This window comes from Acomys minous (genome assembly GCF_964271855.1).
Source record: "Acomys minous genome assembly, chromosome: 11".
In the NCBI taxonomy this organism is placed as follows: Eukaryota; Metazoa; Chordata; class Mammalia; order Rodentia; family Muridae; genus Acomys; species Acomys minous.
Window position 1 is genome coordinate 10,973,236 of NC_140492.1, and position 72,089 is coordinate 11,045,324.

The 72,089-nt window shown below is 41.4% G+C and overlaps 1 protein-coding gene and 1 long non-coding RNA gene across 2 annotated transcripts; one reads left to right on the top strand and one right to left on the bottom strand.

Annotated features, from left to right (window-relative positions):
• Positions 1 to 945: 945 nt before the first annotated feature.
• HEMK2 (HemK methyltransferase 2, ETF1 glutamine and histone H4 lysine) lies at positions 946 to 15,297 on the bottom strand. The gene is made up of 6 exons (XM_084802356.1): positions 15,089 to 15,297; positions 13,338 to 13,424; positions 12,601 to 12,691; positions 7,917 to 8,000; positions 3,207 to 3,348; positions 946 to 2,039 (listed from the first exon to the last, which is right to left on the bottom strand). The coding sequence occupies exons 1-6, from the start codon at positions 15,280 to 15,282 to the stop codon at positions 1,933 to 1,935; spliced, it is 705 nt and encodes a 234-aa protein (XP_084658482.1). The 5' UTR covers positions 15,283 to 15,297; the 3' UTR covers positions 946 to 1,932.
• A 5-nt stretch (positions 15,298 to 15,302) lies between these two features.
• On the top strand, positions 15,303 to 28,152 carry LOC311609344. The gene is made up of 3 exons (XR_014783363.1): positions 15,303 to 15,369; positions 24,881 to 25,104; positions 27,014 to 28,152. It is a non-coding gene; the product is annotated as an uncharacterized lncRNA (long non-coding RNA).
• Positions 28,153 to 72,089: the final 43,937 nt, after the last annotated feature.

Genomic DNA, 72,089 nt, shown 5'->3' on the forward strand with positions numbered 1-72,089 from the left:
CAAATGTGGCACATTGGCAGCATTTCCGTAGGACCCAGAGGCAAGACTATAGGTTCCCGGATATCTGAGAGGTCTCACCTAAAACCTGCTTCTTCCGTACTCTCGCTCAGGCTGCAGAAGCTGCTCTGGCACTCTGGCCATGTAGTCCAGCAAATCCAGTGGTTCTTTGACATTGTGGCGGACAAGGATCCCATACAGGGCCAGTGGTGGCCCTTGGGCAAGGCCCTTTGGATTCTGGAGCAAGACCCTGTTAATATCACAACTGCTCTTGCTTTGAGTGACAGCTCTTGGCCTGATACTTGGCAGATAAGAATACAGAATATCGATCACTAAGTTATTCTGACCCTGACTACCCTATCATGAACTTAGGATTATTATCAATTTTATTATTTGAAATTTTCATATAGGCACACAGTATATCTTGATCATATTCACCCCCAAGTTCCTCTTGACGCCTTTGTAACTTCGCACTCTAGTTTTTAACTTACGTTTACAGAGCTGGAGAGATGGCTCATTGGTCAAAAACACTTACTGCTGTTTAAGAGGACATAGATTTGTTTTCCAACACTTGTGTTTGTTGGCCCAAAACCACCTATAACTCCAGTTCTAGGGCATCTGACACTGTCTTCTGGACTCTATAGGTACTGCCCCTATATGGTATATATTCACACACACACACACATACTCACTCTCTTAAAGTCTATATATTTACTTAACTCCCTGAGTCCAGTCAGTGCTGCCATGTCCATGGGTACAGGTTTACCCACTGGGACATAGGTAACATTCCAGTAGCCACCCCCTAAAGAAATATCTCAGAGAGGGAGGGTGGTTGAAATCCCTACAAATTATCATCTAAGATTACCTCAGAGGAGGCTGGACTTTCTGGATGACATCACTAGCATCTGGTGGCCTTTATGAATAACTGGAGAAATGAGGATGGACACCTTGTAGCAGCCATTGATGTTATTTTATTCAAAGAATGAAATCACAGCTATTAGACTGCACTTAAGATTTTTATCATGTTGACTATGATAATCCAGTCATTCTTTAATACTACAATTGTGTAAAAACAAATGCCACCACAAAAAAGTGAAAGTTCCTTTATTCCTGCAGTTTATCCCCCAATACTTTGTTATACACATATATCAATACACTGCTTTGGCTGGCTTTTCAAAATTCATCTGCAGCTTTTTTGCACTCAGTTGTAACCAGCTGCAATGGAGCCTGTGCTTCAGTGAGTGACTTGTTTCGTGGCTATATGTTCAGTAGAATGGATAGATTTATTTGGGGTCATATTGCTTTGCTACTGTAGCTAATGCTAAATCAAACATCTTTTTATATATAAAATATAAGTTATAAATATTTACTTGCATATGTACAGAAATGCTCATACGCTTGATTTTCTAAAAACAAAATGCCCCAGCTTTCTTTTTTTCTTTCTTTTTTTTTTAGGTTTAGTTATTTTGTTTTTATGTATGGTGTTTTGCTTGCATTATGTATGTATGCCATGAGGGCAGGGTCCCTTGGAACTGGAGTTCCAGGAAGCTGTGACCTACTATGTGAGCGCTAAAAACTGAACCCCAATGCTTTATCCTAGCAGGCCATGTATTAACCTCTTAGACATTGATCCAGGTCTCCCTTTTTTCATCCTCTTCTTTTGTTGTTTGTTTTTGAAAGACATGGTTTCTTTGTGCAGCTTTGGTTGTCCTGAAACTTGATTGTAGACCAGGCTGGCTTTAAACTCACAGAGATCCTCCTGCCTCTGCCTCTCGAGTGCTGGATTAAAGGCGCGTGCTACCACCATCCAGCTCTACCTTTTTTAATGACAAATGTCTGATAAAGTTTCTCGTCCAAAGAATGTCACCAGTCTCAGACCCACTGAGTGTGCTGAGCTTCCGGCAGCTCTTGCTTACTTCAGTGCCTTTCAGGATGCTAGGACTTGCTGAACCTGAGGACTGACAGGATTTCTTGGCCTGCTTGCCTGCAAAGTGCTGTGGTCCCTTGCAGACCTTTTGTCTTGAGTGTTTTCAAAATTTCTTCTAAAATGAAAAAAACAAAAAACAAAAAACAACAAAAAAACAAAAAACCAAAGGTAAAATCAAAATAAATCATTTGGTGATATGCATGATCACTGGGCGACTTGATAAACACATTAAATTCCTCTGATTAAACAGTGTATACACCAACTGAGTGTTAACTCAAGCTTGGATCTCAGAGCAGGGGACACAGCTTTAAGATGCTCTGAGGATTCCAACAGGACCTAAGTTCCTGGTTTGTGGAGTAGCCCACTTTAGACTACACAGAATCATCATTTCTTGATACTATAGCAAGCAACCAAATTTTAGCTGGATGGTGACAATGTGCACCATATATCCTTTCTGGGCAGGCCAATGAAAATGGACAAACTGAATCCTGGCAGTGCCCAGAGAGTGGAAATGAGTTTACTTCTTTTGAAAATAAAACCTGGGGCTAGAGAAAGATAGGGTTTCTCTGTGTAGCTTTGGTTGTCCTGAAACTCGATTGTAGACCAGGCTGGCTTTAAACTTAGAGAGAGCCTCCTGCCTCTGCCTCCCAAGTGGTTAAGAGCATTTTCAGCTCTTGTAGAGCGCCTGGGTTCGTGTCCCAGCAGCCACATGATGGCTCACAACCATCTTTAACTACAGTTGCAGGGGATCCAATGGTTTTGTGTGGCCTTCTTAGGCTCCTGCACACACAAACACATTAAAAACCAAATTAGACAAAATCTTAGTTAAAAACAAACAAACAAACAAACAAACTGAAAAAGACTGAACTAAGAAAACAGTACCAAACAGCCCCTCCCCACACAATGAGTGGGTAGTGGGATACAATAGACCAACTTTCCCCACAAACATTACAGGCCATTGCCAAAGCTGTTGTTTACCCTGCTCCATGAGAGGGAACCCACGCTCAGGGTGAATTGTTAGAGGGCAGAGTTTATATGTGAATACTAGTTTATGAATGAGGGAAAACTGCGCTGTCCCAGGAAGACAACAGCTTTTAAAATATGAACATTTTACCTCTTAAAACTCTCCTTTTTCAACATGAACTTCTGACTGTATTAGCTGCTGTCAGTGATTAAATTGCTCAACAGCCCAGGTTACTTTATAAGCTACAGTTACGTTTATAAGACTTCACGTTTGTTGTCAGCAAAGTAAACAGCTAACAAGGAGCTGCCTTTCTCTTACCTGGATTGTTTTCTTTTATGGTAACTAAGTAGAAGAGCCCTCCTGGGGAGAGGAGCTCTGAAGCCAGGGGGAAGAACCGGTCCATGACTTCGCGGCCATTTCTGCCGCCAGCCCATGCTGCTTCTATTCCGTGACTTCCTACCTGTCACCAACCAGAGAGACTTGATGCAGGTTTCATTGAGATTAGGATCTTTTTGACATAAAACATCACTGAAAACAAGTACATATTTTCAAACGAATGTAGCTTGGCTTCTGAACATCCCTCTGCAAAACTCATGAAGCCCTGTGCTAGGAGAGCGCTTACAATCACCCAACAAACAGGACAGTGTACTGGGTTGCTGGGCACACCTGCAATCTCTTAGGACTGGAGTGAGAAGGCTGATTGCAGTTTCAAGACCAACCTGAGCTGCATGGTGAGACCCTGTCTTAAAATCCCAAGGGACAGAATGCAGCGCAGTGTCAGAGCCCATCTGGCATGGATGGAGTTCAATCAGTACCACAGGAATATTCTGAAGAAATAAATGAAAATTAAGTTCAGTGCTGACACGACTGTGTTCTTATTGCTTGCTGTGGCCTTTACCCGTATTTGATTTTAGTTTTATATACTATCATGTTTTTTGTTTTGAGTAACTTAGTAACAGCGTATGTTTCCCAATTTAAAATGAGCCCTTAACAATCAAACACATAATTTTACAAAGGAAAAAAAAACCAACAAAAAACAAAAAAATCTATATATGCCTGCTTATAAGGGAAGGTTTTCCAATTGTGCTTGTCTGTCTCTCCTACCATCAGCAATTTTGTTTTCAACCATGGTTCAGAATGTAGGATTGTTCCATGTCCTTCCCTGCCTCTCTTCGTGTGTAGGTGGTGTCATGTATAGCATGTATGTGTGTGAGTGGGCGTGTGCAGTCAGACGCAGTCCTTGCCGTCCATCTTGTGGGAGCCAGGGGTCTCTCCTGCTCACCACTGCCTGAACCAGCCTAGCTGCTTTTTGGGCTTCCATCAGGCCACAGGTCTGCTGGGGTTACAGATGCACTGCTATGTGGCCTTTACATGGGTCCTCCTTTTCAAAAGCACCTTATCCACTCACCCATCTTCCCAGCCCCATCACCAACATCTCAAGGAAAGCTCACTTCCTCTGATGCAGTTCTAACTCATTTTTATGTTGCTACCGTACCTTACTGAAGGAATGGATCTTATTTAGCGTGTTTAGCGTGACTTTCTTTGAATCTAATTCTGATTATTCCCACACCTATCATCCTCCCTCTCACTGTGGTTTTGCAGTCACATTAGGAGATCCATTAATTCCACGTTTGCATCCGGTTTTCTTTCTGCAGCCCTCCCTTGGCTGATGCCTCTGCTTTTCTTCTGGGCGAGCTCCTCCGGTTCACACTCCCGTCTCTGTTCACTCCATCCCTCTATGGGAACTTGTCTGGCTATTTCAACAGCTGGGAGGGGTTGGGTCAGTCCCCATCAGGCCTCTCTAGTCGGTGTTCCACTCCAGAATGTGGCAGGACTTCCTGTGGTTACTGAGCCCCGTTTATCTGCTTATCATTGAAGATGACTTCAGGAATGTCTAGCACCAGCCCAGCCCTGAGGCCAAAGAAGTGGGGGACCTGGTGGCACTCAGAGGAAGGACAGCAGGTTACCAAGAAGAGACTTGATACACTATGAGCATATACAGGGGGAGGTAATCCCCCTCAGTCACAGTCATAGAGGAGAGGAATAAGGGGAAAATGAGAGGGAGGGAAGAATTGGAGGTTACAAGGGATGGGATAACCATTGAGATGTAACAAGAATAAATTAATAATAAAAAAAAATTTAAAAAAGGGAGGATTCCATTTTAGAAGGCAGCAGGCCTGTGTTGTGGCCTTCTGTTGGCTTGCTCCCTGGGCCACGGAGTGGGTCCACTCTTGATTCTGTAGAGACCACAGACTTTTAAGGCTTCAACTCTTATTTAAATGTCTTCTGGATGCCATCTCTTTAAGTTTCTTATTTCTAACCTCTGTGATTGCTTTTACTTTGCCTTTATACTGTATGGGCTGAAATCATGTTTCATTTAGTTTCCAGACTACTGCTTTTTAATTTTTCTGGATTAAAACAAAAACAAAAACAAAAACAAAAACACATACAGTGTGTGTGCACTAATCAAAGGAAAACTTTGGGGAGTCACTTTTATGCTAAGTTCCTGGTTAGAACTCAGATTTTGTTGGCAAGCATCTTTACCTGCTGAGCCATCTTGCTGGGCCTGCATCCTAACCCCATCTAATCATTCAGCTGTGGGAATTAAGGTACCAGATCTCCTGGGTCTGCAAAAGAGCCCAAGGTATTGGCAGCAGTTGGTCCTCCCTTGTATCTCTGCAGACATAAGGCTCAGGGACACACCTAGCTTAGTGCTACAGCTAGAAACACATTGAGGCCTCAAGTGGACCACCATCTTCTCAATTATTTCTTCAGTGACTGGTTTTCTCAGGATGAACCATAATCTTCTTGACTGTGAACTAACCCCTCTTGCTGCACACACAGGCTCACGTGGGCATTATAAATAGGAATGTAATAAATGTTTGTCCATTTTAGTTTTTATCCTTGCGCTGAATGATTCGTGTTTGTTTGGAGATACAGTCTCACTGTATAGCCCTGGATGGCCTGCGACTCAGATCTGCCTGCCTTTGCTTCCTGACTGCTGGGAGACTGAAGGCATGTACCAGCACACCAAGCTATTGAATGGTTTTTAAGATTTCATCTTAAAGATCAGAATTATTAGACTGAAACATTTTTAAAAATTAAATGTATTGATTTATTCTGTGTATGCATGTGGTACATGTGGTCAGCGGACAGTTTTTTGGGAGTTTCCTTCTACCCATGTGCATCTTGGGGAGTAGGCTCATGGGCATGCACTGTTACCCACTAAGCTATCTGTGGCCTGGATTGAACCATTTTTATCACAAGATTCATTTTCATAGCTTTTTCTTGAGCTTTGAGTTTATATATTGGAAACTCCATCTCCCATCGAAACACCAAGTGCGTGTGGAGGAAGTCTGATTAGGGTTAGGGAGATCATGAGGGCCGTGATGCATTGGGGCCATATTAAAAAGGAGAAAAGAGAAAGTCATATCCCACTCTCCACTCTACTGTGGTGAGTGTTCTGTCCATTGGCTAGATCTGGGTAGGGGTTTAAGGTTTACCGCCTGTATTGTCCTTGGCTGGTGCCTTAGTTTGAGCGGGACCCCTGGGCCCAAATCTGCCTATCATAATGTTCTACTTGTAGGCTTCTAGGACCCTCTGGGTCCTTCTACTTTGCCTTTCTCCCATGATTCTCTCAGTGGAGAGTGGGATATGACTTTCTCACATACTCTGGTGCCTCACCTTTGACCATGTCCCCTGGACGGGGAAACCTGGTGGCAATCAGAGGAAGGACAGCAAGTTACCAAGAAGAGACTTGATACCCTATGAGCATATAGATGGAGAGGTAATCCCCCTCAGGAACAGTCATAGGGGAGGGGAATAAGGGGAAATTGGGAGGGAGGGAAGATTGGGAGGATTCAAGGGATGGGATAACAATTGAGATGTAACGAGAATAAATTAATAAAGGAGGAAAAAAAAAAAAAGGAGAAAAGAGCCATGAGTTTATGAATGTCTCCTCATTCTCAGTGTGTGATGTCTCTGTCATAACGCAGGAGAAAGGCTTCTGCCAGAGACACATGCGCTGAGATTGCTTTCCTCAGCCTCCAGACTGTGAGAAATTATCAATTACCCAACCTGGGGTATTTTATTAAAGGAGCAGTAAACAGAATATAAGACACTGCAGTGCTGTTCCCTTTTTGACTGTGACTTACTTCCGGCTCCTCAGTGCATGTGAGCACAGCAAGGGCAGTCAGAAAAGGCAAATGGATGCCTTCTATCTTGAAGTGGAAGTGAGTGTAATCTTTATCAGCTTTGTCAGAGAATTATCACCAAACAATACAACAGGTTTAATTAAAGGGAAGCTAGCGTTTGTCTGTTATTAAACTATGTTCCCTCACCTTCTAGGAGAACACTGATATGGCTTACCGCCTCATATGGAGATTCTTAAATACACGTGTTTCCTTTCTTTCCCTATGAAAGACCGGGAGTGGCCCTACACTTTTAACTTCTAAAAATATGATGGATGAAACTCGAGACTTTGAGAAGGAAATTGCTGATGAATTTATGGTTGACTGGAGTGTTTTTAAAGTTTACTTTATCAATTTGGTATTTATGGCGATGGGGCCTGATCTGGGTGAGAATTCTGACTAGCAGGTTACACTTTGTACTCCCATCAGTATTTGTTTCCTTCTGTGACACCCACAGTATCTGTTAGTGACAACCTCGGTACAGTCAGAGGAGCACTGTTAGCAGCAGTAACTGAAGTCATTTTGCCTCACAAAACGTCTGGGGCAGTGACTAGGTCCTGCTGTGCTACAGGACAGCTGGGACAGTGACTAGGGCCTGCTGTGCTACAGGACAGCTGGGACAGTGACTAGGGCCTGCTGTGCTACAGGACAGCTGGGACAGTGACTAGGGCCTGCTGTGATACAGGACAGCTAGGACAGTGACTAGGGCCTGCTGTGCTACAGGACAGCTAGGACAGTGACTAGGTCCTGCTGTGGTACAGGACAGCCAGGACAGTGATGAGGTCCTGCTGTGATACAGGACAGCTGGGACAGTGACCAGGTCCTGCTGTGCTCTTACCTCTTCGGGCGGAGTCACCACGTAGGGTGGGTTGAACACCAGCAGGTCTACCTTCCCCTTCAATCTCGGCAGCAAGCCTTGGACCTAGATGCAGTAACAAAAAGAGTTTAGGCTGAATTCTGATTTAAATAATAAACGAATCTTTAAGATTACTCTCCGGCTGAGCATGGTGGCACTTGGGAGACAGAGGCAGGTAGATCTCTGTGAGTTCGAGGCCAGCCTGGTCTACAAACTGAGTCCAGGACAGCCAGGACTACAAGAGAAACCCTGTCTTGGGGGAAAAAATTACTTTCACATTTTTCAGGAAGGAAGTTAATTATAGACAGAAATACTTCAAAATTTTTTCATGCAGATGCAGTTTTTATGAACTTAGGTTAAAAATGAGTAAAGTATGGGTGAGAGCAAACAGATGCTGAATGGGGCTTCTACTCGCTCTGGGCTCACGTTTAGAAGTTGATATGAGGACAAGGAGAGCTCTGATTTTATTAAATCTATTCCCTGTGGATCTGTGAAGAACTTAATAGTTATCTCTCTCTCTCTCTCTCTCTCTCTCTCTCTGTGTGTGTGTGTGTGTGTGTGTGTGTGTGTGTGTGTGTGTACATGTACATGTGTGGAGGTAACCCTGATATCTTTCCTAAGGTACTCTCTACCTTCTGTTTGAGACAGGGTCTCCCACTGGCCTGGAAGTTCACTGCTGGCTAAGGCTGGCCAGTCAGGAAGACTCCAGGAACCCATCTGTTTCCACTTCCCATTAAGCTCTGGCTGGTATTACAAACAAGCATGCCGCCATGCCTGGAATTTTTTTTTTCTTTTTTGGTTTTTTTGAGACAGGGTCTCTCTGTGTAGCCTTGGCTGTCTTCGACTTACTTTGTAGACCAGGCCGACCTCAAACTCACAGCGATCCACCTGCCTCTCCTCCCGAGTGCTGGGATTAAAGGCGTGCGCCACCATCGCCCGGCATGCCTGGATTTTTATACTCATTCCTGGGACCTCACTTAGGTGCTTGCAAGACAGACACTGTACCACCTAAGGCATCCACCAGTTCCCAAAAGAAATCTTTTATAAGATGACATATTATCCGAATGACAGACACCACCAAGGATGCCTAAGACCTGTTGTTGACGATATTCTTGCAGAACTAATTATTTTTCTGCTTCTTTAATTTTTAAAAAAGATTATCTATCTATCTATCAATTGATTTAGTTCTTTACAATGTAAGGGCTCAGACTGCATTAATGCCTGCAGGCCAGAAGAAGTCATCAGATCCCATTACACATGTGGGTGCTGGGAATTGAACTTAGGACCTCTGAAAGAGCAGCCAGTGCTCTTAACAACCAAACCATCTCTCTAGCCCCTTTTCTCCTACTTTAAAGGTAGAAACAATAATTATTCTTTGAAATAATTTGGATGTAACTTTGCTGGCAAACCAAAAGATGATTAATCTGTTCCTCCAACAGGGCAAGAATGAGGAAATAACGTGTGTGTGTGTGTGTGTATATGTGTGTACAAAACTTTGTTTTCAACTCCACAAAGAAATCAAATTCCTTAAAAGAACTCTAAAGTATAATTTTCCAGAAATGCTGGGTAAGGAAACAGAAAAAATTTTACTTTTTAACCCACAGTGCTTTGTATTATCCAGCTACCCAGTAATAACTGCAGGATGGATTTTGAAAAAAGGAAAAGGACAAAATATTAACACAGAAGCTTTTGACATTAAAATAGATTTAAATAAAGAGGAACCAAGGGCTGACTGTCTAGTGCCTGTGTCTCTAACCAGGCCTAGTCAGTTCCCTGCCTTAACATCTCCAAGAGTTGAAAAATAAGTGACAGAGGCCTGGCCAATGTTCAGTGCATGCAGCAATACACATTTGCCCTAGGGACACTATGGCGGGCCCTCGTGCTAAATAACTAGACAGAGTTGTCTGGTTTTCTTGCGTGAGCACATGAACAGGGAGAGCAGACTGCCAATAGATGGCAGTGAAACAGGACAGCAGGGAAGAGATAGGAGACGACCAGCTGCTTCACGGAGCAGCCAACTGGATGGGCCTGTGTGCCATACATCTCAGAGTAACTGACACCGATGAGTTTGTAAAAGGTAAAGTGTGTCTGTATGGTTTAACAATGTAAGGAAACACATGATATGTATTTTTAAAGACTGTATTCTAAAACTAAAAAAGGACATCAATGACAAGTCTACCCTTTTGATTTTGAGAAAGGAGTCACACTGTGTAGCCTAGGCTAGCTGTAAACTTGAAATCTGTCTTACACTTGAGTACTGGGATTACAGGAGCGAGCCACCAAACCCAGCTGATTGCTATGTTTTAAACATGTAAACTCAGCTAAGGAATGGGTAGCTTTTCTATGCCAGCTGTAACAACCCCTGTATTTTAAATGGAAAAAAATCTGTAAACTGTAATAATTCTGTTGAAGCCTGTCTCTGGTTTTTTTGGCTTGCCGACTTTAAGTCCTGCGGAACTGACTCCAGCGTGGAGAGCCTCCAGTCATGGCCCTGAGCTGCTGTGTGGCTTCTGGAGCTGGACAGGAGACCCAGGAGACAACCCTGGAGATGCTTTTACTAACACTGCAGTTTTCAAAGACACTTTGTTTCCATATTTGTTCTGAAAACAGTCTAGGTTGGTTCTCCCCAGTTTTACTTTTCTGTCAAAAAATATGTAATATTCTTTACAGACATACTGGGGTATCCCAAAGCTCTGCATCATCATGTTGATCTGATGTGAGTAACCCGAGAACCTTTTCTCAACACTCTAGTTTTTGTTGATATGAAAAGAATTTCTTAGGCTGGGCGTGGTGGCGCACGCCTTTAATCCTAACACTTGGGAGGCAGAGGCAGGCAGATCGCTGTGAGTTGGAGGCCAGCCTGGTCTACAAAGCAAGTCCTGGACAGCCAAGGCTACACAGAGAGACCCTGTCTCAAAAAAAAAAAAAAAAAAAGAATTTTTTGTCTCTTGGACTCTTCTGTAAATGTGAAATAGCGGGAGAGTGGCCTGTCGTCATCAGGGTAAGGACAGTGCTTGTTGGGAACCTGGAGAGCTGGGTGTGATGGTGCACATTAGGAAGTCAAGAACTTGGGAGGTGAAGGCAGAAAGTCATTCTCAACCGAAAGAGAGTTCAAAGGTACCCTAGATTTTTTTAGCCTTTTAACCCCTACCTCCAGAAAAGCAGCACTGGCTTTTGTGGGCAATGGAGAAATGTAGTACAGAGACATACACACAGGCAACACACACACACACACACACACACACACACACACACACACACACGTGCTCACTTCCTGCCCCCCCCCCCACAAAATTAAGACTTAAAAAAATTATATATTAAAAACACAATGGAGTGGGAGTGTCGTGGTCTACTGGAGAGATAGAGGCAGGGGTAGCTAGGATTAAAGGTCATCTACAACTATATATAAAGTCCCAAGACAGACTGGGATATAGTGAGAACCACAGGAAAGAGTGGATGAATGAATGAATGAATGAAGAAACAACCAACAAGCAAACAACTAACTGGCAGTGGCTCTAAAGCTGTCATTTATTTTGCTTGGCCCCAGGACCTGTGTTTCCTTGCTACTGCCCTGCTTACGTCCTCTTGGCTTTTGAGGGGACTGAGGCAGTGTGAATGCGACTGGCACCACACGCTCACATGGGAGCCTCGCAGGAGGTGTGCCAGTGAAGGTCAATTGGAAACTTTGAGGTTCAAAAGCCCATGCTGGGCCAAGTTGTGTCCAGCCCCATCCCAATTCCTCTCTCTCTCCCTGGCACAGTCTCTCTTTCTCACAGCAATAGAAAAGTGACTAAGACATGAATACTACATCTCTTCTCATTCTCAACCCTGGCTTGGGGACGATCTATGTGGACTGGGGTTGGGGGCCTGTGACCCAGGTCAAAGCCAGTCCTGAGACACATGACCCAGGTGGATCCAAAGTACTCATCTCATGACTCCTGCGGAGGTACTGCCTCCTATGGGCAGTTGCTAGTAAGACACAAATGCAAGCATCATGTTACTGTGAGGGTGACAGATTGCCCAAGAGACACCAGAGAGACACTCAGAACTAAGGAAAAAAAAATGTGACCTCACCCGAGCTCCTGTGGTAGCAGGTGTATAACACTTTTTAACTTTAAGCCAGTATGAACTGGATACAGAGTCATAATTAGTCATGTTTATGGTTAGTACTCGCAGGGTGCATACCTGTAACTCCAGCATTTATCTAATACCAAATGGCCAGGTTTGAAAACATACAGATAATAACAGACTGAGCAGGTTATATTTAGGAATATATGTGTGTGTGTGTATGTATATTTGTGTATATGTATGTATGTGTGTTTGTATGTATGAATGTTATCTAATAACAATGAGAAAAAAAGAGGCCATGAATTTGAAAGAGAGCAAGGAGGAGTATATTGGAGGATCTAGAGGAAGGAATTATGTAATTATACTATACTCTTAAAAATAAGAAAGTTTTAATTAAAAATTAAAACAAATAAAGAGTTCAAGTTATCTTCAGCTATATAGTAAGTTTGAGGCTAGCCCGGGCTACATGAAACTTTGTCTCATAAGAACAAAATAAAATAAAAGTTAATTACTAAAGCTTATTTGCACTAAAACCTATTAACCTTCAATTAATTGAAAGAAAACTGATTACTACTACTGAACAAGGATTAAAGCTCACCAAATCTGTAATTACTGGCTGAACGTGGACCCTGTTACAGCGTGCTGTCTCCAAGGTACATGCGGCTGCCTCAGGGTTGATATCAGTGCACCTATAAACAGGAGAAAAAGATCAGGACAGTGTACATTTTGCTTCTGTCACACATTACTGAGTGACTTTAGAAATGCTTTGTTAACTCTACCTTGTGTAGGAAAAAATCAGAATGTTTTTATAATGGCAAAGAAAAAGAGAACAAAGCCTTGTTATACTGATGACAAACAGTGCTAAAAAAAAAATCTGTTTATACTCATTTGAAGGAATTTATTGCAGTACGGCTTAAGCAGCCAGCAAAATGAAAACTGAAAGAAATTACTGATAGGAAACAGCTATGCAAAATACATAGGAATAACGAGCTGAAAGAAACACATTTGTTTTGTGTATGGCACAATCTTCTGATGACAATTTCCTGGCTTTTGTATTCTCAAGGTCTCTGCAAAAAAAAAAAAAAAAAAGAACTTTTTTTTGCTATTTTCTGACAAACTGTTTACTTGAAGGCAATTCAAAGTAAGATAGCTTAAAGTTACGCTGCTTCTAAAATCGCACAGCATGAAAGAGTGAACATGAAATTGTAACGGTGACGAGCGTAATTTATGACCAATCATTATTGAAACACTGCCAAGTGTTTAAAATATTTCACTCTCTCATCACGGCCACAGTCATAGTGATGCAGGAAGTGTAGAGGAACGTCACATACTCACATGTACAAGGCCCGAGGACCTATCATGGAGGCCAGGAATGCAGAGACCACACCAGACCCGGCTCCTACTTCAAGGCATATTTCCACTCTGACAAAGAAAAGCAAAAAAATTTAGTTTATTCCTTTGTAGATATTCTTCATAGGAGACAACGCTTATGCTATATATAATGTAGTTTTCCAGCACCATCATTCACCTTCAAATACATGGAAACATAAAACATATTTACAATTTCTGACACTCACTGGGTGCTTACTGCACAGCTCAAACCTAGTAACAGTTCAGGTGTGTAAATTACCACCAATCCTCTTGAAGGAGAATCCAGCAGCACATCCTAGGGGCAAAGCCCTCCACTTCTTCAGACAGACATGGAACATTGACTGCTCGACAAAAGTCCCTCAATGTCTGCTCTTAGAATGCCAATAATCTTCTCTTTCAAAACTTAAAACTCTTCGTTACTTTCTAGTAAGTTTATTTCCTTGATCACAGTACATGCATCAAAAGCACTACTTAATTTCCATGACTGACTGGCCAGCCTAATGGCATTTATGGGATTTTCTGGCACTTAACTTTTCAAACAACTACTCAAGAAGCAGTCACAGGAATTTTAGCTGTAGAAGCAGCCACATCTCTGACATGGGTCATAGTAAAGTCTGTGAATCTTACCAGGTGGCTTCTTTTTGGAAATAACCATCACAGTCTCATAAATAATTAGAATTCCAAGCCTTCGTAACAAGGTCAGCTCCATTACAGCACCCTCTGCAATGCAATTTGCAGCTGTAAATCTTGCTGGGCTATTCTGAGCATACAAGTTACAATCCAGCATTCCGTAAGGTATTCCAGTAAATCGAAATGCTCCACTGTCTATGATGAAGGACTGATTTTTAAGAGCATTTTATAGGTGGAAAAAACCGACAAAGCTTAAGAGGGGTAAGCATGCTGGTTATTTCGTTTTCAAGAGACCCACTTGAAATCTTGACCGTTAAGTTAATGACCCAAATTCTTTCCGCACAATCTTTTATTAGATTTATTTTGTGTGTGTATATATGTGTGGGCATGCACGGTATTCAGCACTGCAACCGAAAAGTCCAAGAACTTTTACCAAGTGAACCATCTTGCCCACTCTTAACTCAGATTTTGTTCACTAAACATTACCATGTAAGCATTTATTATTTTTGTCATTAAACACAACGAGGCATCAGGCTAGTGAAGGTCCTGCAGGCAAGTGCATCTAACTATTTAAGTCTTTCATAACAGTTCTAACCAAAGGCATTTCTAACAGTTTGGTAGAAAATTCAGTTTCTCGGTTGCAGTAACATTCCAAGCGCTCACATGGCCATCGGCTGTTTCTTGGTTGAGTGGTTTAACAGTTCACTGCTCCACCATTTGTGCCCCTCCCTTGCCCGAGGTTGCTATTTATGCAAGTAACCCTATACGAATTATACACTTTCATGAAAAACTGAAAATTGAAAAGCAGCAATGTTTCCAGAACGTCTTGTTTCTGGTCGCCACACTATGGCTGCTTTTCAGGGCATGCTTACATCCTTCAGATTAACAGGTTTCAAAAAGCAGGGCAGGGTGATCATCAGCCCCAAGAAACACCAGAGGGAAGCACTAATCCCCTCCCTCCGGAAACCCATCCGCTACCCCGCTCCGCTGTCAATCACCAGAAAGTGGGCCGACCCCACTTCCGGAGGCGGGCGGCAGAACTTCCGCCTCTAGGACTCCCGCTGAGGTGCGCACCCTCCTCGCACCCTGCTAATTCGGCCGCTGCCGCCTCAAGCGCGTCCAGGAGCAGGAACGTGTCCTCCGCGGGCTCGTACACGTCACTGAAGGCTCCGCGACCAACGTGCCCGTACAACGGCGTGGGGATGCTCGGCGCCGCCATCTTTCTCTTCCGCGTCTCAGGGGCCGGCGTTAGGAGCGCGCACGCGTTAGGCATGCGCATGCGCTTTGGTCTGACAGTGGGGCGGAGTTTGGAGCGAAATGTTTGTGTGAAGTCTGCGGGACTATCGTGGAACTTTTAAGTAGTTATGTATGTATTCTGCAACCGTTAACATCAGTTTTTATATTCTGAACATTTTATGTTTACTTTTGTCAACTACCCTAATATTGGACGTCCTCGGTAATTTTTTTTTACTAAGGTCTATTATAATGATATTTGGAAATTTTCTTCCATTTTAATTTGTAAGGACTTGCAAATAGTGATTCCTAAATTTTACTTAAAAAAAAAACACAACTGAACTGTAAATATTGATTTATAAGATTATGACTACTTTTATTTGCTTTATTTTGTTATACAGAGTCTCACTATGTGTCCCTGGCTGTTTTGGAACTCACTCTGTAGACCAGTCTGGTCAGGAATTCATCCCAGTGATCCACCTGCCTCTGCTTTCCGAGTGCTGAGTGGGATTAAAGGCTTATGCCACGACGTCCAGTTTAGATTATGAGTTTAAAATTTTGTCAGTTTCATACATGTATAAAATTTATTTTGGCCATTTTCACTCATTAACATTATAGTTTGGGCCGAGTAGTGGTTGTGCACGGTCTTCAATCCGAGTACTCAAGAGGCAAAGGCCGACAGATCTCTGAGTTCGAGGCCAGCCTGGTCTACAACAGGCCTGCTAGGGCTACACAGATAAATCCTGTCTCGAAAAGCCAAAACAACAACAACAACAGAGGCTACAGTCAGGGTGGGAGTAGGAGAAGTGTCCAGTGTGAGACCTTACACCACACTTGCAGAAGACCCAAGTTTGGTTTCTTGCACCTTTGGTGGCTCACAACTGCCTATAACTCCGTGTCTTGGGGATCATTGCTCTTTCTGCCTCAGTGGCACTGAACTGTTATGCACACACATGTAGCTAAAACACTTATATATAAAATAACTATCTTTAAAAAATGTTGGGTGCTGGACAGATGTTACTGCAATTAAGAGCATTAACTGCAGCTGAGTGTGGTGGCGCAGCCTGTAATCCCAGGACTGGGGGAGGCAGAGGTAGGTGGCTCTCTGTGAGTTTGAGGCCAGCCTGGTCTACAAAGTGAGTCCAGGATAGCCAAGATTACACAGAGAAACTCTGTCTCTTAAAAAAAAAAGGTATTAACTGCTCTTTCTGAGGACAAGAGTTTGATTCCCAGTTCCTACATCACGTGGCTCACGACCACTGGGACTTCATTGCATCCACTGCCAGCATCCACAGATACAGAAATAAGGATGGTAAGATGGCTCTGCAGGTACAAGGCAGGTACTACCAACCTGAGCACAGTGTCAGGTCCCTGGAACTCACATAGCATAAATACGAAAAATAAAATTAAATGGCTGTTCATGCTGCATTCAAGTTATTGTATTTTGTGGCCTGAATGTTTCTTAAATATTTGTTTTTATGCATATGAATGTTTTACTTGCATATGTGTCTGTGTGCCATGTGTATGCAGTTCCTGCAGAGGCCAGAAGAAGGTGTCTGATCCTCTGGGATCAGTGGTGGCAGTGGTGAGCTGCCATGTGTGTTGGAATCAGACCTGGGACCTCTGGAGGAGTAGCCAGTGCTCTTAACTTGCAATGTTTCTGGCTCCTAATTTCCTGTAAGGATTCAGTTTTTGAAATATTATTATATTGTTCTATGGATTATTGTTTTGCTTATGTGTATGTGAGTGCCCCCATGTAAGTGCCTGGTGCTGGAGTAAGTCAGAGAAGGCTTCTGAAACCCTGGAACTGAAGTTACAGCTGACTGTGAGCCTGAGAACAAAGGGTGCTTATGTTTATGGAGAGGCAGAGGGTTAAACATATGTGTATGTGTACTGCATGCATGTACTGCATGCACATGAGTGTCTGGGCAGGCTTCCCCATGTTCAAGCATGCAGAGCTTAGGGGAGGATATTGGTTGTCATGCTGCCAATCAGACCTAGTGTCTGCAATTACAAAAAAAAAATGTGCTTAAGCACTGAGTCATCTTTCCAGCACCCATGTGGGTGCTGGGAATCAAAACTGGGTGATCTCACTCATTATGATCATTTCTAGTTCAATCCATTTGGCCACAAATTTCGAGAATTCCTTGTTTTTAATAGCTGAGTAGTATTCCATAGTGTAAATGTACCACAGTTTCTTTATCCATTCTTCTACTGAGAGACAGAAAGACTCAAATGGTATATACTCATTTATATCTGGACACTAGCCCAAGGGGCATGTCCCATGAAAATCTTCACTTACCAGGAAAGTGGATCAGAGGGGATGATTTCCTATTGGGACTTTAGGCAAGAGAAGCATGGGAGAATGAGGAAATAAAAGGACCCAGAAGGTCCTAGAAAACTACAAGAAGGCGGATCTGGGTCCCGCTCAAACTATGGCACCAGCCAAGACAATACATGCAGTAAACTTCAAACCCCTAGCCAGATCTAGCCAATGGACAGGACATTCTCCAAAGTTGAGTGGAGAGTGGGGACTGACTTTCACATGAACTCTGGTGCCCCATATTTGACCAAGGCCCCTGGAAGGGGAGGCCTGATGGCACTCAGAGGAAGGATAGCAGGCTACCAAGAAAAAACTGGATACCCTATGAGCATATACAGAGGGAGGAGGTCCCCTCAGTCACAGTCATAGGGGAGGGGAGTAGGGGGAAAGTGGGAGGGAGGGAGGAACGGGAGGATACAAGGGATGGGATAACAATTGAGATGTAATATGAATAAATTAATAAAATATTAAAAAAAACAAAACTAGGTCATCTGCTAGAGCAATTAAGAAAACCAGATTTATTTTAATTCCTTGTGATTGGGTGTTTTGCCTGTATGTATGTCTGCATGTTGTACTTTCAGTGCCCAAGCAGCCTGGAAAAGGGTGTCAGATCCTCTGTAACCAAAATTACACACAGTTGTTAGCTTCACTGGGTGGTGGGAACTGAACTAGGGACGTTTTTCAGGAGCAGCAAGTGCCCTTAACTTCGGAGACCTGACGTTCTTGGTAACCTCTTATGGATTTTGCGTATAACCATTTGATTTACTCTTTTGTACTTTTGCATTCATATATTCACAATACAAAGTTTTGGCAAAAGTGCATTTTAAAAGTTGTGTAACTAGTAAGAAGTTGCATATATTGGTTTTTGGTTTCTTGTTCATTCAAAAATTTGAAACTTAAGAGGTTTTTTTTTTAGTGTTTTTGTTTGTGTATATATGTATGTGTTTGTGTGGCTGTATTCCATGTGTGTATGAGTGCTCAAGGAGGCCAGAAGATACCCTGGAGTGATAATTTCAGGAGGTTGAGATCTCCCCTATATAGGTGCTGGCAGCTGAATATGGCTTCTCTGGGAAAGCAAGAAGTGTTCTCTGCCGAGCATGTCTGCAGCCTCGAAGCTTATGTTTTCATAGAAGAGTAAGCTGATTTACTACTTTTGGCCACCATGCACCGTTTTACTGTATAAAAATCCTTTATGAAGAATGGATAAATGTCTGTTGACAAGTGCTGACTTTTTTTCCAGGTTTGTCTGTTATAATTCTTAATAATAACTTCTGTAATTTTCTTCCACTGTTGTACACAATTCCTGATGTGAGGTCTATTGGTTTACATACACGTTTTTCTAGATATTGCACAATTTCTCTCCAAACAAATCATACTTATTTATACTTCTGCCATTTCTTGGTGGCAGATTTAATATTAGATAATTGTTTTCGATTGAGTTGGTCTGACTGCTGATTGAGTTTAAGCTTGTGCCCATCATGGGAATTTCTTTCATTGTATTTTGTGACTTGTCTGTACTTTTGTGCATACTTGCCCTTTTTTTTGTAGGGGAGGGGTGAAACAGGGTATCACTCTGTAGCCTTGGGCTGCCTGGAACTCACTATGTAGATAAGGCTGGCCTCTAACTCACAGAGTTCCCCCTTTATCTGACTCCCAAGTGTTGGGATTAAAGGCATAGACCACCATGATTGGCTTTACTTGTTCGTTCATTGGTTCTTCCTCCTTTCCTTCCTTCCTTCCTTCCTTCCTTCCTTCCTTCCTTCCTTCCTACCTTCCTTTCTCTCCTCCTCCTCCTTCTTCCTCCCCTCCCTATCTCCATCTCTCCATCTCTCTTTCTAGGTCTTAAGATATTATATGTACACATTTTGACCTCCAACTATATTTCCAACCCCTATTTTTATTTTTATTTTTATTTTTATTTTTGAGGCAGGGTCTCATGCAGCCCAGGCTAGCCTCAAGCTTGCTATGTAGCTGAGGGTGGTCTTGAGCTTCTGATTCTACTGCTTTCCCTTGCTGGACATTGGGGTGACAGATGTATCCTACTGCGCTCTGTTTGTTTGGTACTGGGGATGAAATTCAGAGCCTGGGTATGCTGAGTAAGTACAGAGGCAGTGAGCTACATCCCTGCACAGCTCTATGGATTTTACTAGAAAGAGTCTTGCCCTGCCTTTCAAGCCTTTCAGAGTATAGTTTTTTATTTTTTGAGCATGGTCCTCTGGCCCAATGCTTGTACTGAGTTTCCTACTCTGGAGAGTTGGGGCTTCTGAGAGATTGGATGCTGATGGCGTCACTCGTTAGTCACTGGCTGCTTTGGGACTCTGACCAACTCCTTTGTCGACAAGATCCACATTTGGAGTTCTGAAATCCTATCTAAGCTTTTATTTGACAGTCCCATCCTTGCTTCTCTCTTGTCTATGTTGGTATGACACTCCCACCTCATTTGCTATTTTTATCTTCTCTTTATCATGGCTTCTGAAGTTACTGAGTTTGGAGACCTTAAAACTGTTACTCTATATTCCCGGATTTTAGAGCTAACTTAGTCCTTTACAGCCAGGTGAGCAGAAAACTGAGTTACAGCTGACTTCTGTTGATTCTGCTAGGTTTGCTGGCAAGCAGAGTTCATTTTCCGGAAAGGGCTGTGTGGAATCTTCAGCTCCTCAAGTGTGTAGACAAGGCACAGCTCCTGCATTTTGTGGCTGTAAAAGTGGTGGCTTGGATGGCCTGGCCTGGAACCATCAACTGTAGCAGTGGATTTTTGATTCTACAGTTTTCTGAACATGACTGGGCCATAAGTTCAGTTGTGCAATGTGGTTTTAAGAGGTACACTTGGGAGCTTAGCCTAACGCTGATCTTTGGACTGCTCAAAGCTGGCTGGCTACCCTTTGGCTATTCTGGAAAGAATTCCTTTTAATTTAAACTAACTAAAAATGGACTCCGTTCATGCAGTAGAACTGCCACCAATGCTGTTGATTCCTTCTTTCTCTGGTTTGGTGCTGTCGTGCTATATTTCCAAGAGGTTCAAAGTGGATTATTGTAAGGGAGTTTGGTTCCATCCTTGGTCATGGGTTTTGGTAATATGGTCTTAGGATCATGTACCACCATCCATTAACTATGGTTAATGCTTGCACTTCCTTTTCATAGGCATAAGAGAAATTTTGGCTAGGGGATAGAAAGATTCTAATGATTAGAGGATCAGAGAGTTTGTTAGACAGTTAAGTTTTCTTGGAAGCACCAGAGTTCAATAGCAAGCTATAATAAAGTTTATTTCTAATCCAAGAGTATTCTAGCATGACATAGTAACTCTTCCCTTTTCTGATAAAAAATAGTTCTTTTCCCACCCTAGCCTGGCTGGTATTTTAACAGAAGTCACAAGTTACAGTCAGCTTTATTCATGATACCAAGTAATGGCACCAATTCTAACAAAATTCTACCTCTTAAAATAACGGAACTGTAGCCACTCTAGCTGACTCTGCTAAATTTAGTACTGAAATAATGTAAGATTTAAATCAGAGCATTTTTTAGTGCACATTGAAGTTTGGTTCTAAACATTTACAATCATAGGATTCTTTCAAAGTAGTTTTGGCCTCATAAAATCATACCTCCAGATCTCCTTAAGGTTGATTATAATACTCAAAACAAAGTAACACAGACTGGAAGAAAAGATTTTCAATGACTTATCTTGATAAGGAACGGCTGGCCAAAATGCACAAAAGAACTCTTAAAGTCAACACTAAGACCAACCTGATTGAAAAATGTGCAAATTTGATAACTCTGAGGGTGTATTAATGACACAAATATGCTATAGTAACAGCAACTGTTTAATTGGACTTAGGGCCTCCTCAACAAGGGAAAATCATTCCTGCTACAGGAAACCTATGAAACCACCCCGTGCTAGTGATGCCATGGGTATTGCAGAAGAATCTGAAACCTCTAGTTTGTGAAACCATCATAATCCTTAACAATAATCTACAAACATTTGCCCTTATACTACAAATAAATGTAGCCTTTATCCCTCCTCAAGGAAGCTTGTTTGCAACAGATGGAGACCCCTACAGCAAAACTCAACCAAAGCGCAGAATTGTGGAGCCCAGTCCCAAAAGATACACTTAAAAAACACTCCTGTACCTAACGCTAATGGAACATTTCAGAAGAGGGGGTAGAAAGACTGCAACAGTTAGAGGATCAGGGAGTTTGTTGTGAAATTGTGTCACCTAGTAACATCAAAAGCTACACCTGTGAAATCTCATCAACATGACTGTCCAAACGTGAGCAGAACAAGGATGACACCAACAGACATGCAAAACTAGATCAAGAATGCCATGAAGCCTCAACTCTATACAAAGAAGTGAAGATAAGTAAAGAAACCTAGGAGCAGAAGACATGGTTTTCAGAAGAACACACCAATTGATTGTTCAGTGCCAAATGGATAGGCCTAAAACATACATACAGGCAGCATTATACTTACTGAACAGGTTGTATTTAGGTGTGTGTGTGTATGTATGTATACATACATACACACACACACACACACACACACACACACACACACACACACACACAATGGAAAAAGAGACCATGCATGAAGGAGAATGGGCAGGAGTATGTGGGAGAGGATTTAGAGGGAGGAAAGAGAAAGAGAAAAAAAATCATAATCTCAAATATTAAAAAAATTTAAAACTTCTAAAGTATTCTACCCACAAAAGAAAAATGTACAAATGACCTAAAGAGATAGCTCACTAAAGAAAATGTACAGATGACAAGCATATGAAACACACTCTCATTCATATGTCCTTAAAACTGCAGATTAAATCAACCTCAAGACACTGTTAGGCAGAGCCTTCTAGAGGCACAGAACTGATAGAATAAATACATATTTAAATATTTATTAGATTGGCAGATACAGTACACAGATACAGTACAGGCCAGTCTAAAAATGTTGTCCTTCACACACACACCTAAAAGACTGAGAACCCAACAGCTGCTGGTCCATAGACACGGGAGTATCCACTGGAAACACTGACTCAAAAACAAACTCAAACGGTTTAATTGGTGTATGGTAAATAGTGATATTTGACAAACTCCAACCCACTAGGAGAATTAGTAACAGATTAAGGCCTCCTTTAACATTATGCTTAGAGCTCTTTGAAAATGAAGTTTAAAGATAAAGGATCATACAGGTACACCTCTGGAGGAATAGAACTCAGTAAATAAGATAGATCGACTAAAATAACCTTTTTCTTACTTTATAGCACAGATGATGAAATGATATAGTAAGAGGAGTTAGGTGTTGGTATTTGCTATTCACAAAAAGACTGGGTCAGCTATTTTTTGTTTCTCTGGAGTGTTTTAAAATTGCAAATATGGTCTGCTTTTAGCAGCGTGACATATAATAAATGCGTTTGCTTTGATGGAGACATGTTTTAGATTCTTTGAAATGGAGTTATGAGACTAATAATAAAAATAAAATTTGTTCTATTTGTACTTTCTAATTGTGACTGAACTTGTAACCCTGGACATGTAATGAAAAATCAAACACATGTCCAGGGACAAAATGATATAATCTGTACATCTTGAATGATCATTTGTCTGTCTCTGTTCTGTGAAACCTGTATAAAGCGGCAACCTGATTGCTAATCAGAGATACAAGATTCCATTACCCAGGGCACCTGACTCACCCCTCACCTGACTCACCCCTCCACCGAAGACTCCTTATCTCCTCTCTGGGGAGTCCTGTCAATGTGCCGGGGCTGGATCTGGCAGTCCATGATCCCCAACCAGGAGAGCTGCGTTCTGTTATCAGTGAAGGAATGTAGGACCAGCCACACAACAGGGTAGGACTGGCTAGTGACACACAGGGCCAGTGGGGCAGAGCGCTAAGCTTTTTCTCACACCCCCGACTATTTGGGCTGCTACCAGAAGTTCTATGCACACTTAGGGCGAATCTTCCCACCTCAAATAACCCGATCAAGAAACCCCCTTACTGGTGTGTGCTTAGCAGTTATCTCTTAGTTTCTTCCAGATCTTGTCAAGCTAACAAGGAAGATTAACCACCATAGATACCACTATACACTTTTAATGAAGAAAATATAAAGCACTGACAACAAATGCTGGGGAAGATGCAAAATGGGGCATAGCCGTTTGGAATATAGTTCCACAGTTTCTTACAAAAAAACCTGAATTTGACTGTAATCCATCAATACCGTTCCTTACTATTTACATACATTCATTAAAAACATGCCTGCACCAACCTACACACTCTTGATTGTAGCACCTTTATTCGCAATTCCCAAAGCAAGGAACAAGCAACATTGTTAAAAAATAGTACCGTGAGGGCTGGAGAGATAGCTCATAGGTTAAAAGCACTGGCTGCTCTTCCAAAGGTCCTGAATTCAATTCCCAGCAACCACATGGTGGCTGACAAGCATCTATAATGAGATCTGGTGCCCTCTTCTGGTGTGCAGGTAGGTGTCTGGTGCCCTCTTCTGGTGTGCAGGTAGGTGTAAAGGCAGGCAGAACACTATATACCTAACAAATAAATAAATCTTAAAAAAAAAAAAAAGAACTGCTGTGATATGAGGAGATAGTGAGCTTCTATCCCCTCATACCCAAGAGGAATATACCTGATGCACAGTTTTGCTTGCATCAAAGCCTGGAATGCTCAAGATGGGTCCCTGGCTACTGCATACTTTTATAATTCCATTGTGAACACTTGGCTACTGAATACACATTCCATCTTAAACCCCAAGTCTGAGCTTCTAAATATGTTGAGAAATAGTAGACCCAAATCCTTTCTTAAAGATGGTATCTGTAGTGACATATTGGCTTCTGCACTGAAGGAATAGCTGTCTACAAAGCTGAAGTGTGTATTTGACTCCTTTTTGGCACACTAGAAAGTCACATAAAAGTGACAGGCTCTCAGTGTGTCCACACTTGGAAAATTAATTCTCTAAACTGATTTTAGAGATCTCTACAGGTGGTCAGATCTTAGAAACATAGGATCAGAATGGTGTCACTTTTGGCTGGTCTAAAATGTTGTCTTTGGCTCCTGTACCCTGCATGAAATCTTGTTAATTATGATTGTTTTTCCTAGTTAGAACTCCTTTTGGAGAGTTTTTTTAAAAAAAAACATTTATTTTTATCACATTACTACACAAAATATTTTTATTGGTGTCAAAATGTCCAGCTATTGCCAAGAGTATTTCATTTTAATTTCTTGAAACTATTGGAAGGTTAATAGATTTTGATAGTGTTTGTGCTGTAGTGTTGAATCACACGTTACTGACATTCACGGTCATTTTCATATTACATTGTCTTTGTACAGAGTAAAGCATCAGAAGTCCTTGTGACTGCCCACTAATCACCGTGGCCAATGACTGCACCTTCTCTTTAGAAGATGATGAGTAGAAAACTATTTTCATGGTTACCCATTATCTGTTTTTTAGCATGATGCTATTTTACTTCAGAATTCATCAAGTCAATTTTTTCCTGCTTATAAAACAATATCTATTTTAATGAAACTAGAAACATCCTTAATAGTAAAATTAGGTAAGAAAGTTATCATATTACTTGGCTGTTTAGTTTGCCCTTACAGATGTCATTCAAGAAAACACAACCTTGAAGCCAGGCATGGTGGCTCATGTCTGTAACCCCAGCATTCAGGAGGCTGAAGAGAAAGGTCACTGAAAGCTTGTGTTCTGCCTGGGCTACCGCGTGAGTTCTAGGCCTCACCATAGGTAGGCCCTATTTGAAAACAAAACTAAACAGGCCACACATACTCTTTCTATAGTTTTTCTTGAGGTTTTCATTGTTTAGCTTCAAAGATGATTCTGGATCTTCCTGTCTCTGTCCACCCTCTTTGGAGCTCAGGGTTATCCGTATGTGTTGGGCACAAAATGCCCTTTGAATGTTTCACTTGGAAACTGCATTTAGAGAACCTGAAGAGTAAGCTGAAGTAGCAACCTTGTTCTTTGTCCTCAGTTTTGCAGCACATAGAAGAAACCATCAAAACCATCAGGCATCATGGAAGAATAACATCTGACTTAGAGCAAATCTGCGGAATGTGTGCATTGTATTCTACTTTGCTTGGATCCTACACATCTGCTGTGGAATGAACCTCACACACTGAAACCTTAAATTTAACCAGATTTTCATGATGTTTGTTGATGGGGTCCGTGTTAGTCACATTGCCAAGTGCGGTGTGTCTTGGCTCACAGTTTGAGGAGACACGCTCCTTCCTGCTAGGGAAGACATGGTGAAAGGACCCAGGCAGCTGGTGACATTGCTTCTACAGTCATGAAGCAGAGACTGATAAATGCTAGTTCCCAGCTTGTTTTCTCCTTTCTATTCAGTCCAGGCCCCCAGGCCAAACAATGGTGCTGCCCAAATCCAGTATGAATCTTCCCACGTAACTTAGCTCAATATAAATAAACTCTCTCACAGATGTTCGCAGAGGTTTGTTCCCAAGGTGATTTTATACCCTGTCTAGTTGTCAAGCAATAGAACGTACTACATGGCCTTTTGGAGATGACACATTTAGGGGAAATAATAAGGACATGGCCCTCACAATAGGCTTGGTGGCCATAGAAGAAGACGCAGAGTAGACAGCTTTCCCCTGTGAGGACACAGTGAAAGGTGGCCGCCATCTGCAAGACAGGAGGTTTGCGTCCTTACCACGGTCTGACCATGTTGGAAAGCTGACCTTAGACTTCTGGCCTCTAAAACGGTGAGAAATGTCTGTGGCTTTGGGCCCTTCCTTTTTGCCCTGGAAGCACGCACTTGTACATACACCCCCCTCCCCCAAAGATGAGAAGCAGGACCTGAATGCTCGTGAGAGGTGCAGTGGGATTGCAAATGATGCTCAAGGTGAGGCAGAGAGGCGTGGCTTAGAAAAAAGCTTCAGTCATCTTTTTTATGTCGAGCCCCAACATAACAGACAGTTAATAAGAAAGCAATAATCGAGTAGAATCCCTTAATTTGTAAGTAAAATTAAGAGTTGCCCATCTGATTTGCTAATGAAGAGAAATTTTAGAAGCAGATGTTGTTTTTATATGGAACTGGCTCAAAACAAAACAAAACAAAACAAAACAAATCCCACCACCACCACCACCACCACCAAAACAAAACACCCTACCACATGATCTGGCAATTTTACACTGGGTTCATATCCAAAGTAGATGAAAGAAATCATTATCTTTATGAGCCACTTGCACATACACATTCATTGCAGTAATATTCACAGTAGCCATAACATTGACTCACCCCAGATTCAGTCTATGAGTGAGTCAAGAAAAAAGGCATGTTATATTTATGTCACAGAATACTGCTAGGTCACATAAAATAACTAAGTTGTCATTTTTAGCAGTGTGGACGGGTCTTGAGTTCATCATACTGAAGGAAATAAGCCAGGTACAGGAAAATATTGCACGTTCTCACTTGCGCTTTAATCTCCCTCCAGTGGCTATGACAAAATACCCTGACAAAGCCTCTTGCAGAAGAAAGGTTCTAGGTTCCAGCCAATCAAAGCAGGGAATTCAAGGCAACAGGAACTTGAAGCAGCTCATCACACCCGCTGTCTGGAGCAGCAGCAGAGTGGAATCGTGCTCATCAGAGTCCACGAAGGGCATGGCAATTTGTGTCTGAGAGCACCAAAGTCCACACTGAGAACTTGCAATAACTGTTCTTTTTAAATATTTGTGATGTAAGAGTATTTGTAGACCTGTTCTCCCTTGAGGCAAGACCTTTCCAGAAGCTTGGGCTCATGTTTTCTCAGCCAGGCTGGATGCCTGGAAGACCCAGTGATCCTCGTGTCTCTATCCTCTTGGGGACAGGGCTTCTAGGTAAGTGTTAGATACCTAGTGCTATGTGGGTGCTGGAATCCAAACTCCAGTCCTTATGACAGCACAGCAAGGGTTCTTGACCTCTGAGCACTCTCTTCAACCCCCGATGGTTCTTCTTTACCATGACAGGAGAACCATCAGCTAAAAATGATATATTTAAAATAATTAGCATATCACAAATTCTCAGCACATAAAAGAGACTAACAGTTGACATGATCAAAATACTTACTACATTGAATGTTACTCCTTGTAAACATGTATTGAATTGTCATAGTATAGTCCATAAGTATAAATACCATGTTTCAGTAAAAATACAAGAAAAATGTGGACTTACAGTTTTAGGTATGGATATACTACTTTGACACTCAGCATCCACCTAGGTGTGCACTACTCTTTTGCCTGGCTCTACTGAGCATTAGACAAGCTGCTAGCAGGTCATGGGATGTGCCACAAGTATGAGATGTGTAAAGAATGCAAAATATCTCATTAGTAATATTAAATATTGAGAACATGTTGAAATAATACAGCAGTTTCAGCTAAGTAAGATATTAACTTCAATTTCTTTTTACTTGTGAATTTGGCTATGAGACAATGTAGTTATGCGTGCTATGTTTCTATTGGTCAGGGCTACTCTGAATATATGATTCTGCATGTGATGTAATTAATAGAATATACATCAATTCAGTATCCGTTATGATCAATTAATGATTAACTAGCAGCCTTATCTGTGAAGTTAATGGATTTATTTAAGAACATTGTGTGGATTTTAAAAGCAGTATCTCCATTAAAAATCATATCCTCTTAGAGTCTGATCTCCACAAATCCCAAATTAAACTGTGGCTGTTAAGCCAGACGTTGGGAATGAAAGCCCTGGAGGGAGAGCCTAAGGGCTTGTGGGAAACGCTTTTGGCAGTGGAGAGGTGGCAGTTTTGGATGAGAGGAAGGGCAGGCTTTCCATGGTGGATGAAGGTGATCTTTGCACGTGTTTTGTTGCTTTCCTTTTCCCTCAAGGACGGAAAGGTGGTCTGTAATATGAAGACATTGTTACTAAGAAAACATTAATTTAGGTATTTTTTTTTTTGTAGAATCAAAAACATATTTTCCTCTGGCATAGGAATTCTCACAGGCAAGGCCTAGAATTAAAAAAACAAAAAACAGAGGAAGCCTGCTAGAAAAACATCCCAACTGAGATCATTAGTAAAAGCCAGGGACTTCTGGATTCATTAATACATGTGTGTACATAGATGGAAACAGTGTATGCTGCCATGTCAGACAGGAGGCAAGTCAGAGCTGCCTACACAGTACCTTTGTGTGTGGTCCAGGAGTACAACTGATAGGGTGCTGGGACGTCAGCCCTCCTACTCATAGGCTGCCAGGGTAGGTTTGAATCAGTTTAGATGCCTTTGTCATCTCAAAAAGGTTTCTGGACATTAGATCTTCCTATTCTGAATAAATTCATGCCTTCTGAAATCTAGTTAGTATGTCAGGCACCTGGCCAATGTACATTGTTAAGCAGATAGTAGTATCTGTTTATATAAAGAAACTTCAGGACTCTAAGATGACTGGAAGGAATTATATTTTGGGTGGGGATTATCTTGGCATTTAGCATGGAGAAGAATAAATGTAAATAAAACATATATGTATATATAGCCAATATATATAATGTGTGTGTGTGTGTGTGTGTGTGTGTGTGTGTGTGTGTGTGTGTATTTGAGTGGTTTGAATCTGAACTGCCCTATAGGCTTGAATTTTGGGTGCTGTGGAACTCTGGCTGGTGGTACTGTTTTGGGGGGCGGATATGGGGCCTGTAGAGTTGAGCTTCAATGACAGAAGTAGGGCACTTGGGAGTACGCCTGTGGAGGTTATAGGAAGTTCCTGGTTTGGCACTATCTCTGCTTCCTGGTCCACAATGACCTCAACAATTGCTGTAGCTCACTTCCATGGAGTGAACACTCTACCTTGCCTTCCCAGTCAGAATGGATCTGCAACTCTCTGAAATAGAGCCCAGATTAGTCCTTTCTCCCTTGAGTTGTTTCTATTAGGTATTTGTCATAGCAGTAAGGAAAGTAACTCTTCATAATGCAGAGCACAGACATATAATGGTGTAACTAATTACCTCAGGCAGAGCTCATAGTTTGGCAGTATACTGCGCGTGCACACGCACACATACACACACACACAATTGTACAAACTTTATAGACTCAGTGAGTGTATGCAATAAATGATTCGTAGTGAGAACAATTCTCCCCACTTCCTCCTCCATGGCAGTCTTTTCCATATTGTGGGTATGGCACACATCATATCTCCTAATTGGTGTCTGTTTTGACCTTCTCAGCCCATCTGTAACGAAAGGGCAATCTCTGAGAGGATTTTCACTTGCCGACAACACCCCTGTGCACATTTATCATTGTGGTACACATACAGGCTAGCACATATACCTTTGCAAAAGGCACTTTCACTAGATCGAAGTCAGCTGTCAGATACAAATATCCTGATTAGACTCCTACCAGCCTGTCCATTTCTAAACACATGGGCACTGGGATGTACACTTTTGGCTTTTCAAGGCTAGAAACCCATGCTGTCCATTAAACTCATTTAGCTTTCATGCTTCAAAACCCTGATTTCTCAGGAAAACCTGAGTGTGCTTGTCTAGCGCTGTTTTGAAGTTTGCAGTCTGGGCACCGCACATCTGCTCTCCCGAAGTGGCTGCAGCGTGAGGCTACCTGAGGACACACCAGTTTACCTGCCTCGGGCACTTCTGGGACTGGTTGCCTTCCCCGGAGCCATAAAAGTTTTTTTATTGTTCTTCTACATATATCATGCCATGAACCATGTGGCCTTCTGGGACTTCAGCTGCTTGTAAAAAGGCACAACATTTTTGTTGGCTGAGGTGCAGGGTGTGAATTGCTCATCACTCTTACATAGCAGCTGGAGACCTCTTTTTGGGGTCACCAGTTAACCTGCACCAAGGGCAGTTAATGAGCCAATGAAGGAAATGCTAACATTATATTTAACTATGTGAACAGGGTTTCAGAAAGCAACTGACAACCTAACGGGGGTGGGAGTGAGGGTGGGGGTCGGGGGGGTGGGAATACCAAGAGCCAGTATTGAAAATAGCAATTATGTTGTTCTTCTCTGAGGCACACAGCACTCATTACTATCCATGGAAACAAAATAGTCAGGACCGAGCACCTGGAGTAAAACAGGGGTTAGAAACCCTTGGCTCAACTTTTCCTAGGCAGTTTTCATTGGGTAAGCAAAGAAATCTCTGTGCAGAGGCCTGCTGGCTGCACCGTGAGAACATTTATTACTTGTGCTAATAAGTAATATTGTGCATTTCTATCATTGTATTACATTAAAAGTCAAAGTTCTTAGTGATATAAAGTCATGACTGTATTAAACACCAAATGCCTAAGACTCACCACGAAAGAAGATGGACCATAGTCTCTTCTGTGAGGTAAGCTACGATGTGTGCTGCCTAGTTTGACACTGACATCTGAGAGGAGGGACTGGCAAGTGAAGAAGTGAATCCATAAGATCAGTCTGTAGGTAAGCTGATGAGGAGGACCCAGCCGATCGTAGGTGGTACTAGTCCTGGGCAGGTAGTCCTAGGGTATGTAAGAAAACAAGCCTAGCGAGTCAGGAGGGGCCAACCCATAAGCGGCATTCCTTCATGGCTTCTACCTTAGGTCCTGCCTTGAGTTCCTACCTTGACTCATCACAATGGTAGAGTATAACCTGAGAGTTGGAAGCTGGACTTAACCCTTTCTTTCCATCCCAGACTGCTCTGGGTTGTGGTATTTATCACACGGGTACATGGCACTAGATGTCTTTTCTTTGTAAATCTCACTGAATCCTAATGGCTATAAGTCGCACGCATTGTATTAGCTGAAAGAACAATAGGCAGTGGCAAACAACTGTAAATCCCACCTTGAAATCAGCAGACCAGATGCCCAGTCCCCACTACTGTAAGCATTATTTGAGGCAGAGGAATCACAGGACACAACTGTTTAGGACTTTCTTTGTTCTGGTCATTTGGTTGTATAGAAGAGTCACTTTATTGCAATAATTACACCAAACAACATATCAACACATTCATATTGCTGTGGAAGGTCAGTTGTTAGCAATCCAAGAGCAGGATTCCTAGCTGCACAGTCTGAGAAAAATGAAACAGGAAATGGAAATGACTTTGAATCCAAGACCTGTCTTGGATCTTTAAAAGAGTTCTAATAGCTTCACATTTGGAAGTATCCTCCATCAATTGCTCCATGAAGGCAGTATCTTCTCCGTCTTTCACTGGCTATGAACTGTCTTGCTTATTGTTTTTTTTTTTTTCAGATCTTAAACATAGTCATTCTGTCTTGATGAGTAAGAATTTGCTGATCTTACTATGTCATACCCAACAACCAGCCAATGAGTGGGCTAGCCATGGGATAGATCTTCACCCACAAGGCAATCAGAAGTAGTCATGAAGGGGGCTGCCTTCCCTTTGTGTGTGTGTTGGGTGTGACTGGTGCAATGTCTGACTTGCCCAATAGTCAGGCGATTTCATGTGGTAGGTCCGATCTACATAACACCATGTTCTGATTATATTTCTCCACCAGCCAGTAACGGAACACAGGTAGACTGAAGACACACTCTATTCCTGTGAACAAAGATGGAATCTGTAATGAACTCAGACACCTGCATGTAAACTTCACTGATTTTACAGAGGGTTTCTTTGTTTATTTGTTTGGTTTTTTTTTTTGAGACAGGGTCTCACTGTGTAGCCGTGGCTGCCTTGGACTTGCTTTGTAGACCAGGCTGGCCTCGAACTCACAGCGATCCACCTGCCTCTGCCTCCCAAGTGCTGGGATTAAAGGCGTGCGCCACCACCTCCCAGCACTTCACTGATTTTAAATTGCTCCTTTGAGAAGTAGAGAGCAGAGGGATTATCACAGAGACTAACAGCATCTCACTAGGCTGTTTTGTAAAACATTATGTGAAGGAGTTAGGCATGTGATCGATGAGGAAGTTGTTGAAGTAAAACAAGTAAAGGAGTCTCAATTTACAAGTATGTAAATTGGGGTTCAAAGAAGTTAGTTTCTCTGTTGAAGTTCAAAAAGTCTCCTACAAGCTCCCTTCAAATTTCTCCACAGTTCTCAAAAACATGACATGAAGGAAGTTTCTCAACTTCATGAAGTTATAGCTTCCACTTGTTTCTAGTGAATTAAACATATCTTTGTAATTATACTGAAAACTAAAGGGAAATTGTTTTCTTTTTTTTTCTTTTGAGAATCCGTTGTTTATCGGGAAGTGGACACATCCTGAATCACTGGGTGTGCTGGTGGAGGGTGCATTCCAGCTGTAACTCAAATCTTAGAGACTCAGCTAAGAGGTGTAGAGCCTGCTGGCCTCTTGCAGTCGCTTGGCCACTGGTTACTTCCCAGGCCTCTAAGGCTGAGGAGCAGAGAGGCAAGCCTTCCAACTGGCAGAAGCTCCAGACCGAAAGGCCCAGGACACAAGGTGGTTTGGGCTCACCTGGCTGAACATCATAATCCAGGCATGTGATCCTTTCCTCACATTCCTGTGCCACACAAGCAAAATGTGGTGCGTTACAGTGGAAACTCTGTGTAATCTACTCTATTTTAAATGATTAAGGAGCTGCCTAGCAAGAAATGTTAAATGACTAGCTTCCACAGGATCTTGTTAGCAGAATACAATAGGCTTTTTCACATAATTTTGTTTTCTTTGCCCAGGAGTACACGGTTTTCCAAGCATGCTTTTCTTTCTTCTTCTATTTATTATAGCTTCCTCAACAAATTCCTAGGTTCTGATTTGTACAAAGTACCATGGGCATACAAATGATATTTAATGCACTTTCTATTAATGGAATTTAGTTTCTGGTTTGGAAGAGAAGGGAGATTCCATGGAGCCTAAAACTGTCTTTTGTCTACTTGTGGGACCCTTTTCCCCCTACTAGGTTGTCTTGTCCAGCCTTGAGGTGATGATATATTTCTGGTCTTATCGCAGGTTGTTGTGCAGTGTTTGGTTGATGACCCTGGGAGGCCTGCTCTGTTTTAAGGGGAGGCACGCATGAGGGAATCTGTGTAGTGGTGGTGGTGGTAGGCTTAGGGGAGGAGAGGTATGTGAAACCAGTTGGGATGTAAAAAAAAAAAAAATAGAGCAAAAAGAAAAAAAATTAAAAATGTAAAAAAAAAAGTCACATAAGAATTTTAATTGACATGTAATATTTGTACAAATATGTGGGGGTGCTTTCCTGCCTTGTGCATCATTGGGTAGTGTCTGACAGAAACAGGAATTCAGGGACTCTCTGTGGAATGTCTCAATGAGCACATGTACCTTGGCAGTTACCTGTTATGGTCAACCTGATTGGGTCTAGACTAGGGAGCACAGCTCTGAGTGAACCTGTGAGGAAGTTTCATCAAGGATTTAGCAACGAAAAAAAAAAAAAAGGATTTAGCAACGAGAGAAGACGCACCCTAAGTGTGGGTTGCATGGTACTTTGGGGGTGGAAGCCCTACACTGAATAAAAGGAAAACAAACACAACAACAGCAACAAAACAAAACAACACAAAACAAGGAGGAAACCAGTGACTCACTAGCGTTCGTCTTCCTTTGCTTCCTGACCAGATGCGACAGCACTAGCTGTCAGAAGCTCCCATTGCTAATGCTTCTCTCACCTCTACACCTGTACATCCATGACAGACTGTGTTCAAAGCATAAGCCATGATAAATCCTTCCCTCTAGGAGCTGATCTTGTGAGCTGTTTTCTCTTATTGTGGAGAAAAGTTGCTACTACACACATAGGCAAGACCAGTCACGACCATGTCTGTTCCCTTGCTGTGCTGAGTACAGTCATTTGTCTCATTTTATCCCTACAATTCCACAAGGTTTACATATGGGGAAATTGAGGATTAAAGTTGCCCAGTGATGTGATCCTGGATTAACCTCAGAGTCCTTTAGCTGTGAAATCTGCTATCTCAGTTGTTATGTTCTTTTGTGTCTGGTTGATAGGTTGCCTTCTTGTAGGCAAGTATTCCTCTTGCCCTTATAGAATATATAGGGAACTCATATATAGAATATATGGGGACCAGATAGGTGTTTGTAACAGGTTTTCTCTAAAGGTATAAGTAACTATAGACTAGAATGCCTTATGGATTCTGAACTAGATGTAGGAAGGCTTTGAACAAAAGTAGAGTTCACTTTCCTATGACTTGAAAATTCTTATAGCCTGAGTGTTTTTCATCTTTCATCTAGTTTTATCACCTGAAGTAGCTCACATACGCAAGAATCTTGTCTGAAAAAAAAAGTAAGAATCCTGTCTGGTTCAGATTTGCTTCCTCCTTTCCTCCTTCTTATCCTTCTTCTTCCTTTCTCTTTTCTTCCTTCCTCTGTCTTCCCTTTATTTTCTTTCTTTTTTCAGACATGGTCTCATGTTTCCCAGGGTGTTCATGAACTTGACCTATAGCTAAAGATAATCTTTTTTTCCTCCTTTATTAATTTATTCTTGTTACATCTCAATGGTTATCCCATCCCTTGTATCCTCCCATTCTTCCCTCCCTCCCAATTTCCCCTTATTCCCCTCTGGACGGGGAGACCTGGTGGCAATCAGAGGAAGGACAGCAGGTTACCAAGAAGAGACTTGATACGCTAAAGATAATCTTGAACTACTGATCCTCCCTCCACCCACCAGATTCCAGCGTTACGGGCATGTGCCACCACACGGACCTCTCTTCATTTTGTTCTCCAGCTACCACTTCCTCCTTCCCCATCTTTTTTCCTTGACCCGTCTCTCTCTTTCCATAGGGTCCCATTTTGGAGCCCAGAGTCTATAGCAGAGGTTGGCCTTGCCTTCAAGGCCCTCCTGCCTCAGCCTCCTCAGGACTGAGATAATAGACCTGTCACTATTCCACCTTGCTCACATTTCTCCACAAGCTCAACACTTAGCATGATCACCTTCTCTTTGATTGACATGCATTGCTTTACCAGTGCTTCACCATTGGATGGTGAACTCGTAGGCAGCTCAGGAAGACTCACTGTACTAAAGTGCTCTTGCTGAATACTGAATTTTGGTAACATTGCTTTTTCATGATTTCTACAACTCCTTCTCTTCTTTGGTAGAATCACCAAAGAAACACAGACACACATGATTCATATAAAATCATTTTTTTTTTACATCGTCAGAGTTTATTTAAATTCTTTCTGGAGTTTGAGCATGTTTTATCCCACCTGCATTCGTCCTAACATGCACTCAGTCATTTGAGCTTTTTAAAATTTTCTCTAACCTATCTATTTATTTTGTCCTCAGAGATTAAGAACATTTTGTAAATTCACAAATACCAAAATTATTTTTTCCTCAGTGAAATAGCCTTTAAAACACCAGCTCAAATTCAGAGTACTTCCCCAAGGAAAGGAAGGTCACAAAAGAAATGTCAAATGATTAGCTAAAACAATAAAACAAGAGCACAAAAATATTGCTCAAGAAGTCCCTAAGGATGCTCCTTTTTACTACGTTGTGGAGGAAAACTCTTGACAGGAAAATGCAGAACTATGTCTGCTGTGTACTTCATACTACTATTCTTCTCTTCAAATATGTTGTAATGAGTTCAGACATTTCTCTCCCCAGTATGTTTCCAGTGGCAAAAAAAAAAAAAAAAAGTGACTATATTTCTGTAGAGAATGAGTGTGAAGTCACTTTCCTCATGTTTTGAACTTGACTCTGCTAAGCAATAGCTTCACAGTCTGGGGATCCATGTTCATAAGCACATCCATTTGGAAAAGGCTTGGAATCTGGGGAAGAGTGACCAGCCACCAAGAGCTTAGCTAATGACATGACTGAAACTCTCGGAACTGAGAAATCTCATAAATAAATGCTTCTTAAACATTGACTACGCACAAAGCTGAGCTTTCCAGTGGGAGTCCCTCTGAGTGATGGCAAGGGTGTAGGAGATTGGGCCGGGCAACTGGGTAGGGACACTCTTCCAGGAAATTACTGGCAGGAATGAGTTCCTGCCAGCTTCCAAGTCTTTGCAATATAGTCTACTGGAGAAGAATTCAACTTACACTCAAATTTGTCATATATTGTAGTTAATGATGCTCTACCATATAAGGTTGGTCATTCAATTTACAACCAATCAAAGCATTACAGTTGTTATCACTACAATTATTATTTGAGGCAGAGGCTCATGGAGCCCAGGATGTACCCACACTCAGTATACAGCAGAGAATGATTTTGAATTCCTGTTCCTCCTGCCTCTGCCTCCCCGGGGCTGCATTACAGGCATGTACTGTTATGCTTGGGTGCATGAAGTGCTGGAGATGGATCCCAGGTCTGTGTGAACACTAGGTCAAACACCGTATCAACTGAGTCACATTCCTGCTTCAAATTCAAACTTCTGTTGATGGTTTTCATTTTCCTAAGAAACCTTCTCCGTGCTTCGGAGATGTAGTTTTATCTATTTGTTTAAGTCACTTTAAAAATTCCGGTAGACTTATCCTCATCCCCACACTAGCCAGGTTGTGGGACTTAAGATACTGTAAAGATATTATGAGCACTAGCAGTTAAAGCAATAATAAGATACTAAAAAAAAGTAGCAGGAAATGGAAAATCACCAGATAATGTATATTAAACCTTTTCCACCCAGGTAAGCACCTTATTACAATAATAACTGCTCTGTTCAGGAGAAGAAACCAAGGCTTAGAACGACAAAGCAGCCTACTGAAATTGCACGTAGTGCCAGGGATGACAATGTGACAGGGTGGGGGTGGGAGGGTTGTGGGGGGCTGTGGGGGGAGAAGCAACTTCTTGAAAGTTCAGCAGAAATGGTGAGGGGATCCCTCTGGGTATCCGCTTGTTTTCTTTGTTAGAAGGGACATTTCTCATTGTGATTTCAATATCCAACTATTATCTTATTATTTTATGTGTTTTGACTGCATGTATGTCTGTGCACCCTTTGCATACCTGCCGAGGAGCCAAGAAGGTGTTGGGTGCCCTGGCGCTACAGGTGGTTGTTAACCACCACGAAAGCTTCTCATGCTGGTTTGAATAAGAAATGTCTCTTTAGGCTCAGGTATTTCAACACCTTGTCCCTAACCATGGCCCTGTTTTGCGCGGTTTAGGAGGTACAAGTAGCTGGAGGATGCTGGCGGATCAAACCTGAGTCCTCTGGAAAAGTAGCCAGTGCTCTTGATGTTTGAGTTATCTTTCCAGCCCCAGTTTCTGCTTTTCGTTGGATACATTTTCTTCTCTGGATTTGAAAGCTATAGATTCGCTAGACTTTGCATATGAAACATTTCCCAAAGGCCTGTGTTGGAAGGTTGGTGTCTACTTATTGTTGGAAGTTGGCACTTTTTAAGAACTAGTACCCCGTGGAGGCATTTAGGTTGTTGGAGGTGGAGTGTGGTCTGTCCACCTCTCCTCATTGTTTTTCTTTTTCTCCTTGGCCATGAGGTGAAGAGGTTTGCCGCCCCGTCACACCCTCCAGTTATGATATGCTGTTCTGAGAAAGAGCCAAAAGCAAGGCTCAACTGACCATGAACTTAAACCAGTAAAAGCACAAGCCAAAACAAACCACTGCTCTATGTAAGTTGTTTATCTCGTGTGTTTGTTCTAGTGCTGGAAAGCTGATTAATACGACGCTCTATTTTAAAACCTATAGTGGTCATAATTTATTGTTGTGATTGTTGTATTTTCTTCATTTGTTTAACTCCTATACTTTTTTAGGGCTCATGTTTTTTTCTTATAGACAAATAATTTAGGCTATCTCGTGTTCTTTTGTTGTCTTTCCCCAACCACTACTTCAAATTCTATTTCCTGGAATAACTGTGGGTCAACATGGACATACGTTATCTTTTAGTTTTCACTGCTCTTGATTTTTTTAAAGAACTTGCTTATGTTCAATCCTTTCTGCTCCTACTGATTGGTCTCTTTTCCTATTTATTTAATTAGATACAGACAGATATAGAGTGGTTTGGTAAGGTTTCCCATTATCATAGTAGATCCCCCTCCTTCCCTCTGCCTTTTTCTCTCTCTCTCTCTGTCACCTTTTACATTTTGTGTTATGGATTATTGAACCTACGACAGTAGATGACCAAGTTTAATACAATTTCTTTGCGTGGTGCATTGGCTGGTTACTGTGGAGGGCTGCTCTTCATCGCACAGTCCATTCTGCGTGTTGATATTCTTCACTACAAGCCCTGCTGTCTTTATGTGGCCTCAGTAGCCGTCTCAGGCGACTCAGGTTGTACCAAGGAAGCATAAACTGTGGGCGGGAGGTAAAAAATGACAGGGATTTGGTTCCCACGCTGGTACCTCAAAGTTTGAAGTCATGGTCCCAGGACTATTGGGTTTGCTGAGGGCCCTTTTATGCATCGTCTTCCCTCAAGTTACCAAAGGGGGGTAGAAAACTATAGGTGCTTGGGGTAGTTTGAGTGAGAAAGGCACCCTAGGCTCAGGCATTCGAACCCCCCCGCGATCCACGGTTGGGGGCTCTGTTGGGGAGGGTTAGGAGATGCAAGTTTCTGGGTGATGGACTGCACCCTCAAGCTGTGAGCCAGAATAAACCCCTGCTTTAAAAAGCATGGTGGCACCTGCCTTTAATCCTAAGACTCTGGAGGCAGAGGCAGTCGGATCTTTGTGAGTTCGTGGTCAACCTGATCTACAAACAGAGTCTACGACAGCCAAGGCTACACAGAGAAACCCTGTCTCAAAAAACAAAAACAACCCAAAACAAACAAACAAAACTTATTTACCTTTTAATTATGTGTATGTGTGTATCTGCAAGTGGGTCTGCACATATGAGTTAATGTACACAGGAATTCAAGCCAGAGGCCCTGGAGCTAGAGTTAGGGGAAGTTGTGTGAGCCACCAAACATGAGGGCCGAGACCCAAGCTCAGCTGCTCAGGAAAAGCAGTTTGTCGAATCCCCAAGCCAACTCTCTGATTCCTAACCTTTTCCTACATTAAGTTGTCACGGCAGCAAGAAAAGTAACTCGGCAAAAACTCAGAGGAGGAAACCTTCCCATGGCCTACAGGGATGTCTCGCCTGTGCCTCCTCATTCCTAACCACTGGGTCACATGACCCTTTGGAGTCAATCATCTGCAAAAGGAGATGAGACCACCACAGCACTGGCTTTGCCCAGCCAACACTCATCTGGAACTGGGGAGGCTGTTGCTGAGCAAGCCAGATTCTGTAAGCAGGTAGATAATGGCGGATGCTTCTCAGATACTATCATGTGGCATCAGGAAGGCAAGGCAGGAAGGAGGCACAGGCACTCTCGTGTTGCTTGCTAGTGAGTATTCAGTTGTATCAGTGCACCACTGATACTGTTACAAGTTAGAGTTTCAGTCCCTGTGTTCAGTGGAAGTTAGCTATGTCTACAAAGGGCAAGGGAGGTAAATAAATGTTTTACAAAGACTAAAAAGAATCATCTCAACCCTCTTATTTTTTCCTTTTTCTTTTTTAAAAATTTTTATTTATTTATTTTATTAATTTATTCATATTACATCTCAATGGTTATCCCCTCCCTTGTATCCTCCCATTCTTCCCTCCCTCCCATTTTCCCTTTACTCCCCTCCCCTATGACTGTGACTGAGGGGGACTTCCTCCCCTTATATATGCTCATAGGGTATCAAGTCTCTTCTTGGTAGCCTGCTATCCTTCCTCTGAGTGCCACCAGGTCTCTCCATTCAGGGGATGTGGTCAAATATGAGGCACCAGAGTACGTGTGAAAGTCATACCCCACTCTCCACTCAACTGTGGAGAATGCCCTGTCCATTGGCTAGATCTGGGTAGGGGTTTAAGGTTTACCGCCTGTATTGTCCTTGGCTGGTGCCTTAGTTTGAGCGGGACCCCTGGGCCCAAATCTGCCTATCATAATGTTCTACTTGTAGGTTTCTAGGACCCTCTGGATCCTTCTACTTTTCCATTCTCCCTGCTTCTCTCATCTAGAGTCCCAATAGGATGTCCTCCCCTCTGTCCCAGTTTCCTGGTTATTAAAAATGTAAATAAGCCCAGGGGTCCTGCTCAAACTAAGGCACCAGCCAAGGACAATACAGGTGGTAAACTTTAAACCCCTACCCAGATCTAGCCAATGGACAGAACATTCTCCACAGTTGAGTGGAGAGTGGGGTCTGACTTTCACACATACTCGGGTGCCTCATATTTGACCATGTCCCCTGGAGGGGGAGACCTGGTGGCACTCAGAGGAAGGATAGCAGGTTACCAAGAAGAGACTTGATACCCTATGAGCATATACAGGGGGAGGAAATCCCACTCAGGAACAGTCATAGGGGAGGGGAGTAAAGGGAAAATGGGAGGGAGGGAAGCTTGGGAGGATACAAGGGATGGGATAACCACTGAGATGTAACAAGAATAAATTAATAAAAAATTAAAAAATGTAAATAACCTATGTACTACATTTGTAAGCAATATACAATTATTGTGGGGAATGAGTGTACTCGTGTATGAGTAAGCATTCCTGACATGAGCATAGCCATGTCAAGGACCCCAAAGCTTCAGGCTCATGAGAATGGTAAGGCCTTCCCTAGCTCAGGCTCACAGGGACAGCAGGACTGTCCCCTTAATAAGGATATTGACAATAAGTGCAGAAAGCGTCAAACAGTTTCTTCCTCTGACTGCCTGAGACTGCTCCCCAATAAAGACCTCCTATGAAGATTAGATAGCCTCCCATTTTGTTCAGCTACATCCCGAGTTTCCAGACTGCTGGAGCATCTTCATCAGAGCACACAGCCCAACCAACCCCAGTGTCTGGCATTTCTTTATTCTTCATTGCACCAGTCAAGTCAGTACCAAAGCCACACAGGTTGCTGTCTGTGATGCTATCCATAACACTTGGCTCAACATTGTGTGCAGTGTTTTGCACACCAACAGAAATTCTTTGCTTGGCCAAATGTCAGTCAGGTCTTTGAAATTTTTAGGTCCACCTGACATGTTCTCATAAAATCCAGTTTTATCCAAGAATACTGCAAAATCAGATTAACAAAACTCCTCTATTAAAACTCATTTATATTTTATCAGCCTTCATGTCTAACTTTGTTCCCCATCCTCCACCAAACAAGTGATGTCAGATTGCCCTTTTTTATTTTCAGCAAGGATACCATTAGGGCATTTCAGACAGACCCCCTCTCCCCCCGAAGGTTCTTCTAGTAGTTTTCCATTACTGATCACCATTCTGTTCTGTGGCCGTTAATTTACACTTGTTCATTCTGATTCAGAGTGGGGATAATTTCCTCCTGTACCAACTCACAGCCTAGCACCAAGGTCCTGAAGAAAGCCTTTGCTTGTTTTGGGAAGTGTCATCAAATAGTTGTACTCCTCAACACTGTCATTTGTTCTTCAGTCACACTTTTAAACAGTGTGTCAGTCAGGCTTCTACCAGGCTCCCAGATTGCCTGAAAAGGCTCATATGACTCAGTAGCAATTCACTTTTAGTTCAGGACAGTAAAAGGACAGTACAAAATCTATGTTCAGGACAATAAAAAATCATGGAAGGAAGTGCTCAAGTCTACCTTCCATGGACTCGCATAGTGTGTAATCAAGGCCCCAGCAGTGATCACAGACGACATGCACACATAGTATTGTTTGCAGGAAGCTCATCTGAGCCTACGAGTCCACATTTGTTCACTGAGGTCTTCCCCATAGACTGACCACAGCCACGGAAGCTCCAGACTTCTAGCAGGCAAGCAGGTGTTTACCATTAATCACATTGTTTGCAAAACTGTCCAGACAAACCAGTACAGTTTGGCTCAAGGCTGCCAGTGTACAAAACACCCTTAATTCTCAGGACATTCTAACAGTTCAGTGCTCAGGAACTGGCCACAGGCCATGAAAACAAGCCCATCTTGGGGATGTGCTAGATTTGAGTAGATCATGATTGTGGAGTTAACTCTTTCCTGTACAGTGCGATATTGTTGATATGCTCATTAGATAGATGAAGCATAATAGAAATTCAGCTATTCCCTTTGTCACTCTTTTTGCTTTGTGACAAAAATATCCCGACAAAGGCAACTTAAGGGAGAAAGGATTTATTTTTGCTTACAGTTCCTCTGTGGCAGGGAGGTCATGGCAACAGGGACATGAACGAACTGGTCACATGTTGTCTGCATTCAAGAAGCAAAGATAAAGGTTGTGCTCAACTTACTCCATCTTTTTAATACAGTCTAGGTTTTTCAGCCCTTAGAACGTTGCTATTCACAGAGAGGCAGCCTTATCTACCTCAACTAACCTAATAACGATTATCTCCCACAAGCATACACAGAGGCTCATTTCCAAGGTGGTCTTAGGTCTCATCAAGTTGACAATTGAGAATGACGATCACAGTAATATACTTCAAATGTAATAAGAAAACTGCAGAGCTCCAACCGTACATCTGTGTGTCAAAGCTTGAGCTAGCAACTGTTATGAAACAATGTGATTTACAAAGATAGTGCAGTATGTGCAGCCACTCACATCTCAATCGCAGAACAGTCAAAGGAGTTGTTCTGTGCTTGGCAATAAGATGACGGATGAGGGGAGACTCATCTCCGAATTTATGATGTTCCAAGAAAGATTATCCAAGGAAATTATTCAGAATCCATGTAAATATCCCCAGTGTCTTTTATTTTAGTTGGAAAGAAATGAAGCACTTAGGCAAACAATGAAGAAGCCATGCCAGCTGCAATCCTCCCTGCCTGTCTCTGTGACAAACAGAGACAGGTTGTGGTTAAATATTCACGGTATATCCACAGAGTGGAATAGTACAAATCATTTACAAAGAACGGTGACAGAGCTATACAAAAAATTAAACATAGGAACATTATGAAGTATGCTTGCACTTGTGAAAAAAAAAAAGAAACATTCATTCATGTTCAATGAGTGTATGAAGGGACAAGTATACACAGATATACACATACATAGAATGCCCAATAAATGAATGCTAAAGATTACACCTAAGGAGGAAAACAAATAAATTGGGAGAAACACATGGGTTCATATTTGTTCAGATAGATGGATCTTTTTTTTTGAAAAAAATCAGATATTTATTTGGCATTTAGAATGTTACCATTTTTTCTTAAGGATGTTCTGGTAAGAATAGGAAGCCATTGGGTAATTAGCTTTTATTGTCAGCTTCACATGACATAGAACCACCTGGAAAGAGAGCCTTTACGTTAAGTTGTTCACATTGTGTGAGTTGGCTGGGGTGGGGGCATGGAGGCATGTCTGTAGGGCATTGTCTTAATTAGGTTCATCGATGTGGGGAGACCCAGGCCACAATGAGTAGTACAATTCCCCCGGCAAGGCATCCTGAACTATATGAGTACAGAAGTCAAGCTGAGCACAAGCAATCAAATCAGCAAACATGTATTCATTTCTCTCTGCCCTTGACTGTGGATGTGATCTGGACATCTGTCTCAAGTTCCTGTTTTCACTTCCCCACAGCAATAGGCTGGAATAATGAGCTGAAAGAAAACCTTTCTCCTCTAAGTTGCTTTTTGTCAGAGTAGTTATTTTCCCCCACAGCCACATAAATGAAACTAGATCACTCAGTGGAATAAGATGCTTAAAGTTCTGCTGTTGGAAGCAATAGAGCCAGATCTGAACCTTGATGGTTTAGCTCCTGCGCTGTTAGATGACCATGTGTGTGTATAGTGACTACTTCCCACAAGGTAAATGAAATTAAGTGAAAAACCTTACTAAGTTGAACTGGAAAGGTGGTTCCTGGGTTAATAGCACTGATGTTCTTTTCTAAGACCTGGGTTCATTCCCAACACCCACATAATAGCTCACGATTGTGTATAACTTCTGTCTCAGGAGATTTAACATCCACCATTTTCTGGGCATCCTCAGCATCAGGTGTTAATGTCATGCACAGATATACATGTAGTGAAAACACCCACACACATTAAATAAAAAGAGCAAAAAAATTGTCAAGTGAAAAATTTCAAAATGGCAAATCCAAGAAAGGTATTATTTGATTCATCCTGATTCAGCTGGGAAATCATTTATTCCTTTATAGTCAGTGTTCTGAACTTGGTAAATCACTCATGGTCTTTTTACTGGTTGGTTTTAGCTATCAACTTGAGAGTCACCTGGAAGAGTCACTTTTTTCCCTTAAGACAGGGTTTCTCTGTGTAGCCTTGGCTGTCCTGGAGTCACTTTGTAAACCAGGCTGGCCTTGAACTCACAATGGTCTGTCTGCCTCTGCCTCCTTGAGGGTTAGGATGGGAAGGGTCTTAATGAGGAATGATCTAGATCAGGTTGACCTGTGGGCATGTCTGTGCTTGATTATCTTGACTGTTACTTAATGTAGGAAGACCCAGCCCATGTTGGCACCATTCCCTAGGCTGGACCCTGTACAACAGTGAAGCAAGCGAACAAGCAAGCATCCATGTATTTATGTCCTCCCTACTCTTGATGTGAATGTGATGTGACTAACTGCTTGGGTCCCTGCCTTGACTTCTCTCAAGTGATGAACTGTAACATGCAATTGTAAGCCAAATAAACCCCTTCCTCTGTAAGTTGCTGTTTGATCAAGGACTTTTCTTATAGCAACATAAATGAAAATAGAACCATCTTAGATATGTTCTAAGAGTTGTTTTGAAAGATACTGCTGCTGGAAAATATCACACCTGTCTGCTTAGGTCACTGTTGTCATGCCATTGGCCACAATGCTCCCAGACTTGAAGAGATGTGATGTTGATGTTGTAGTTGGGCTTATGGCTGTGTGATATGGGGTAAGTTAAGCTCTTGGCTTGTAGGCAAAGCTGGCTCAAACACTATGTGCATTCATACCCCTTCCACTTATATCCTTCAAACTAAATCCTCCTTTTCATATTCCTTATGGAGCAGAAGAGCTAAGGCTTGAACTTTAGACAGAAAACATCACATATATTAGAAATAGCCATGGGTCTGAAGCTAAAATGCCAATGATAAAGTGTGGCTGATTATATAACTTTGGCTGAATTACTTAAGTTCTCCGAGTCTTCATTTCCTATGTGACAAATCTAATTGTTTACTGATGATGTTTATGGAGATCAGAATAGGAAACACACCAAAGTGACCAGCCTAACACTTAATGCATGACAAGGACCTTCATGAGTTAAAGTGTTTATAGATCAGTACCTCATATGTGGTTGTCACTCAGGAAATCGGAGCAGAACCCTAACATAAATTCCTTGAGATAGCCTCTCAATCTATAGCCACTGCTCAATTCCATGGATCAATAGATGAATAGTTAGTATTGGTATAGCCACCTATAGGCAGTTCAACACTTATATGTTGTATCTTCTAATGATGGATAAGTGAGACAAACTAAGACCCGAGTATTAGTATTCTTATGTAGGCTATGAGAGTGGTTTAGTTAATGGTTTCCATGGGAACATGGTGTTTCAGGAGAGCTTTAATTCCTTCAATATATTGAGCTCAGAATAGCTTCCCCCCAAATTTATATCACAATATAAATTCTTTGTAATAGAGTCTGTCCTCAAACCAGTGATTCATTTATTTTATTACTGCCATAAAATGCATGTCCAAAATGCACTCCAATGATTTTCCTTTTGGCTTTCATTACTAGTTATTTACATCAGTGGTAACTGATACACTTGGCGAGTCAGAGATAGAACGGAGAGGAGAGGAAAGGAAGAGACCAGGTGACGGGGGCGCACACAAGACAAATCCTGATTGTCATTTCCTCTGTCGGCCCTGCCTTGTGATCCTATCACCGTCACCACATCCTGAAGCATAACTGTGCTTCTTTGTAAGACTCCAGAATGTTTGTCTTACAATGTGAGATCTTGTGTCTTTGCCAGGGAAGGATACTGGAGTCTAGCCCTGATAATAAGGCAACGACTTCAGGGAAAAATGCCCAGTGTCTGCACCCTATGCTGACTTATGCTGAAAAGCTGTAACCCAAAAGCCTTATCCACAGGAATGGTTGTTTTAAAGTGTAAGAGTCCTTTATAAATACACAGTCCTTAAAGACAAAGCAAAACAAAACATAATATGTTCGCTTCAGCAGTTTGTTACTAAATTAAGTCTGCTCACTTGTAAGTAAGATGCTTTATAAGTAAACAACCTTAGAATATACATTCATTAAAAAAAAGAATCTGGACTCAGCAGCATCTCTTCAGTTCTCTGTCTTCTTCACAGACAGGGAAAGTGACATTGAAAATGGGCAGCTGTGGGACATGCGTCAAACCATTCTTGGCATGGAGAGATCAGTGGCCAACCACCATCTGGAAGGTGATACTGTTCCGTTTTCTAACTTTTCATCCCCAAGAATTTTGGGGTTTACATAGTCATTACATCATGTTATATTCTCCCCTGCACCAAAAATTGAATTGTATATCCATTTACTGAATATCAGTGCTCATTATTAGTGCTGATTCCCAAAAAGCAAGATTGGAGTACTATTCAGATAGCTTTAGAAAAGGACGCCTTGAAAGGCTACCTTACCTGGTAGGATGTGCCATTGTCAATAGTATTCGCTCCTTTCTGGTGGGCAGTAACTGATACATGTCCATGGAAAAGACTTAAAATGCTTCTGGCTAGCTTACGACACTAACATCTTAGGGGATCCACATTCCGAGAAGAAGCTTCATTACACTTAAACACACTTTAACCTTTTAATCAGTATGAAATATGTGTTCATCCTATATAGCTTGTTATTGTTTTTTATGGGGAGACCAAAAGACCACGGGATATTCCACTAATATTTACAAATGTTATTTGCCTCCTGGCTGGACTGTGTGTGGATCAGGGCCCTTTAAGGCTCTACTTAATGAGATCTTAAGTGTGTGTGTGATGATTGTCAAAAGGCAGTGAGGGCGACTTCCATCTACGGGGTGTCTGGCTTGCTCTGTTTGTACTGAACTTTTCCACTTTGGGGAGTTTAGAAAAACTGCAAGCCTGGGAGTCGTTTAACATGTTTTGCCCATTTAAAGCAAATGGACTTTAGCACTACAGGGCCATATTTCTGTGCACTCCTTTCCTTTTTCTCCAAGGCCATATGTTGCAATCAGTGCCCCGGCTCTTCACTTCTCTCCAGCTGGATCCTCTTCCCACTCGGGCTGCCTCCCTCTTATGGTGCAGCCACGGGACGAGAAGACGCAGGTGGATTTAGGTTCCAGTCTCCTGAGACCACGATTGTGGTGGCTAGCTGGCCTAGAGCTGAGTTCCCAGGCTTTTGACTTTCAGTGCCACAGCTAAGAAAGTCTTGGGAAAATCAGCATGGTTGGCCACCCTACTTTTATCTTTAAGATCCTGGAGATCTTGAAGACTTGCTCATTCAGTAGCCCTCCATCTTAGAAGGCTGTTAGAAATAGAATTTTACTTTGTTTCTAAGCCCAAGGACCCATTAGCCATGGGTTGTTCTGATGAAAGCTCTTTTTGGCTTATTTCCACCATACTTTAGTTATTCCTAGCAGCAGTCCTATATTCATTCAGATACACTGTGGAGCTTGAGTTCTGTATTTGGATCCTATCTTGCACCCTACCGAACAGCTTGCTTCTAGCTCTTGGGTGCTGAGAACACCTGCCAGTTGCTTCGTATGTGCAAACTCAGGTCAGCCTGGTGGTACCTGGTCCAGGGTCTAAGTGTGATCCTGAGATCAACAGCATAAGGAGATGAGGACATGCTGGAAATTCAAATTTCCAAGCCTCTCTCCAGACTTACTAATCAGAAACTGTTGGCAGGAGCAGTGACCTGTGCTTTAACGTATCCTCTGGGTGGTTCTGACACCCACACAGTCAGAGAACCATGACCCTAGGTCCTACATTGTGCCTTCTCGGTCACTCTGGAGCCTAAAGACTAGTCTATTGGTTTTCATGGGGTTGTCTTGCTTCCTGCCCATTTTGGCACTTTCTTCATCAGCCTTGAGCTCTTTCTATGCATCTCTTCAGCACCTGGTTTTGTTTCCATGACTGATAATGCTTTTTTTTTTTTTTAGAATGGCACAAACAAAGGAGTTTATTAGGTATTGGTCTTAAATCCCAGCAAATGGGTGGATTAGGATCCTAGCTAGACATGTCCATTAATGTAAAAGTAACTTTTATTCTCCTGGCTCAGTTGTTGTCTCGGAGGCTTACTACCTCTGTCTGCTAACCTAGGCCTGCTCCTGGAAGCTTCTAGCCTCCATACAATCTAACGTAGGCTTAGAATGTTTCCAGCCTCTAAGACTTATTGCTTAACAAACTCACCCTTACTTGTTCTTTCTGAGCTCTGGGCTGGCTGGTTCAACTCAGCTTTTCTGACTCAAACTCTGCTCCCAGCTGACTTATTTAATCTGGCTTCTCTCTTGGCCTGGAATTGCTCTGCCTGGCCTCCAACTAAGCAATCTGCTCTAATCTTCTGGCTTCTTCTCGCTTTCTGGTTCATTCCATCACCACCTGAGTTCTCTCCTTGCAACGCATCTTTCTATTCCTGATCTGGTAAAACTGCCTCCTCTCTCTGAAAACTTCAATGAGCTTCCCTTTCCCCTTTCTTCTAATGAGTTGGGCATATTCTATTCTGCCAAACCTTTCTTTTGTCACCTTTTCTGCCACTCAATTACACATTACTTTCAAACGTGGGTGCTTCCTTCTACAAATGAACTTTACCTTTGTTTGGGATTAAAGGTATGTACCACTACGCCTGAACCTAAACTTTTCTTTATCTGATACTTGTTCTATTCCAGGATGGCCTTGAACTCAGATCTGCTTGTGTCTGTCTCCTGGATTAAAGGTGTGTTTGTATTCCAGCTAGATCACACAGACCTAGAAGATCTTTGGATATGATCTCTTGCCAGTCGGATCATATAGACCTAGAAGGTCTTTGGATCCCATCTCTTGCTAGAACAGCCATGTTCTTAATTAGCATTCTTCTACACATTAATGTGCTTAGTATTGCTGCCTTACAGAGAAGTGGGGAAATAGGATTGCTGGCCCTTAATTTATCTCCCTTACAACCTAAAGAAAAAGACCCAAGGGATACTGCAGTTATGAGATATAATGGTGTTAATGATAAACTGAATTATTTTCAGTGTCAAGAACTCTGAGTGTACACCCCATCCAGGACTGTCCAAATATTCTTTTCTTGTTCTGGAAAGAAGCTCAGTGGAGTTTGATATTTTAGAAGGAATTTGCCATGTGTCCTCATGAAAAAATGTTTTTTTGTTTGCTTCAAAATTTGGGTAGTAATAAAATTTTCTTCTAATTACATTTTAGGGGATGAATTGGTGATAAATGAGATTAAGAGATATTCCTAAAATATGCTATATCTTAGATGAATGCTGCATAAATATGTCATTTTATTAATAACAACACACTCATACTGAGGCATTCTTCGAAGAGAACACCATGTCTTCTTCAAGGTACAAGAGGACAGTAAATGTAGGCTCCGAGCAACACAGATCACATCCTTTCCTGAATCTTACAGTATTTACAGCCCGCGGCTGTGGCTTGCAGACTTGGCTGTGTCTTAGGGCTCACTGCAGTTCTTAAAACAAAACCCAAGCCTGGCAAGAGCTCATCAGGCCTTCTCTTCTTCTTGAGGGTCTGATGTGGTTGGTTTGCTGTGGTACCAGGTCACGGGAGGCTTTAAATTTCCTGGTTCAAACATGAAGCTGGGTTTGAGACTAGAACAAACACTAGCTGACAGAGTCATCAGGGGAACTGTAGGAAATACAGCTAGCTGCCACTCTCCCATCTGGTTAACTAAATCTGGGGTGAGCTTCAGGACTCTCCTTAATACACAGGCTTACCAAGGGACATGGGAGGTAATTGGCAGATCCAACCACTTTCAGAAATGTTCAACTCTGCTACTTATTTTGCATACTGTTAAGTATATTAGCTACTTCCATTTTTTAGACTGCTTTATTTTATTATTTTTCTGTGTATGAGTGTTTTGCCTGCATGTATGTACATGTATGAGCATGTACGTTCTTGTCTGCTTCCTGTAAAGGTCAGAAGAGGGCATTGGATACCTTCGTTAGCATACTGCCCCAGTCTGCCTAGCAACCTCTGATGTTATTACCTGCCTGCTACTAGGAGTGGTCCTACCCAGCCAGGATTATAAAAAAGACAAGCCCACCCTCCTCTTCCACTCTTCTCTCTTGTTTCTCTGTTCTTCTCTCTCTCTCTCTCTCTCTCTCTCTCTCTCGGGTGCCCCTACCACTATAATAAACTTCTCCATATCATATCTGTTGCCTGGCATCTTATTTTTCATATTTAAAACCCCTTAGGGCTGGATCATTATTACGGATAGTTGTGAGTCACCGTGTTGGTGCTGGCACTGGCAATCAAACCCAGGTCCTCTGCAGGAACAACCAGTGCTCTTGCCCGCCGAGCCATCTCTCTAACCAAGTCATTTTCCTGTTGCTGGGACAGGACACCTGACAAAAGTATCTTGAGGAAGGATGGGCTTATTTCGGCTCAGGGTGTGAGGGTACAGTTCATTATGGCAGGGTGGGAAGGTCATGGGAACAGGAATGTCAGGCTGCACTGCACGTGCAGTCAGAAAACTGAGAGTGATGACCACTGAGGCTCACTTTGCTTTCTCCTTTTCATTCAGCCTAGAGCCTCAGCCCATGCAAGGGTGCTACTCACAGTTATGGTGGCCTTCTCTGGAGGTGCAGTCACAGTCCCACCGAGAGTGATTTTCCTACATGACTCTAAGTCTTATAAACTTGACAAGACTAGCCATGACATGTAGTTTAGGGTAGTAGCCCATCTGGCATACATAATAAATACATGTGGGCAGAGCTTATTATTGCCTTTCTATCAGTTTATAGTGATTTTAGCACTTGGATTGCAGGATGCTAAACTCTGGCTTTGGGGGAGGCACCTCTAAAACTGACCTGCCCTCTAGTTAAAGCTGACTTAGATGAGGTGCTAGCAGAGTTCCTGATCCCTCTCTCAGAGGCCAGATCTCACTGCGGGAGTGTCCCAATAGCAAGTAGATGATGCCACATTTCTACTTTACCTGTAATGACGTCTCCAGGTCAGTTTCTACAGCAGCTCAGTGGAGACAGATCCGAAGCAAACTTGAAAAGAGCCAGTCAGAAGAAGTTCAAAGTGCACTGAGATACCCAAATCAATCATCTTACTAAAATGTTTTTTTTTTCCCCTCCTAATGTCTACATTTCAGGTCTGCAGACAATGCTCCATTGAGTCTGCTAAGTGTTATCAGGGCCTCAGAAAGGAGAGCTCAGGAGCCCTGCTAAACTTTCCTGCTGAAAAAGTCACCACAGGAAAGCAAGGCCCTTGGAGACAATTGTCTTGTTGGCACATTAACAAGGCCCACCCTGTTTGCAGACCAAGGCTGAAAGGCCAAGACATAGGAGAGCCTTTACCAGTTACTTAGTGGAATCCACCTCACTGACCCCTGTTGGGCCTCACAGCCATCATTCTTGGAGGAACTAATTTTTTTTTGTTGTTGTTGTTAAGTTGACTTTTGTTTTCCAAGCCATGCCAACATTCCAGCCACATGAGAGAGCCTGGACCGACTTAAACCCTAACTCAGAGCACTATCTGTACTACAAACATGTTACAGTTGTCAGCCAGCAGCACACAAACACATTAGGGGTGAGGGCGATGGAAACTGAACGGATGTTATTTCCCGGCCTTGGCTGCCAGGTGTAATGGCATAGTTGAGAAAATTTGCCCAAACTGTAATCGACTTCCCCAAAGTCAGCTATGTTGGATCCCGATGGGACCAAATTTTGTGGACGCGAATTATAGCAGCTCAGCTAGATAATTAAGTCAAACCTTCAGGAACAACTGGGAACAGGCAAGGCTCCAGCTGGAATTCCTAGGCTTTTTCTCAGGAAAGCCAGTCTAACAACCCAGCAATTATGAGGGCTCAGGGCCATTCCTATGGATATACAATGTCCTGGAACCACTTTTATGGTGTGGTTCATTTTAGGGAACGAAACTAGAGACATTCCTCACATATTTTATCCCACAAACCTATAAAATTCCTGCTGCACTTGGTCTCTTATAAAAAGATATTGTATCTTTTTACATTGTGAGCCAAGAAATCTGGCATTTTAAAACAAATTACTATTTCATATGATTTGTGATTTAAATTGTGCTTCCTTTAATATAAGCCTCAGATTACAATTGCCAAATAATTAAAACAATATTACCCCATTTTGGGGCTGATGCCATTAGGTAAATTGGTAAGGGATCGAGGAAATGAAAAGAAAAAGAAACTTTCTCCCACATGAGGTGTATAATTATCCCCCAAACATTCACCCCTACCCCCCACCCCCCACCCCCCACCCCTGCCATGCTTCAAAGCCCACTGGTCATGCTAGGATCAAGTAGACAAATGGCTTTTCAAAGTGTGGCCAATCTAGTGACTGGAATGCTGCCATACTAAGAAATGCCCATGGAAAGGAACAGACAATGGGACAAAAGCGCTCGTCATTGGTACAGCTGCTTCCCCATGTGTCCCTTTCAGTTATTCTAATGCTTGTGTTTATTCTTTTCTCTCTTCCTTATCCTCCAGGAGGAATTTTAGTAAACTATTTCCCAGCTCCAAAGAACCTCAAAGATATTAAAAATGACCAAATTACTAATCAATGTTCAAAATAACAAATGGAGATGGATAAGACCTTAAAACAATCTTGGCGATCTGTATAAACAAAAAACACAAAACAACAACAACAACAACGAAACCCTTTCTCAGACTTGAACTCCAACACGTTGATTATTTTTGAATTTCTTGATGATTGAGCCACTGGTAATGTTTCAGCATCGAGGAGATGCCAGGACCGTGAGTATTTGCATTAGAGATTGATGGAAACTCTTGAGATTTTGGACTTTGTGGAAACTTGGAAGAAGATTTTAGTGTCCCTCCCTCCCTCCACCCCCACCCCTCCTCCCATCAGCCTCTTTCCTATTCTGCTACTGATGTTTGCATTGTGAAGAAAATGCTTGTGGGGACTGGAGAGATGGCTCAGCGGTTAAGAGCACGGTCTACTCTTCCAGAGGTCACGAGTTCAATTCCCAGCAACTGCATGGTGGCTCACAACCATCTATAATGTGATCTGATGTCCTCCTCTGCCTGCAGATGTACATGCAGGCAGAGCACTGTATACATAATAATAAATAAATAAATCTTAAAAAAAAAAAAAGAAAATGCTTGTGATGGTCAAGTGGTATTACAGACGTAGTCTTACAATTCTTTCTAAGTTGTTGTTGGTTTTTTAGAATGTGTCTATGTGTATGGGTGTACATGTTTGTGTTCACGTGTGTGTAGGTGAGTGCATTTATGTGTGGAAGACACAGGATGAGCAACACCTAGTGCTTCTTCTCAATCATTTGTCACCCTTATTTTTCGACGCAGGATGGCCATCGAGACTGAACCTAGAATCAGAGTGTTAAGTCACTGTGGCCGTTTGGATGAGAATGTCTCTGATAGGCTCAGCTGCTTGCTTGTATACTTGTTTCCCAATGGGGATGGGTGGTGGGTAGGTTTAGGAGGTGTGGCCTTGCTGGAGGAAGTATGCCTCCCCCTCCCTCATCAGGGGTTGGGCTCTGAGATTATAAAGCCCTGTGCCGTTTCTAGTTCACTCTCTTCTTTGTGCTTGCAGTTCAAGATGTGAGCTCTTACCTTTCTTCTTGAGCTGCTCTGCCTGCTGCTTGCTTTCGTGTCTTCACCATCATGGACTTTAATCCACTGGAACAAAAAACCTGGATAAACTCTGTCCTCCTTAAGTTGTCCTGGTCATATCTATTACCCAGCAACACAAAAGTAGCTAATACAGTCAGTGATGTGCCATGGCCTTTTAAATTAACCATTGGTGGGCTGGGGATTCAGCTCAGTGAAAAAGTACTTGCCTAGCAAACATGACCTCTTGGATTGTGCTCCTGCTGGCACAAGGAAAAAGAGCAACAAAAAAGACTATGATAGACTGTGGAAGGCAACATCATCATCATCATCATCATCATCAACAACAACAACAACAACAAACACCACCTACTTGGTTTTTTTAATATTCCACTAAAAGGAAATTCTGTAAGATAAACGACTGAACAAATATTCTCATGTTTGAATAATATTTTGCTTATATGACTTTTACTGTACTTAAATCTTAAAAACTTAAAATTCTTTATATACTAGTTATATGGCCTTAGGTCTAAATGTCTGACACTGCCTTTTCCCACCCCTCACATCCCCTTAGCTAAAAGGTTGATAGTTGCTACTTAGTTTAAATGACACATTTTGACTTTTAAACACAAAAGACATTGTGTATCCTTACGTCATGGGTACCCAACAGTACCCATCTAGTTTTACTTGAGGCTTTTCTATACTCTATTATTTGCTGGCTTTTTCTTGAGTGACTACCAGAGCTTTGAGAATTCCCAGTTTCTTCAAGTACTCACTTACTGAGGGTACCTAAAACATTAATGACTGATTATAGACAATCTGTGGTGCTTTGGCTTGGAAATGGTAAAGAAGGGACACGTAGAAGGAAAATTAAAAGAAAACAACAAATATGGATGGTGGATCCACATCCAAAAATAAAGTTTTGAATTAGCCAAGAACATTCCTCTGTAATTACATGCATTTTGACACTGAGCCATGAGCCCTAATGCCTTTCTCTATGGTCTATAGCCAATTCTTCCTATGTGTGATCCAGCACAGGTTGAAAATTATGAGATTGTCTCTTTCCCATCAATGATGTTGACAGAATTTTACATGGAGCTTTGTGGACTATGCTAAAGCATCTCCCTGTTTCCAGGGGGAATATACTAACACCCAATAGCAGCAGTCTCACCACTGTAACATCTCCCTACAACTCTCACAGAGTTGGCTCAGGATTGGCTGAGCATCTTAAGGAGAGAGTGGATTAAATGAGAGAAGACTGAAACATCAACAGCAAGAAAGCTAAAGAGGTTTGGACATGGCATGCACCTCTTGGCTTGCTCTATGTCTGTCCATAACCATAGGCGGACAGTTGCCAAGAGAGACTTAATGTATATTCCTAAACATTGATCTACACAGTGATTTTACAAGGAGGCATTACACTGTAACAGTGGAAAAGCCATTGCTCCGAGCCTGTAAGTACCATGGCTATGGTCATATGTCTAGGCAATGGGGATCTGGGATTTGAACCCCACCTGTCCTGTGGGTCTTGGAGCACAAAACTCCCAGGAATAGAATGGAAAGTTAAGGAAGATCATTGCTCCCTTGTGCTTTCAGCTGTTCATTTCCTTACTCTGTCTGCAATAACTTGTTAGCAGCTACTTGGCACAATTACTGATCTTAATAAGATCTCTTATTTCCCCCTTTAATAACTCCTATAAGGCATATATTTCTCACAATTGAATGCTTAAGCTTATGTTTTTCTATTTTAAGTCTAGTTATTGAATATCTAAACAATGCTTCTAGGCAAGAGCGGCATGCTCTAATTTTGGTTGTAAACTGCTCTACTCAATGAATTTGTGATTTTGATTATAGATGATTATTTAATTTAAAAAATGAGACATAGGCTAGAGAGATGGCTCAGCGCTTAGGTGCAGATACTGATCTTGCATAGGACTTGAGTTTGGTTCCCAGCACTAACACTTGGAGGCTCACAACCACTTGTAACTTCAGCTCCAGGAGATCTTCTGGCCTCCATGGGCACTTTCACTGACTCATAAGTTAAGAAAGTAATAAAATATGTCTTAGAAAATATGTGTCTGGGGCGGTCACTCACTTGGTAGAGGGCTTCCCTAGCATGTGTGAAATACTGAGTTTGAGCCTCAGCACCAACAAAACAGACGTGGTAGTGGATGCCTGGAATATCAGCACTTTGGAGGGGTGTAAGGAATTGAGGCTCTTCTCCTACAAGGCAAGCTTCAGGGTAGATTGGGCTATATGAGACCTAGTTTCCAATACCAAACAAACAATAAATACAAAGTTTACTGACTAGTGATATAGTCACTATTTTTGCATTCCATAATTTATTGCATTCTGCATCTTCTTTTTGTTGATATTAGTTTTATGTTTTTGGAAGCATCCTTGGCAAATAATTTCAGAAAAGGAAAACATCTGCATCCTTGGTCTCTGCAAATGTCTTTGTGTTTGAATTTTAAATGAGCATAAGGTTCTTCATTCAATGCTAGTTTTTTTTTTTTAGGATTTCAAATATGGCATTCCAACATCTTCTAGCACCTAGAGCTGCTGTTGAGATTATAAATATTCAGTAAGTTCCTGATATTAGTACATACCCTCTCATACTTTCAGTAGACAGCATAGTGGAGACATATTTTGTTGTGATTCTATGGTTTACTCTACTTGCTATTTTATATTTTATTTATTTTTTGTTTGCATATATGTTATGTGGGTGTTTGTGTTGGTTTGAACGCATTAATAATTAACTCAATGTTATCAACAGTGTATCAGGGACTAACTTAGGGACTCCAGCTGACACAGCTAATACAGAAACAAACACTACCAAGCAATATCTCAATAGGGCTTTGGCATTTACAGTGGGTATTCATTTTATAAGTTTGCTTTTAGCCTATTTCCTGTTTCCAAGAAATGATTATCATACAAACATACATGCATGACTCTGGGTCAGGGGCATGGAAGAGTATATCATTTAAGATTACAGCTGTGTACCACTAAAGTTGTAAAAGTCGACTACATGGGAAATCTGGGATAAGTAAAGGACTCTCCTCCTCCTTTGTTCATTTGATCATTTTCTCAGATGCTGAATCATCAGCTAGGTGGACTTGGTGCCATTCGTGACACTGTCACCTGCTTGAGGGTGCTGGTTTTGGCCATTGCAGATGGATTTGTGTGGTTTCTGGAAGGCAGAAAGGCACTGTTAGGTGAGAAGTCATGTGAAAGGGGATCCCTCTTTCTCTTTGGGTCAGGTTTTATTTTTTCTATAATTCATTGCTATTTTCCAGAATTTTAAACTTTCCCCAATATCTTTATACACATAAACAACACACAGCAGTTAAACTGGAGTAACATTTCATCTTAAACATCTAAAATTTTTAATGGACATAAGATAATTGTACAGATTTATGGGGTACAGTGTGATAGCTCAACAACTGTTGTTTACACTTCATTTTCCTTGTTATGCCACAGAGTATTGAAATGCCTCTCTTCCAGTTATTTATAAAATAATAGATACGTTTTTGTAAGCCTTTAGTTCCCCTAGTGTCCTGTAGCCTCTAGCACTTGGTACTTCTATGCACAGTGTTTGAATACCTCTCTTCCACCTTCTGAGGGGTGTGTGTGTGTGTGTGTGTGTAGGTTGCCATTATATATATAATGATATATAGTATATATTATATATAATGACATATAATTTATAGGCTATCATGTCTTTGTCTTTTACATTGTTACCCCAACACAACTTGCTACCATTCCTTGATAAAGTTTTGTTAGTGATGAGTTAATGAGTCTTCAGGAAAAGCTCCCTGTGTACTTTTCAAAGGGCATTGGATCCATTTTAAAGATACTTAAATTTTATCTGTGCCATGTGTGCTAGAACTGATCTTGCTTTAGCAGCATTGCCAGCATCTTTCCTGGAAGCTGTTTGTTAGACGAGGAACAGACCAATCAACACATGTTCACATGTTCAAAACTGCTTTCAGACTCCTCCTCTTCCTACTGACTTTAGAGTATCCAGAGCTGTGTGTAGTCTTCTGCTAAATTTATTCTATAAATTTTTAAAAACTCAAGAGATATTATTATGTCTGCTTATTGTCTTTCAAAAATCCCTCAAAATAGTTTCAGTGGATGTAAGAAGCACAGCTTAGAGAGGGCATTGGAGAAACCAGGGTTGTCAATCATGTGGGTGTATTCAATCGAAGGAAATGAACAACGTCTGATTACTTGGAACGCCTGAGTGGAGTGATCCAACAAGCTGGTGATCCTTTGCTACTCTGTTAGAGCTGCCTCCACCTGAGTGCCCCAATATCCTGAGCATTGTTTAGGCCCTAATCCTGAGCTCTTTCTCTCAATGAATGGAACACATCTCTATGAAAGAGGGCCCACATACTTGGCGTCCTCCACCAAGTGAATCTATTTGTATGCTATAGGCCCTAGCCCTGAATTGTTTATCAGCCGGTAGAACTCACTCTTACTGCAAAGGTCACAGGTGCTTTGCTACCTTGTGAGGGATTTTGATGTAGCCATTCTTGAAGCTTTGTTATGAGAATTGTCCCATGGAGCCGCTTTCCACTGACACATGTGAGAAGAGTAAACCACAAGGTCACTCTGTGGAAGGCTTTACCCAGTGCCTGCAAAGATGGCACTGTTTCATTCTTCACTTCCTGACAGCTGTGAAGCTTGGAGGGGTTGAATGGAGTGTGTTGGGGTAGGGTGGGCGTCCATGACAAGTGGGTACATTTTCCCTCCAACATGCTGGTGAATTCCTTCCTTTGTTCAGTTTCATAGTGCCCTTTTTCTTTTTGTGAAATTTGATATGGGACTGATGTGTGTGTGTGTGTGTGTGTGTGTGTGTGTGTGTGTGTGTGTGTGTGTAAAAGACTGCCATTGTGACCCCATCTTGTTGCTAGACTTCATTTTAGGCCTGACTCTAGGCCTGTCCTCAAGGTCACCCCAGTTACTGTAAAAACCACAAACCGTTCCAGGAAAAAGAACTAGCCTAGGCCTAAGCCAATCAGGGGACAGCAGGAAACATTCCAAGATGGTAAGCATTTTGAGGCCAACCCAACCTTGCTAAATGTCAACCAATCCTGTAACTGCCAAACTGGAAACTCCTGTTCTTTGCTGTAACCATGATAAAAACCCTGCCTAATGGTGGTTCGGGCTCTCCTACTGATCCACTGCTTTGGTGAGGTGCAAGAGCCCTAAGGCTCGAGTTTAAATAAAGACACTTTGCGTTTTGTTTATGGCTTTGGACTCATGATGGCCTTTGGGGATCTAGAAATCTGGACAAAATAAAGATGTATAAAATATGAGATAAGCCTGAGACTTACCTTATATTATCACTCAGTAACATCAAGTGTTTACAAGCTTTAGTATCTACAGCTATGTAACACCATTAATATCTTCAGCTAGATCCTAAGTACTTGTGCACTACTTTCCAGAAATCTCTATTTTTGTCTTCCTAGGAAATGTTTGTCTCTTTTGTTTTTATCTCCACAGCTTTTCTTCCTAAATTATATATGTGGTGTTTGAAATAACTGCACAGTATATCCATTGGAACATTAAGTAGTCAGCAAGAGATGTGAAAGACACTTTTTGAACTTCATCTTAGTTTGTTCATGGGTGCATTCTATTATATAACAGTTTTCATATTATATACTAGAAAAATCAAAGATTCACAAGAGTGGTACTTAACACCCAAGTAATTTACAATGTAAAGATTGAGTCTGGCTCATGGAGTACCACTATAGAAGAGACCTGCTCTCAGGGTCTGGAGGAATCTCTGCCCACTCTGTGGATTCCCTCTGTGTCCCCAGAGTACTGTACATAGAGTACTGTACACACTTCTGGATGGTTTGTTTGTTCTTGGCTGGCTCACTGGAACACTCTCTGGTATGTATTGCATAACCTATTCTTTTCACGTAAAGGGATTAATTTTGGGTTTTGTGAAAATGTCTCCACATTAGTACTTCTCCACCTTTTCACCCACAATGGCTCACACAGTGTCATCTAAATTCTGGACCAGTGACTGCTTGGATGATGAGGTGTAGGGCTTACTAGTTTCCATGGGGCAGAAGATAGGATTAAAAGAGGGACCAGAAGATTGTAAAACACAGAAGGAAGACTACCACAGCATTGTTCTTCTAAGTTCTGTTCAGCCTTGTCAGACAGAAACACTAAAATATTACATAATCCACTTTAGCTTCTTCTAAGCCGATTTCCTCAGTGTGAGGCATGGGCATGGGTTTGAGATAACAGTGGAGACTCATGCATCTTCATAGGAGTGATAGGCAGCTGAATGACATCAGCAGATCAAAGAAGTAAGTTTTTGCAAATGGCTATTAAGTCGCCTCCTAAGAATCTGCCATTGGGAGATAGTAAAAAACTTTCTTGGGATGCTTGTCCTTTCTGATTTATTGAATTTAAACAGAAGCTCCCATGACTATTGATTTCTCAGTCCTCATAACGGATTTATACATCTGAGTCCCTTCATTAAGTTATTTCTTGGTTGAAAAACTTAGGGTGGTTTCAGTTTTCCTTTGTACTCTTGACTGAGCAGACAGAAATAGCTGTTCCTTCAAACAACGAGGAATGACGTGTGAGGCCCTGGCACCCTAACCAAGCACCCCTAACTTCCAGAGTCAACTTCAGCAAGAATGAGCGAGGATATTGCTGAATGGGGTGACATACATCTCTGGCAGCATGGCTTTGACACTGTACTAAGGACATCTTTGCAAACAAGACTCCAAGCCATCCAGACCCAGAGGGCTTTGTTATAAAACATTTCAGTGGTCTTTAGACCAGGACATTATGTGGAAGACTGAGGCAATGAGATGATTCAAGGCAGTTCATAACCAATTATTCATATTCCTAGAAGTCTTGGATCTAATGTCACCCATTCTTTAAAGGCGTTCCCAGAGTATTTTTTTAGTCTTCCTTCCCCCAGAGTATTTTAAAGGTGAAAATACCTTTAGTTGCACTCATAGTAGCACCGACATTGTGTGATTTTTACTCTTTAATAGCTTCATGATGAGTTGGTAGCAAAATGTACCTAGCCATCAAGCTATTAGAATTCAAGTTCCTTTTGTTATTCAATAACAATTTTATTCATATAGCAGAGTCGAGAAGATAGAAGGAGCTTGGCAATGTTCTTTCTGTTTTTATTCTGTGATAGCTGGGGAAGTATTGGTATTAGCTCTTCTTTGAAAGTCTCATAGAATTGTGACCTAAAACCATCTGGCCCTTAGCTTTTTTTTTTTTTAATTTGGGAAACTTTTGACGACTGCTTCTATTTCTTTAGGTGTTATAGGACTATTTAAACTGTTTACCTGCTCTAGATTTAACGTTGGTAAATAGAATCTATTAAGAAAATTGTCCATTTCCTTTAGATTTTCTAATTTTGTGGAATATAGGTTTTTGAAGTAAGACATAATGACTCTGGATTTTCTCAATGTCTGTTGTTATATCCCCCCTTCATTTCTGATTTTGTTAATTTGAATACTCTCTCTCTCTCAGTCTGCATTTTATTTAGTTTCACTAGGGGTTTGTCTATCTTGTTGATTTTCTTAAAGAATCAGCTCTTGGTTTCATTAATTCTTTGTATTGCTTTTTTGTTTCTAAGTTATTGATTTCAGCTCTGGGTTTATTTCCTGCCATCTAATCCTCTTGGGTGTATTTTCTGCTAGAGCTTATAGCTATGCTTTTAAATTGCTAGTAAGAGAACTCTGCAATTTCCTTATGAAGGCACTTAGTGTTATGAACTTTGGTCTTTAGCACTGCTTTCATTGTGTCCCATAACATTGTGTCTTGTGCCTTCATTTTCATTGAATTCTAGAAAGTCTTTGATTTCTTTCCTTCTTTCTTATTGACCCAATGGTCATTGAGTAGATCATTGTTCAATTTCTGTGAATTTGTAGGTTTTTTTTTGGTTTCTGTTGTTAAAAATCCAGCTTTGATCCGTGGTGGTCTGAAAGATACAAGGGACTATTTCAGTTTTCTTGTATATGTTGAGGCTTGCTTTGTGACCAAGGAAATGGTCAATTTTGGAGAAATTGGCTGAGAGGAGTGTATATTCTTTTGTGATCGGGTGAATGTTCTGTAGATATCTGTTAGGTCGGTTTGATTCATGGCATCTGTTAGTTTCACTATTTCTTTGTTTAGTTTCTGTCTAGATGATCTATCCATTAGTGAGAGTGGGGTGTTGAAATCTCTCACTATTAATGTATGGGGTCCGATGTATGTCTTAAGCTTTAATAATGTTTCTTTTATGAATGTGGGTGCTCTAGCATTTGGGGCATAGATGTTCAGAATTGAGAAGTCATCTTAGTGGATTTTTATTTTGATGAATATGAAATGTCATTCCCTATTTTTTGATTAATTTTGGTTGAAAGTATTTTATTAGATACTAGAATGGCTACCCAAGCTTGCTTCTTGGGTTTATTTGTTTGGAAAACCGTTTTCCAGCCCTTTACTCTGAGATAATGTCTATCTTTGTTGCTGAGGTGTGTTTCTGGTATGCAGCAGAATGGTGGGTCCTGTTTTTGCATCCATTCTGCTTGTCTGTGTCTTTTTATTGGAGTATTGAGTTTATTGATGTTGAGAGATATTAATGACAAGTAATTGTTAATTCCTGTTATTTTGATGTTGGTAGTGGTGCAGTGTATGTGTAGTGTGTGTGTGTGTATGTGTGTGTGTGTGTGTGTGTGTGTGTGTGTGTGTGTGTTTGTATGTGTGCTTCTCTTCTTTTGGTTTTAATGATGTGGGGTAATTTATTTCCTGTATTTTCTTGGGTTGGAGTTTCCTTTCTATTATCTTCTGTATGGCTGGATTTTTGGATAGATATTGTTTATTTACTTTTGTAATAGAATATCTTGTTTTCTCCATCTATGTTTATTCAAAATTTTGCTGGGTTTAGTAGCAGGGGCTGATAGCTGTGGTCTCTCTGTGTCTGTAAGATATGTACCTAGGCCCTTCTGGCTTTTAGGGTCTTTGTTGAGAAGTTAGGTGTAATTCTGATATATCTGCTCTTTTCCCTTGCAGTTTTTTAATATTCTTTCTTTGTTCTGCACATTTAGTGTTTTGATTATTATGTGGAGGGAGGGTTTTCTTTTTGGGTACAATCTATTTAGTGTTCTGTAAGCTTCTTGTATGTTTTTAGCCATACCTTTCTTTAGATTGGGAAAGTTTTCTTCTATGATTTTGTTGCAAATATTTTCTAGGTTTTGGAGTTGGAGTCTTCTACTTCAATTTGTATTATTAGGTTTGGTCTTTTCATAGTGTCGTAGATTTCTTGGATGTTTTGTGTCACCAACTTTTTAGATTTAACTTTTTTTGGGGGGGGACTGTTGTATTCGTTTCTTTAATCATATCTTCTACATCTGAGAGTCTTTCTTCCACCTCTTGTCTTCTGTTGGTGCTGCTTGTGTATGAGGTCTACGGGCTGTGTCCCCTGGAAGGCAAGAGAAAAGCTGTGTGGGCTCTTATCCGGCTCGCTCTGAGGCTGGCAGGCCATCTCCAGGGGGAAGGTTATAAAACTCTTCTGGCTGTGTCCCCCAGCAGGTAGGAGAAAGGCTGGGCAGGCTCTAAGTTGGCTTTTCCCGGGATCCTGCAGATTGGGTGATTCTGGGGCCAGCAGCCTTCCAGGCCAGCAGGAGCTCTGCTGGCTTCCAGGCCCGTAGTCATGTCTGTCTCCCTTTGTGTCTCCTGGCGAAAAGGCGTATTAAATCATTGTTATAGCACATGATATGATGGGGTCTTTCAATTGTGGCATTTAAATGAAATTACCAGCATGGTAAAATACAAGTTTGATTAATTATTTTTTTTATGTGTGTGTGTGTGCTTCTGTATATGTGCATGTCACAGCACATGTAAGAGATCAGAGGGACAATTTGAAGGAGTTGGTTGCTCCTTTTGTTATGTGGGTTCTGATGATTGAACTCAAATCAGTTAGGCTTGGAGGCAAGTGTTATTCCTGCTGAGCTAAGCTGATGACCCACACAATGGAGATATATATATATATATATATATATATATATATATATATATATATATCATGAAAATTGATGGATTAGGTAAAGTTACTCAGACCCAGACAAATATCTCATGTTCTCTCTCATTTGTGGATCTTAACTCTTATGGGTATATCACACACACACACACAATTAATTAAACAAATGTGTGTGTGTGTGTGTGTGTCTGTAGAGGTCATGAAAAGGGACCATGAGAGGGGAAACAGGCCTTGTGGGATGGGAGAAGAGAGTAATACAACAGAAGTGACATGGATACTAAAGAGTCTGCTCATAGTAGGAGGGTACAAGGAGGCCAGGGGATAATGAAGAAGATGATGAAAGATAGCACAAACAAATCATGTTGGGAAGTTTTGTCATGACAATCCACAGTCCCAGAGGAGCCAGTTAGTGTCCAAGAGAGGATGCTTGAATATCACACAGAACAGGAAATAAAACAGACATCTGAACCAGATGGATGGAGCTAACTGGGTGGGAGCGGGGGTAGGGAGGGCTAACAGGGTGGGGAGAACTGGGAGAGAGAACAGAAATCAGTGGGAGGGGGCATCTCAGGGAGAGGGGAGTCCATGGGGCTGAGACTTGAGCAGCTAGGGTTAAGAAGCCTGAGGTGGCCACCTTCTGTAGCCAGCTGGGACTCTTCCAGTGGAGGGAGGGTCACACCAACCATAGAACCTTAGACCCAGACTTAGCTTCTTACGTTTGCACAGCAACTAGTTTACAAAACGAACTCTGGCCACCACCCTTGTCATTTTTATTGTTGATGCTACTACAATAATGAAAGTAAGGTTAGTGAAGCAATGTAGCAATATTTTTAAATTTTCAATATTTTTTAAAATTACATTGTTTTCATCTAATGGTTGGATTGCAAATATTTCTATTTTTTGTTTATATCTATGTTATGAGTGACTAGGAGATATGAACATATAAATCATGGCAAATATTGTTAAATATGAAAAAGTTAATAAAAAGGAAAACAACAAAAAAGAAAGTTTTGTAATGAAACCCAATTCTTGGTACATTAATTTATAAAATGAAAACATTTAAAAGTTTTAATTTGGTGTTGAGTATTTTGAAAAACGAGTTAATTTATGAAAATCAATAAACAACTCTCTTAGTTAAAACCATTTAATTTGAATCATTTAAAATGCTTTCTGTTAAAATATCGAGATCAGAAAGGAAGATACAAAGTTGTATCAATTATGAATGGTGTGGTTATCTACATTGCTAAAGCATCTTTTACACAATCACAAAAGCTCATAACAAAGTTCAGAAGACATAAGACTGATTAAACATCATCTTACTTCATGTAATAGCAGTAAATAATTGGAAAATTAAACAGAATAACTGCATTTATAATAATATCAATATCACATATTTGGAAAACATTCTAAGACTTTTGAGAAACATCACAAACATTTCTGTTTTCTCCCAGTGTCCTCTGTACATGTCTGTTTCCAAATTTTCTCCTTTTATTTTGACATTTTATTAATTTTTTTTGTAGTGCTGAGGATTGAAGCCAGGGTCCCAACCATGCTGGACAAGCAGTCAGCCATTTAGTACTATTCCCCAGACTCCTCTCCCTTTTTATATAAACACCGGGCATATTGTTCAGGGCTCCACTCTACTCCAGTACAACCTCGGGGTAAGTAAGAATAGCTGGACCCTATATTTTAAAATAAGGTTGTATTGCGATTTCATGGCGGGCAGGACTTGAGTATATTCTTTGAGGGTACAAAATTCAATCTGTGACAGTTTCCTGCAGCATATCCCAGCCAAGTTTCCTGAGTTGAAAAGGATATCATTATTTGACTGCAAAGATATTTCTAAAAATCTTACATTTTGTATAAAGTTGTGAATTTCGTAACTTTGTGAAGTGAGACATAAAGCAAATACAAAGGGAAAATAAAGTACTTTCGTTTATTAAACAAGGAGAGTGTTGCATTACGGTTATGTTTCCTATGGGATTTAGCATTTTATATTAACTGTCACACTACATTCATCAAGCTGTGGCATTGCACATCCACACTGGGTAAGTGACAGCACAAGAGCCCTGATGTTTCACCAGAAAGTCAGCGTGGAGCACTCATGCTGCCTGCACCCACTCTGCTTGGGACAGTGAATCTGAGACCCTGCAGATACGGTTCCTGGAAATCAGCCTCGGATTCCATGACATTGTACTTTACCAAATTTGTAGATCATAGCTGAACAGCTGACTCATGCTCCTGGACTTTTGGAAAACAGACACTACGCCTCAGTACATACTGATGTGTACACTCTGGAACGACCAAGAGGCAAGAGCTCCCCAATGCGCTGAAGAGTGGGTTGAAACGGTATGTACCATTGAGGTCTTGGAACAACCTCAATTTCAACTTTCTGTCAAAGGTTTGCCCAAGTGCCACATTATTCTTCACAGTGGCATATTTTAGAAGCATGCCGCACCTACAAATACACTCACACTTCAGAGATAAGGAAGCAGAACTTTTAAACAACAGACTGGATAGCCAAGCAGGGGTGTCTGTGGTGATGTTACCCAGCTGAAAGATTCGTGCGCTTAGACTCTGTGTTTCGTTTGAGTAACAGTTCATCTGGCAGCAACCTTCAAGTCTCCGACAAGTTCCCTCGACTAGTCATGGCTAATTATGATTCCCAAATATTTTGGTTTGAAGCAACTGTGTGTTCTTCACGGAGATATGGCTGACAGCGTCCAGGAAATAAACTGTGCTTGAGCTACTGAGCAAAATTATACATAAACTGTGATAGTTTTACTTGTCAACCTAAAGTCACCATGAAAGAGTCTTAAAGAAGGATTGCCTAAACCAGGTTGGCCCGAGGGCTTGTCTGTGAGGAATTTTTCTTAGCTGGATTAATTGAGATAAGATGATCCACCCCAGATGTGGGTTTCACATTTCGTGGGCTGGGCCTTGAACAGTATAAGACTGAGAAAGGCAGCTGAAAATGAGCATGCGTGCATGTTTCTCTGGGGTCCTGACAGAATGTGACTACCTGTTTCAAGTGCCTGCCTTGACTTCCCTAAAGTGCACCCTGGAACTTTAAGACAAACACCCATTCCCACTTAAAGTTGTTTTGTCAGGATATTTTTACCATAGCAACAATAGTGAATCTAAACACTAACTAGCAACAGAATTGAAGAAACTAGTGATGTTGGTTTATGGGAACAGGAAGAAAAAAAAAAGCACAAGGAAGAGCTAGCATGCTATGAACTGGAGATTGAGCCTCTCTCCTCCTTCTCCTCCTCTTCCTCTTCTTCCTCCTCCTGCTCCTCCTCCTCCTTCTCTTTCAATATCTGATTGCTTTGCACAGTCCAGGAGAGCTTGAAACTAGTCAGGTAGACTGTACTGGCCTTGAACTTGAAGCAATGATCCCTGCTTTTACTTTTCAAGTGTTGGAACTACAGGTATGGCATGTGCTCCTGGAGCCCAGCTGAAGCATGGTAGTTGGTAGAGAAATATTGAAATGTGAACGGTATCTTATCAAGTTTGTGGCTTAGTGATAACATTAGGTTTGGAGACAATATACTTGACACTGAAAACCCAGCTTTGCCCTGCAACCTTGGGAGCACCTTGAGAAATTGTTTACATTTTAGTGCTTCTGTCACGGAATGGAATGCCAAGACCATTTTGAATGGTAATGTGGGCTTTTCCACAATGACCCTTTATTGGGTGGAGAAGAGATCATGGGGCTTAGTAGCGATTCAGTCCAAATGTTTTATTATCCAGAACACTTGAAAACATGGGAAGAAAGATCCTGCTTCCTAGCTCAAGTGTGACACATTACAGAAGCACATGTCCTCCATCCTTGCCCATTCAACAGGATGAAGGCAACAGTCACTGAATGCCAACTACACAAAGACCCAATGTGGTGCTAATGTACCATTTGCAACTCAGGTTTCTCAGAGAGACTCAAGAGCTTAGATACACAGAAACCCGTGTGGCTTCATTTGCAGAATCCCTGGCCTAATCTGAGAAATCCTTATGTAGCTGGACTAGATTGAGACTCGGCTCTCTGGTTTAACAATATTGTGCTCATTGCAATACTATAAAACACTTTCTCATTGTCTCTGCCCTACAGAGGGAAACTTGCATGTTAAAATATTACTGTGGAGGTCAGAGATTACTTAGTACCTTTCCTCAACTTTTAGAGGTCTCATAATCCTTTACTATTGAGCTGGGGAAGTAGCTCAGGTGGTTTAGTTCCTCCTTAGCATGCACCAAAGCTTTGAGCTTCAATCTCAGCACCACATGAAACTCAGTGTGGATGCCTATGCCTATAATCTTGCATGTGGGAAGTGGAAGTGGGAGGGTTAGAAGTTCAAGTATATATATGTCCACACATATATGCACATACATATATCCATTTGAACTTATGATAAATATATATATGCATATTGCACATAGAAAACATACTGTGTTGTTGATCAAAGGGACCCCATAGAAAGCCTCAAACAATTTATGCTTTTGGCAAGGTTATTGGTTGTTCTACACAAACTGATGGTAAGGCCCTATCGCTGAAGACATCGACATATATCTCATTGAACATAGAGAAGCTGATCTGGTGCCTACCTAGAGCCTTCTCCCCTAATGACTAGTGTTCACAGTACTGGAAAGTACTATGGATATGACCAGAGGAGAAAGGTAAACACAAACTCTGCTACAAAGGCTTCAATCTACAATGGTGACCTGTGCATGATACAGTGGTGCAGTAGTGGCACAAATGTTGTGAGAGTAACCAACCACTATCTGTCTAATTGAATTAAAGACTTGCTTTATGAAACGGAACCCATGCCTGACACTGCTTGGGTGGCCAAGAATCTGAGACTAGGTAGGCTGTGGGCCTAAGAGAAAACCAAGTACTACTCTTAGGTTAGAGTAACATAGCAGTAAAATAACTCCTAATGACATTCACTTATACCCATAGATCAGTGTCTCAGTCAGCCATCATCAGAGAATTTTCCTCCCACAGCAAATGGGAACAAATACAGAGACCTGCAACTTACAATGTATGGAGAGTGTGAAACCTTGCAACATTCAGCCCTAAATGAGATGCCTTCATCAAACTCTTCCCCTCAGGGCTGAGGAAACTACGCAGAAGAAGAATTAGGAAGATTCTGAGGGCCAGATGGAATGGATAAAACCAAGGAAACACTGTGTTCCAGACACAAAAGATATGTGAACTCACATAGACTGTGGCAGTGTGCACAGGGCCTGCACAGGTCTAAATCACCTGGCAAAGTTGACATGAGTCTCTATCCCCAACCATGAAGCTGTCTCCAAACTGATAACCATTCACACACACACAAAATGTTTTTCTAAAGGAGTCTTACTGGGTATTCAAACCACACTTAAAGGCAGGCACTATGCCGAGCAGTAGGTGGCCAATGCACATTTTGTCTCATTTTATTTTGTTTGGGCATTAAAAAAAACCTTATTGGTTATTTGCTAGTATATTGCAGTTTCTGATACTGTGTTTTTATGGGTTTTGTGTGCATGTGTGTCTGCATTGCTCATGTTCTTCCGTGATTCATTTTTTTTCTTTTTTGTTTGTTAATTTGTTCATCCTTTAAACAACTCTTGTTCATCTTTTTTATTTGCCTCTGTTTTCTTTATTTCTTTTTAAAAATATTTATTTATTTATTAAGTATACAGGTTTTGCCTATATACCACAAGAGGTCATCAGATCTCATTATAGATGGTTGTGAGCCACCATGTGGGTGCTGGGAATTGAACTCAGGACCTTAGGAAGAGCAGCCTGTGCTTTTAACCTCTGAGCCATCTCTCTAGCCCCATCTCTGTTTTCTTAAAAGAGAAAAATGAGCAGCCAGGTAATGGTGGTACACTCCTTTAATCTCAGCACTTGGGAGGCAGAGACAAGTGGATCTCTGTGGGTTTGAGGCCATCTTGGTCTACAGAGTGATTTCTAGGACAGCCATAGCTACACAGAGAAACCCTGTATTGAAACACACACACACACACACACACACACACACACACACACACACACAGAGAGAGAGAGAGAGAGAGAGAGAGAGAGAAAGGTGGAGAGAATATTGAAGGAGGAGCTGAAGGAGGGAGAACTGTGATCAGAGCATACTGTGTGAAAATAAGTTTATTTTCAATAAAATATAATTTAAAAAGCATACTATACAGTAGATATAACACATATGACACATCACATATAAATGTGTACTCCAAATGTAACAACTTACATTACTGTATGTAAACAAACATTCCACTTTTAAATATATTATCTATGTAGATACATTTCTACATGTAAAATGCCTAAGTACCTATAGGCACATGTATCCACATAAGTTTGTGACACATATATAAAATCTATTTGCTGTATCCTTGTATTCTGTATCTTTATTTAGATTTAGCCAAAATGCAGATGGAAATTCTTTGCATAAAATTGCATCTGTAGTGAATATGCACAGAGTTGGTTTTTGAGTAGGTTAAAAAGTTTATTCATGAACATTGAAATTCAACTGTCATCTAATTTTCCTATATTAAAATTACTATTCTTAGCCAGGCATGGTGGCACATGCCTTTAATCCTAGCACTGGGGTGGTAGAGGCAGGCAGATCTCTGTGAGCACAAGGTTTACAAAGTGAGTTCCAGGCCAGCCAGGTTGCATAATAAGACCTATACAAAACATAAAAAGAAAAAATTATTATCCTATTGATTTGTTTTTAATACAGATTATTCTTGTCATTATCTCCTAAAAAGTCATGACAAAAACTGTATAGGCAGCATTTACAGTGTATTAAATATTCTAAGTAACTTAAAATATGTACAGTGCATGTGCAAAATAGGCAAATAGTGTGCTTAGAGAAGTGGCTTGAGCATCTAAGGAGTTTAGTATACATTGGGATCCTGGGACACAGGAGCTGGGGAATGATTCACATGTACTTGCTTATAAGCTAATGACATATACATATTATTCACATATATGAGCATAGATGAATATCTGTATATAATCTCATTTTTACAATATTATTATAGAGGATTCAGGTCAGGACCAGAGAGGATGAAGATATACTCAATGCATGGTCTGGGAACACCCTGGACAAGAGGTTCAATGTCCTTTACCACTTTCACTTCTTTATACATACTTGGTTAGATTTTGGTTTTATTGCATTCTATAGTGGCTGGGTTGGTTTGCCTGATGCAACACTAAGAGCTCTGGAATTGTGTGGTTTGTGTTTACCTGTGAGTCAGCGTGAGATACATCAAGTTGGTAAGCGTTTAGACACTGCTGCTCCAAAACAAAGGAAACCCTCAGTAGTAGGGTTTAATTTCCCAATCAACTGTAGGTCTGGTCCATTGGGTGAAGGCAGTAGATTTTGTTCAGCCTTGAAAAGTGCATCTTATCACTTGCAGCACACCGTGCTTAAAACAAGCAAAACAGAGTGCATTCTGCAGGCTACAAGGGGGAGTGGACAGTACAGTACTGTTGTTATTACTCTGGGAAACAAAATGTGCTCATCTCTCTGTTCAAAGCTGGGATTTCCATTGATGAACCAAAACACCAGGAAATCATGATCAAAGAATATTTCAAGTATGGCCATATAAAGTAGTCAACCTGGTTACCATCAAGTGATGAAGATAGTTTTCCCTAAGTCAAGATTCAGGCAGAAAATGGCAGAGAGTGCTCACACAGAGAACGATTTTGAAAATCTCATGAGACTTTCCAAACCTTCAGGAATGAGACACTAGTTTGGTTGTCAAAATACTACAGGGCTTTAGAGTTGTCGTTAACATTTTTACATGGAAGTTAATCTAGAGTAATGGCTTTCACAGTTTTTAAGAAACCATGAGCCTTTTGTCTGTACAGTTTTATGATTGAGACAAAAGGGAGGGAGGCCATGACAAGTGACAGATGAACACAGAAATACTCTTAGAAAAGAGTCTGTGTTTTGTCTCCTAAGTGTGTGGATGTGCCTCCTCCATCCAGAAACCACTAGTGACACTGGATCTTTCTACTGTGTCTCATAGTAGTGGGATTGTCCCTAGCATAACCGTAATCACATGTTCAGTTAGTTTCT

What these genes read in the sequence shown, in the direction of transcription:
- HEMK2 (XM_084802356.1), bottom strand. Translation starts at nt 15,282, where the DNA reads ATGCGCATGCCTAACGCGTGCGCGCTCCTAACGCCGGCCCCTGAGACG. An exon ending in GGTCCTCGGGCCTTGTACAT is followed by an intron (nt 12,692 to 13,337) that starts GTGAGTATGTGA and finishes TCCTGTTTATAG; the next exon opens with GTGCACTGATATCAACCCTG. An exon ending in CATAAAAGAAAACAATCCAG is followed by an intron (nt 2,040 to 3,206) that starts GTAAGAGAAAGG and finishes TTTTCATTTTAG; the next exon opens with AAGAAATTTTGAAAACACTC.